Source organism: Dreissena polymorpha, chromosome 6, assembly GCF_020536995.1.
Source record: "Dreissena polymorpha isolate Duluth1 chromosome 6, UMN_Dpol_1.0, whole genome shotgun sequence".
NCBI lineage: Eukaryota > Metazoa > Mollusca > Bivalvia > Myida > Dreissenidae > Dreissena > Dreissena polymorpha.
The window spans coordinates 21,889,578-21,961,666 of record NC_068360.1 but is presented as its reverse complement, the minus strand read 5'-3'; the positions used below and the strand labels follow the sequence as shown (position 1 = coordinate 21,961,666).

Below are 72,089 nucleotides of genomic sequence, written 5' to 3'. Positions count from 1 at the left end.
TACGTTCAACTCGTTTCCATCTCAAAGCCATCGCACAAGAACAACTGCTCTCGGACGAACAGCTACAAACATTCATGACCGAAGTTGAGAAAATTCTCAACGATCGTCGGATCACTCCAGTCAGCGATGACCCCCGGGATCCACCGGCGTTAACGCCAAGTATGCTACTTTTGATGAAGACCAACACAAGTATTCCACAAGGTGTGTTCCGTAAACAGGATTTCTACGCACAACGTTGGTGAAAACAGGTGCAGTACTTGGCTAACGTGTTTTGGAAAAGATGGCTATATGAGTACTTGCCTATGTTGCAAGCCAGGCAAAAGTGGCAACGGCAGACCCCCAACCTTCGGTCAGGAGATGTTGTCCTAATCGCTGAAGAAAACGTCCCTATGGTGCCAGTGGGCTTTGGGAAGGGTGGTCAGTGTGTTGGAGGGTCGGGATGGACTTGTCCGAGGCTATATGGTAAAAACTCGTACTTTTGAATTAATTAAACCTATTACAAAATTGTGCTTGCTTCAATGTTCAATCTAGTTGATCTTCTGTTAAGTAAGTGATTTAAAATAGTGACTATTTGATTTGATTGACTTGTAAATGCCATAGCATAGTGTTTATTGCGATGATTTACTTGTGTACTCTGATAAGTTGAGTCCATCTGAATTATAGTGGTAAAAACACTTACTTTGTATATGTGTGCTGATGATTTAAAAAAATTCTTTAGATTATTGCAATTCAATTGTTTAAACTAGTTGTCGATGTAATGGTTTTGTATTATACTGATGTATTTATGTTCTTGTATGACATATTTATAATTTCATGGTGGGGAATGTAAGAAACGTATACATTTCTTAAATAATGTCAATGGCGTCAGTGTATGTAATTACGTGACGCGCCCTTTTTTATACGACGTTGACGTAATGTTATTATGACGCCATTGTTATTGTTGTGAAAACCGTTCACGGACAGGAAAATGAATTGGAACTTGGATGTTTCATAAGGATTTTTCACACCAGTATCGGTAAATAATATTTATTTGTATCAAAATGAAATCATAAAATTGTTTGTTTGAAATAATAAGTTATTATTCAAGTCAGTATCGGTATTTTTTATTGTTTGTGAAATGGATTTAAATGTTTTGTATACATGTAGATCTATGTTACTTATTGATTGTTTGATATCCGAATGTATGATTTAAATGTGTTTGCATGTATTTATTATTTAATTTTTGTTGTTTCAGAGAATCGCTACGTCGATCAATAAAATAGTAGTAGTAGTAGTAGTAGTAGTAGTAGTAGTAGTAGTAGTAGTAGAAGTAGAAGTAGTAAAAGTAGTAGTTGTAGTAGTAGTAGTAGTAGTAATAGTAGTAGTAGCAGTAGCAGTAGCAGTAGAAGTTGTAGTAGTATAAGTATCGCAAATAAAACGACGCAATATAATTGCTACAAAATATATATGATGCTATTTCATAATATCCTATATTGAATTGAAATAAAAAATAATTCATCTGTAACACTTATGAACGTGCGCGCATGATTTCCAAGTGTACATAAAAATAATTACGTGTTTTATTTTCGTTCGTAAAAAATTCAATTTTCTTTTTTCCTAAGATCATTCTTTTCTAAGAAAAACAAAATATGTTTTGAATATTTTACACAAAAGATTGAGTGCATGAAAAAGACCAAAAATAGCCTGCATTTACAATGTGATTCAATGCGTAAAGAATCTGAACAACAATGATTCCTTTTACATCGTGTTTTTATGTTACTTTGTGTTTGAGAGTTTTAATGATCGTTCTTATTCGAAAAATAAATCAAAATATTCAAAGATCTAAATGTGTGAAATTTTTTTTCAACAAAATCAGATAAAAAATGAATTAGACATTATAAACAAGTCTTAGTGTTGCGTTAGAAGTGCGATTGAGTGTAGTTCTTATATTTGAACAAAGCTTTTCCGTTTCTATTGCATAATCTTACCCTAAAGAAAGATCATCGTGGTATGCCAGCAGTGGAACGATAGCAAAATGTTCCACGCGTGATGCCAGCTTCTCCTAAAACAGCGCTGATGTAAATACATTTTTTTAAATCAAAGAACAAGCAATAAGTCTTCATAATATATATAGATATGCGTTTAAGCATGCTGTTCACTTTTCTGATAAGGCAAATAACACATATGACACATACAACATATACTCACATTTTTAACGGAACCTAAAAGTTGCGTCTAAGATTTTGAGTTCTCATCATCACCTCCAATGGCTTTAAGGACAAGTTTGTGTTTGAATCCAGGAATAGGAACGCGAGCTTTAATGAAACAATAATGACTTGCAAAATGTACGATGTAACATTAAAATAGTATATACAGTTAAATAGTGTAACCAGTTAACAAATACAAAAGAGTATAATAGTAGTATAATAATGTAGTATAATATGTAATAATTATTCAAGTATCGCGGATGTTGTTTTATATTAAACAAATGTCATATTAAAAGATATCTATAAATATATATACAAATATATATGCTTACAAATATATATTTTACCGAAACCACCACCCATGTTGGTTAGGTCGGAACAGTTTTTTATCTTCATGAGAAAGGATTTGCTAAGTTCAACCAATCTGCCATCTTGTAAATGTAATGTAATCTCTTCGAGTTCTCTCTCATTCCAGCCCCCATCCATTGCAAGTGTTCCTTCCAATTCACTGGTTTCTGCAATAATATATCAGATTTACAATATCCATACTAATAGACTAAACTATAATTATTTTTTGGTTATGTCTACATCTCTTAAATGGAGTTCTTTATATTAAGCATACAATCCAATCACTGTTTCGAACATGTTTTATAAACTAATTAATGACGTTACGTAATGACATCGGTACAACTTTAACTTAATATGTTATTGTACGTGAATTAAGATAAGCACACTTTCACTATAACCTTACCTTCCTTATGTAAATAACTACAGTAGTTGCAAACTTGTGTTAAACTAACGTCTATACAACCAAATAAATGTTTTTTGTAGCCACGAGCACCTAGCTCGATTGATCAAAGTTGCATAAAGCAATGCATTTGATCCGTTGATTTCCGTTTTAATGTATATTGATTCTCCCGGTGAAGTTTCTTAACGTAAAAGGAAAGATTTTCTGTAAATTAAATGAGTAACTTATAAACAGAATATGATAATAACAGAGAACAACTTCATCATGGGTTTCTGCCGTTGTCAATGCATGACTTAAAGAAAGCTTAAACGGTTGATAATGACCAACCTGGGTCAGGTGTCAACGATGCCCTAGAGGTTCATCAGTAAGGTTTTCAGCTAAGTGAACTATTGCATTTATTCGAAGAGCGTAAGTCCAATATGGACAACTCAACATTTTATCGAAAAAGTCATGTGAAACAATATTTTAATGGGTTCGTACAATTAGGTACAAATGAATCAAACATTCTTACAATGGCCAGTTTTAAGATTTCACATGGGAACTTTTTAAATTGTAAGTTTTTATTGCACTAATTTTCGTAATTGGTCTGGTACAGGTACTTTTCTCAATTTGTTAAAAAAATCGCTGGACCGGATGACTTAAAAAAATGGAGGCTTTTTTCATGTTTTTTTTTTCAGTAGAACAATTTAAATGATCACATGGTAAAGCCTTCGCAAGATATAGTTTGAAAACAACTGTACGAGACACTCTGAACTATGACCTATTTACTCGATAGGCGTCTATCTATAATTAAAAGTAACCGTTACACCAATTTACAATTCGCGGAGCAGAGCGTCCTCTGAAGTTATTAGAAAGGTCTACAAACCGACCTTCCTACATTTTATCGTCCTATAAACCTACCGATCTATATACTTTTAAGGTTTGATTTTTAAATGTTTTTCTTTTAGACATATCTGAATATAAATGTTTTTTATTTTCGTTGTGTATTGTAAATCAACAGCTTACTTGCAAATAATAGAATGATGTTAGGTAAATATTCAGTTTTCACTATACACAATACGGAACACAATTTACCGATTTCAACCACATAAGCAAGATTTGAAAGAATTAAAAAAGGCAATAGGAAAATGTTACCATGTGTAAACAAATAACACATGTCTGTCTGGGCCTTGTGGCATCGGATTAGGTTGTTTAAGTAGTTTTTTCTAATAAAATATTCGTGTACAATCGACCCCGCTACCGGGTGTCGCCAATTCTGCTCCGATTGACATATTTGGAACACAATTTTGTAAAGGACCACTAAATATGCTAAATACCAAATACCATGCAGTTTTATAGTTTTGTTTTCTTTATTTACAAATGACGAAAGCAAGTTACACCCAGGATTAGAAAAGGGGCGGGGCATGGTTTTAACAAACTGCAAAAAACGATGTTCCCTAACAAAACCGTAAACTCTGGGCATTGCAAATTGAGATATAATCTTTAAAGATCTAGCAATATACATTCAACTAAAACTGATTAAGTATTTATATATTTATATTTCATAGCCCCGTACTTTTACATATGAAATTATTATTTGAAATTTCGCATGATGGCAGAGGAACCACACACCTTCACGAGCATGTACTTTTCATAATGTATTGCAGAAAACAAAGTTGATGTGTGCGCTTTTGAAGTAAAACACCGTAAAATTCAAAATGAACAAAAACAAACATATACTTTTGTTTCAGCTCCTGACAATTGTAGACAAACATCCACACTAGCGGCTGGTGACATAGTTTCATAAAGTTTGGGAAATAAATGTTGTCTCAAGAGCTATAACAATTGTTGTTTTTTTAATCTGACCTACGGACCTAATGGTTGACTCCGAGGTCCCAGTTTTGAACTCGTCTGTGATATCATTTGGTTCGACCATAGATTTAATAAGTTTTGCAATGCATCTGACCTCAAAAGTGTCAACAATCTTAATATCCAAATCAATCTAGTGACCGACGTTTTGACTCCACATGGCCCATATCATACGATGGTCGACATATCATCATGACTAATGTTCTGACCAAGTTACGTGTAGATTGAGCAACAAGTGTGGCCTCTAAAGTGTTCCAAATCCTCTCCTCAGTTTTATCTAGTGACCTAGTTTTTGATCCATAGAGACCCAGTTTTGATAACGGTCGTAATGATATCATTATAGCAAATTTTCTGACCAAGTTGCATTAAGACTAAGTTACACATGTTGCCACTAGGGTATTCCAAAGCTTTAACTTTAATATGATCTAGTGATCCAGTTTTAAACCCAGTTTTGAATTTGGTTCATTTAGGGTTGAAAATGGTTCTATGGAATTTATAAACAAACATTACCTAAATTAATTATTAAATGTGTGTAGTTTCGAAAAACATGTATTAAAACTGTTACAACATATATGGTATGGTTGCCATGGCAACACATTCACACATATCCATTTTTAAATAATGAGATTATAATGATACACGTATCAATTATTTAAGTATTTTAACTAGCAATATTAAGAACAATACATATTATTGTCAATACAAATATCTAATGTGAATTGTTAGCATAATAATTTACATTCTAAAACTTCCGTTTCCATGGTAACATTTTTTTTCTGAGACAAATACATATTAGTTGAGTTGTCGATACTTAATATTTATCAATTGACAATTTTCAAGCGCAGTCATTTTACTCTCATGAATATATCAATAAATATGGATGTTGCTGCAGCAAATGTTTATATTTAATATAATAACTATACTAACCAGTAGTGCGCTTATAGCTTATAAACGACATTGTTAATGTGCAGTAACACGACAAGTTACAAACTCAAAACTGTATAAACGGTCAACAAAGATACAGTCGTCCCTTGCACTAAAAACAACAACATATTGTTAACAAAGTTGACGTGAAAATAAACGCTATAACATGGTTGCTATAGTAACTTTATCCACTGAAATACATGTTATATAAACATGAGATAAATATATATGGCAAACAATTTATACAAGTTTAATGCATACACTCCAACAACAAACTACAAGGATGTCTGATTGAACGAAATTGATGTTAATCACACAAATAAACAATATGTAATAGGAACATTTTGATTCATTTTATTTACAGGTCACGAACATTTGCCACAAATGAAGTCAGACTCGCTGCTTTCAATCAAGAAAGCTTTTCTTCTAAGATACTTTCTTAGATGCTTGTTTACAGGCCGTCTCTGGCGAACTTTAAGTTTGCATTTGCAAACTATGCACTTGGACTGATGCATCCTGCAATAAAACATATTTCAAATATAAACAATACACCCCTATTAGTTAGTTCGACCCTATCAATATTTATCTAGAAGGAACTGTACTAATTGTTTTATGAAATGACCTAATAAACCTGCAATTAAACTTATTTCAAATATAAACAATACACCCCTATTAGTTAGTTCGACCCTCTCAGTATTTGTCATAAAAGGAACTGTAATAATTGTTTTATGAAATGACATAATAAATGTAATATAACATGAAATGAATTTACAAATCTCTTGTAATTTTTTTTTGAAACTGCATGAGTAGTTAAATAAACTAAGAGAGTTTACACTTAATTAACAATAAATAATTGTGTTCTTTGTGCGACTTTGTGTTTTTTGTGCGACTTAAAAATGCGAGTAAATGTCAAATAAAATAAAATTGGACAAATAGACCTGCCGGAGGCGGGAATTGATCCCACTCGCCTGTGTGGTGCGCCACTGAGTATACCTCTACGCCATGGTCTCTGTTACATTTCAGAGGAAATATAACGCTACATGGTACTGGCTGAAAGAAAAAGGAAAACGAAAAACGTACTTATATCGTTCAATTTTCCTTTAAACATGTTATTTTTTCTTTTAAACGTGTTATTTTACATTTCTAAAACTAATTTAATACGTTTTCGTCACTTTGAAGCCAATAAATCAGAATATATTTAAGCGTAACACAGACATTATCATATCTAGTATACCTGTCGTCTGCAACGATACGCAACTCAAGAAAAACCAGTGTTATTTACAAATATATTAATGGATTGAAATATTTAGTAGCTACCTTATTGTCGCATCGCGGTAAATTCAAGAAATCACGCAAAGTTAAGCTAACAACACTGTCAACTGTAGTCAGTACAGTACTCTGTTAGTCACGGACTAGTAGAGTTGTTTCCCTTGAAAATGATTAATTCGGATAGTTATTCTCAGAAACAAAAATCAGTGACCAAACTAAACATGTGTCGAGTAGACTCAATTCTGTTTTTGAAAAGGACAAAATTGATACTAATGGTTAGTGCAAATTTAAAGTGGTAATAATTCTTGTTTACGTCTGAAGCGGCGGATTTTAAAACATGATAAGCAGTGACAATTTTCAAATGTTTTAAATATGTTCCGCCAATTGCGACACCTTCGAACTGAACCCACTTAAAGAAGTAACATTATAGGTTAAATGTACGAAATAGCTTGATGTCGCATTTGGCGGAACATATTTATTAAGCCTTAACATGTAGCATTTTTGCTAAAAAAAAAGTTTTTTTGGCATTCTGCCTAAAATAAATCATGTTAATATTGGTGAAAAGACGACGAACACAAAACGTTTCTGTATTTATTGTATAAACAAATGTTAGACAACATAAAAACAGTATCAAATAAAGCATTTCATTGCGTTTGTTTTTTCCGAAAATACAGGGCCAAATAGGCACTTTCGTGAACCTAGTCCAAAGTTTCATGGGTAAAAATGTTCGTACCACGTTTCCGGATAATACTATAATAAAATATGCCTGAGGTGTATTTCCAAGTTTTTATTTATTTGACCAAGATAGCTAGTTTTTATCCCAACATTACGCATTTTCCAACTCGTCTGAGATATCATTTAGAAAAATGTTCTGACCAAGTGTCGCGAAGATTGGGCCATATAAGTGGCATTTAGATTGTAATCAAGGTTGTTTAAAACTCTGACCTAGATACCTTCGTGTAATCCCTTCGCAATACACTTTCGAAATCTTCAGAGATAGTATTGAGAATAATGTGATGACCGATTGCATGAGGATGTGGCAATAACAATTGTTTTTAGAGTGTGATTAACTTTTTTTCTTATATTTGATTTCGTAGCATCATGTCCTCGACCCCACGTAAACCAGTTACAAAATCGACCGATATAGCATTGAAACTAATGTTTTGATCAACGCTCATGGATATTGTGAACATGTTGCCTCTATGATGTTTATAGGCGTTTTTTTTAATTATATAAGTGGTATGATATTTGAACCCACGTATACCACCTAGATATCATTTGGACAAATAATCAATGTTTCATGAAGATCGAGCAATTATTGTGGACTTCAGAGAGTGCAAAAGCTCGTAACTTCGTGACCTACTTTCATAACCTAAGAACCCCAGTTTCAAACGCGGCCAATATATAATGAGGCTAAATGTTTTAAGTTTCATAACGATTAATCCATAAATACAGCTACTAGTGTTTTCACAGGTTGACGATTTTTGACTGACGACTAACAAAGGAAAAAGAGGCCATCACAAAAGCTCATCATGAGCACGTCGTACTCAGATGGCGTAAAAGCAGTCAAGGCGGAGTGCTCAATTATGTTTTCTCCGATGTTACGAGTATCATGGCTTACAGAAAAAAACACATTTTACTTTCACAATTATAATTCCTTCTGTAAACTGATTGATTTGTAGATATTATTGTGCTCCTACATTCTTTGCCCCTGTGGTTTTTTGGGACAACCTGGGACAGGTGTTGAGTAGTTTCTTTCCGGCGTAGGCGGTTCCGTCAACTGGTAAAATAAAAAAAATAGGATGATATGCTGCAAAAAACAGTGCTACCCTAACTTAACAAATACCGATTTAAATTAAATCGATCACTGCAGGTGAACATATGACCAGCGCTCTGGTGGAATGGAGAAGTTACTTCGTTAAGCAACAAAACGATGTAAGAAGAACAAGTATTCAGTTATTGCAAAGAAGCTCCGTCTGTTTCTATAAACATTTCCACGTCACAGACATCAATCGACGGTCCCACGAAGTCATATTCAAACAAATCTGCAAAAATAATTATCTACCTTACTTGGCTATCACGAACTGAATCGTTTAAATATTTGTTACAATACTTCCGTTGCATTTTATTGCTATGATTTTAACCGGTACGCTTGTGTGTTTGTGATTTTTGTTATATGGAAAATAAAACCTGCCTTAATGACATTGATTATTGGGAAAATCCACTTTAACCGACGTCACTGTTTTACCGGCGAAGTATTTCCTTTTAGTGTTTGGTATAAAAATAGTTATTTGCGGAATTATTGTGATTTTCGGAATAACATGATGGATGACGAAATGGAGGTTAGTATTTTGTTGTTTGTAGTGTTATGAACGTTTTTGTTTGAAATATGTTAATTTCTGTTGATTTAAAAACATGAACCGTCTGAAGTAAAAGTAAAACAAAATGTTGCAGTTTTGCTCAAAAGCGTTTAGAAATCTAGTAAACTTTGCACTATCCGAATCGAAAGCCATGATAGTTATAAAATGCGTTATAAGACTGTTTTCTTTCTGTAAATGTGTAGTTTGCAAGCATATATTTATGGAAGATAGTTAAATAAATACTATCATTGCTTAAAAGAGCAACGAGTGCGTTGTTTTGAGAAAAATATGATAATCATTTGAGTGCATGTGTTTATGATAGATAGTTAAATAAATACTAACATTGCTTAAACGAGCAACGAATCGTGGTGTACGTTGTTATGAGAAAAATATTATAACATCATTAGAGTTTTGACATTTCAAAACGGTCATTTCTCTGTTGCATTTAATAATCATTGTTTATATATCACCCTTTTTTACTTCATATACTGTTAGCTGTGCCTGTGGTGTAATGGATGCATTGAAGCGCTATGCAATTGATTGTCAGTAGTTCGATTCCCGTCTCCGCACTGTTTTATTAACTCGTATTATTTGTCATTTGCAGATAGTTACATGCACATTATTTATTATTTAAATAATATTGAATTTTAATCTCGTTACCTTACCTAGATTTAATGCGATTTAATAAAAATTTAAGCGCTTCAATATCACCTATAAGAAAAGTGCAACATGTAAAAATGATTATTTTTAAATGATTTTTCAAGTTACTTTAAACCGTGTCCATTTAAAGTTAGCTATTGTGTATGCAGTATAAATCAAACTGTAATTGATATTTCATTTTAATACAAGAGTTTGAAAGTGTCCTCTCACAACATTTTGGAAAGACACCCGTTTCGACACCATTTGCTTCACAAGAACTCTGTGATTCGCCGAACGGAAATGATGAGATCGAGACAGACGATAGTCCTCATGACATCAATGTGATATTGCAAGGGCGCGTTCGCGATTACCTTGCTCATCAAGAAACAGTGGTCGAAGATGATAAAGAGGGTGATGATGTTGATGATACAGAGGATTTTGCACCTGGTAACGATGCCGAATTTTCGAAAATACAGAAATTCAGATCTGAAGGGTGTGTTTGCAACCGTGAATCTGCTAAAGCACTTAGTGCTGGAAAGGTGTTCGAACACATTCTAAACGTCAGAGAAATGGAGAAAACTGCTAAAGACATTTACCTGATGGGCAAATTGCAGGACGACAGAAGTTCTGATGTCACCAAAAGAGGAATGAAAAGGCAGCGCAATAGATACACATTTAAGTTCAGTGGCAAAGTAGTGAGTCGAACAACATTTCATGTTTGCTATGATATCGGAAGAAGTGCACTGAAAGGTATTATGTCGCACATGTTAGAACATGGGGTTGTGCCAAGAAAGCACGGAAAAAAATTCACTCGTGATCATATGATAGAAAAATAATATGCGCCACTCGTGAAAATATATTTTCTATGATCACTCGTGAATTAACAAACGATCTGACACTGAAATGACAAAATATCCTCTATAACATATGGTTATATAATATGATATACTTAACTTCTTAAGAATTAGCAAAAATTATAAACATTATAAAATGTATATTGGTTACCATGGAAAAAACCTTAAATAATTCAAACTATTGAACTTTTGTGTATGAAATGCACTTTTTAACTGTTGTTTGATTAAAAAATGATATATTGAAACAAACAGTCTTCAAGTAAATTTTAACAAATTAAATGACACCGCAAAATATGTCTTACAAACTGTACCATATTTCAAAATTTGAATCTACTGTTTTCATCATCAGTGATTGGTTACAAAGAATCTTAATGCTTTAATTGTACTGTAACCAAGGAAACCAAGATCTATACCCAACATTATTTATTTGAAAGAGGTGAAAATAAAATGATGTATTTAAAAGACTTGAACATTAAATATTACGTTCATTTAATAATGTAAAAAAACAAACAAACAAAAACAATGTAATTACAAATTGCACTTTTAAATTTCTTAGTTATTTAGATTGTATTGTTATTCGAGTATTATATACATCTTTAAAGAATTAAAGCAGATCCCATTTAATTAAGTACATACATAGACAAACATATTCTCAGATTTGACCAATGTTCATTTAATTGTACAATTAATATACACATGGCTATTTTTAAACCTATTTAACGACACTACATTCAGGAATCATCCATTTTTAAGTGTTAGTTGTATGGCAATGATCACAACTTTGTGGTCACCGTGGTTACCATTGTAAAAACTAAAAATGCATACAGTTGTTTTAAGTTGACATATAATGTTAGAATGGAATTAAAATGATAAAAACTGCATTATTAAATAAGCATATGTAAAATGTCTTATACATAAAAACATATTCCATAAATATGAGTGAGGTCTTGAGGCAGTTAACTCTTAAATCTACAATGGTTGCAGCACATTATCATAGACTGCTCATGATTTGAAAATGTTACAACAACTTGGTGTAATATGAGTTATTAGTCACATATTGTTGGCGTTGCTACATCTGCAAGTGGGATAGACAGGAATAGTTCATGTTGCACATCATTCTTCTTCTTCCTCTTATAGCACAGGCAGTGAGAAGAGAGGCTTAGTGTTTCCTGTTGGATTGGTATACAATAGGTTATGAAACTTCTTCCCCAGAAGGTCAAATATTCCTTGACATCTTCTGCACATTGACCCTGTCTGGCTTTTTATCTTCCAGCTGGCATGTCTGATGTTTTTTTTATTCTGTGTAAAACAAAACTGAGATTTAATCAGTTTTCATGAAATTAATCAAATTGAGGTCATTATGCTGCTCAATGGCAACATAAAATTTTAATTGCACTTTCCTTTCACTTTTATACAGTGACATCCCACAGGCAGCAGTATCAAAAATTTGCCCCCCCCCCCCTCTCGGACACTACCCCTCCCCTCCCCCAAGCTTACCCCAGGGGTTCCAGATTGTTAAATGTTATCCTATTGTGTATGGTTTTACTTTTCTACAACGAATATTGACACAAATACACAGTTTGACACAAGGTATTAAACGCACTATATGCATATTGCTGAAAGATTGTTGAACACTGGACGTGACCGTTTTCATCGAGAACACACATGTGTCCATGCAGTTGCCGACCACATGCAACTGGATTCGTTAAAAGACATTAAAAGCAACGTGATTACACGACTTATCGATTTCCAGTTCGGCTAAATTATTAGCCGAACAGGAGATCGATAAATTATGTAATCACGTTGCTTTAAATGTTTGCTAAAAAAAAATTCAAGTACTAGTCTATGCCAATTTTTATATCACTTAAATAAGATAAATGGTAAAGTAACAGAAAACCTTTGGCAATTTATGCACAATTCAGCGCAAGTTCAGCGACGTCATTTCGAATGAGTTTTCTCATAATGACGCCTACCGAATTAGTACCAAAAGTCTCAGATCACGACACATATATATACTTCCTTGCTATATTAAGATCATTTGTAACTTAGTACGCATAATCGGTCGCATGAAACATATCTCTTTAGGAACGACGTATTCAACGAAATCCGGTCTTTCGCTTTAAGAATTAAGTGGGTATTGTTATATTTAATTACTAACATTTGTGATGACAATTCAATTCACTTGACTAACATACATATCGTCTTATTGTATGTTGGTAATTTAGTAGAAACTATTCATCTTAAGGCGATCTTGGATATAGGCGTAGTTCAGTATTGTTCATCTCGGTCTTGTATTATATTTGAGATTGTTAGCGAAGTATCGTATCCCCCTAAATATTGATACGTTAGAGTCAACAAAACAGACATTTAATTAGGTGTACAAGGAAAAAGGACAGTAACAAATTTAATTGTTTTATTTAATGCCAGTTGATGGTCCTCTATACACTCAGGTATAATAATACAGCAAGAAAAATATGTGTCGATACTTTAAATTTGTAACGTAAAGACATTCTCCATAGCATAAAAGTAAATAGTAAAACGAATTCCCGAGATACGGACGAAAAATGCGATTGCTTGCAGGAAAACGTTCAAGGTGGGAAGCAAACACTCGACCATTTAAATATATCCGTCCGGAAAAAAATTATAATCGCTCGGAGATATACTTAAGGCAAACTCTCTAGCGAGTGTTTTTTCCAAAGGTGATATGAATGGCTCTGTAGAAGTAACACGTAGACGGGTGTCCGATGATCCCGTAGAAAATGACAAGATACGAGAAACCGTACAAGTGACACTTGAGCCTTGCCCACAAGCGCTCTCCGATATACAAGAAAGTACAGTGCATTTTGAAGAAGAAACCAATAAAGGCGAGCATATATCAAAACTTGCGCCACAAATATCAAAGACGTTACTGATTGGAGATTCAATTTTAAGAGGCAAAATCAAGCTAGGTTTATGCAAATCTGTGGACATATGCACTTTGCCAGGGAAGACAATGCTAGATATGTGTGAGATGGTGAGTAAAATTAATTTCTCGGACATGGCCAGCCGATTTCACTAATCAAAGATGTAATCTGCAAGAAAGCGCAATATATTCAAGATCAAACAAATTGTGAGATATTTACTTGCAAAATAAGTCCTCGATGTAATGTTAATGTACGCGATTTCAACTCCATGCTAGAAGATGTAACTAGCGAACTTCCGGTGAAACTGATCGATTGTTATAATTGTTTTGTGTACGGAAACGGACATTTGGCGAATCAACTATTCAGACCTGACGGAATTCACCCAAATATTTATGGATCAAGTTTACTTGTGGCAGCAATCAACGAAGTAGTGCATATTACTAAGAAAAGAATGCAGCAGCAACAACATCGTAAATATCATCAAAATCAGCGGAGGCGTACTTTTAACGTTGACTTCACAGACGGGAATCGTGAATACCTGAGCGCGAAATCGAACTTCCCGTACGGGCTTCGTGGCTTTAGGAACGGGTATCGTGACTTCCGGAAAGGGCATCATGACTTTTGTAATGGGCACCACGATTTCATCAGGCATCATGATCTTAGGAACGCACACCAGGACACCCGGAGTGAGCATCATGATTGTCAGAATGAAAATCGTGACTTCCGGTACGTTCGTCGATACGTAAATCATGAAAACAGTCGACACTGCACGAACTGAAGACGTCAAAATCATGTTACACATGACTGCAGACTACCCAAAAGACAAAGGGTTACTGATGACAGACGTACTACATCGTTATATAGCACAAATAAATTTGACATTCTTTCGTCGGTATGTAACCAATGCGACTCGCACACATGTAAGTGTAGTCTAATATTGCTAATGATGATAAAAATCAACATAAACCACATTGCTTAAGATTGAATAATGTTACATGTAGCACAATAAATAATTTAGACACTGATATATCGTCTCTGGATAGTAACGTTCTTATGGAATCTCACATACAATCTACTTTAAAATGTAATATAAATAATGAGTATTTTTTTCCATTTACATTTAAAGGTTTGAATTTTATGCATATGAATATCCCACATTTATTGCCTAAATTGGATGAGATTCGTGTTTACTTAAGCGAAAACAGTTCTTTAGATAGAAGGCTTTTGTGAAACATTTTTAAATGATAAAACGGATATTATTACAATATCAGTTTCCGGTTACAGCATTGTAAGACGTTATAGAGATATTTCTGTTGGAGGCGGTAAAAAAGTTTATATTAAATATAGCATCTCTTGTGTACGTAGAAATGGTTTGAACAGTGACGATATTGAATCTATTTGGCTACATATCAACATTTTAAGTACAAACCGAATCTAATTTACGTTGTTAATCGCCCACCAAATAGCTCTCAATCTTGGATTGAGTCATTTAAACTACAGATAAATTAGGCAGACATGGAATATTGTAATTTGTATTCGACAGAGGATTTTAATTTTCAATGTTTAAGCCAAAATTTATTTAACAATAAGAAATGGTAAAAACGTATCATTGATTTTAATTTAAAACAACGTGTGTCTTTTCCAACAAGAGTGTCTGAACGTTCATCATCAATATTATACTATTTGTATTCAAAATATGACAACATTTCTGAGGTAATCATACCAAAATAGGAATTACCCAGTAGTTTTCACATTAAGCGTCAACGGTAAAATTGTAAAGACAGATGATCATAAAAATATTAAGTACAGATGTTTTAACAAATTTAATGAAATCAATTTTCAAAACGACTTAGCAAATGCTAATGTTGATATAGTTGAAAACATGGAGAAAACTAATGAGGCATTTAAAGTATTTTATAACATATTAAACTCAGTCCTTAATAAGAATGTCCCTATCAAATATAAAAAAGTGAAGAGATTACAACAACCGTAAACGTAAAACAAGCAATGTCTTTAAGGGATAAATATAAACGTGAATCTAATTGGCCAAAATATAAGTTGTGACGTTATAAATGTAACAGTGCAATCAAAACGGCTAAAAATGAATACTTTTCGAATACGGTACAAAACAAAACAAGTGCGAAATCGCTCTGGAAAACTATTAAATTAGCATCAAATGAACACGGAGAATCCTCTATTTTGCCAAACGTAATAAGTAAGGATGATCAGATGATATCTGGTAAAACAAATGTAGCTTATGCACTTAATGACCACTTTGTTGACATCTCGAAACTTATTAAAAGAGTGAATTTACTGAACACGATTTCAACCCACTCAAAACATATCTAGATGCTAAGCTAGATTCTAAGCATTTCTCTGTTCAGTTCATTACTTCAGTAGAATATAGTTGATTTATGACTTAAACAAATTGATAATGGAAATCTGGTAGGTACAATTTTCTTGGATTTTGAAAAGGCATTTGATCTTGTGGACCATAGGGTTCTTTTATACAAATTTTAAAACTTTATCCTGTTAATGATACGTCATGCGACCTAGTTTCTTCATATCTCCGCAAGCGATTCCAGTATATCAAAGCAGAAAACACTACCTCTACTTGTAAAAGCATCATTGCTGGTGTTCACCAAGGATCTATTTTGGGACCTCTTCTATTTCTTATTTACGTTAACGATCTTTCGCTAAATCCTACATATAATTCTGCAATGTATGCTTATGATACAACATTGCACACTGAGGGAACACATATTCAAACAGTTCAAAGTCAGCTACAAACAAATCTTTCAATTGTAAATGAATGGTGCCAAATTAACAACATGATTTTTAATCCACTAAAAACTGCTTGTATGGTATTAGGATCGAAACAGAAAGCTAACAAAGTAACACATCTAAAACTTAAAATTTCAGATACGGTGATCAAAACAGTACATTGTTAAAAACTTCTTGGCCTTTATATTGACAATACTCTATCATGGAAACTACACATTAACAACGTGTGTTCAAAAATGTCGTCTCGAATGTTTCTTCTGCAAAAAACACCATATTTAACCCTTGAAATGCGTCAGCTCTTCTATAATGGTTATATCTCACCTATATCCGATAACGCATGCGTTACCTGGAGTTCGAAAATTAATAGAATAGTCAAACTACAAAAACGTTGTGGTGCACATATTTTAAATAAAAAGTACAACACCAATTTAAAAACCTTATTTAAAGATATAAGTTGGTTGACTGTCGAACAGTTTTATCACTATTTCACGTCAGTTATTGTATTTAAAGAATTTACAATCAAACCCCAACATAGATACGTGACCTTTTGACACTTTCACAAAATAATCACTATAACTTGCGATATTTCAAAAAGGGAGAATTAAAGCTTGTGCGAATACCCAAAACAAACTATTTCAAACGATCGTTTGAATTTTCTAGCACAAAAATTTGGAATGCGTTACCCCAAGCTATACGTCAAACAAACAATTTAATGACAAAAATTAAAAGCATATCTTTCTACCACACTTTATGAAATAAACTGAACATGCTTCATGTTGTTTTAGTAAATAACCTTAGTTTAATGTTTGAATACTGTTCCTGCATAAATGTTAGTTGTGGTTTTATGTCTGTCATTAATTTTTAATTATGATAAATATCATTGTAAGTGTGCATGCATATATGATTATTTATGTTTTGTTATTATTGTTCTTATTGCTCAAGATAAAATATGATGTATTTGTTGTAAATTGTATTATGTTAGTAGACCTTGTTGAAAATAAGAAATGAATTATATAAAGTGCATATTATGTAATTTCATTTGATGTATTTCTTAAGTCTATCTTCTTTAAACAAAGATTTTATTATTATTATTATTATTATTATTATTATTATTATTATTATTATTATTATTATTATTATATTGGAAGAATTTATGAAAAGTTTTCAAATCGAAAGTAGAAACCGGTTCAAACAAAATTGCACAATGGCTTCTAGAATATTTCGGGAATCAAACAGAGAAAATGCAGACGATTTTATTGGAGAAAGTTCTGTGACACAATCATGTGGGCCGTGTATATAAACCAACATATAAAAAACTGCTTCGGTTTTCTGCAAAGATTGCGATAAATATATGAATAGATGTGTGATACGTGCAAAAATCCGCCTTCAGTATATAAAACTGGCCAGCATGCCAAATATAATTATTATTATTTCTATAAGACAGCGGAGCTGGTTAACATTTTTATTCAGAAACAGAACTGATATAATAGCATAGTTTCACATGCAAGTCGATATTCGAAGGATGATCCAGAAATACGAAGGTTTATTTGTAATTAAACACTGGCCATGTACATAACAGTAACACATTATAATTTAGAGAATGCGAATTATGATCCTTAAAATTATTTTTATCATTCGTAATAAAAGTCATCATAAACATCGAACAGTAATATTTAACATTACCCCATCAACGCGGACACGCCACATGACAACTGGAATGACGGAAGTAAATGAAAATGACACAAATTATTTTACCGAACATCATATATAACATATCTTGCTTAGCATATCAATTGTTTTATCTAGAGCTTGAAATTACGGTAAAAATGTTAAAAAATGTAAAATGTATGTATGTAAAATGTACATACCCAAAACTGTTATATTTCATACTTCATAACGTTCTTTGTCGTTAAAATGTCAAACATAAACAAGAATATGTAACATACAGTGATGCCCCGAAAACACGTCTGAACACAGAAAAATTCACTTTATAATACAACATGGTCACAAAGACTTCATAGTTCAAAGATCTATGCTTACTCTATTAGACTAAAAACACTGACGCTCCAGAGCGCTCTATACCCTGTACACAGGTAATGGCAAGTCAGCGTGAGCTTTTACAGAAATCTGTTTCAACACGAGATAAACCAAGGCTGTTAAAAAAAACAGGACTCCAGACGTCAATTGACCTTTGATTCTCCACATGTGCTTGGCACATGTGCATTGTTTAGAATGTTGAATATATTTAGTTGTTTTACACTGTTCCATATAGTTATTTTATTTCATATTATTTCATTTGTTCAGTCTGTGATTGTCAAATAATTACTACCGAAAGACTTTAAGAGATAAAGATATTGCATAATATTTTAGTGCAATCTTCATCTAAAATATTTTCAGATATTGATCAGTGCTTGCAGATACCAATATTGTATTTAACATTTTGACAGCATTCTTATTTACAAGAATGCGTTACAACATTTGAAGCAATCGCTCGATACACGTTTTTCGATTTAGTTTAAGACAAACCAATATTTAACGAACTTCCACGAGTGGAAGGATTGTTTACAGTGAGTACCTTGGTTTGAATACGCGATCATGTACTGTTCATGTATAACATGTGCAAATTCAATAATAAGATATATCTTTCTAGTTGAGTAGACAGTCTGAGTAAGCATGTACATCTCATAAACTATTTAGATTGCACTTTAAATCGGTGTTTTACTTACCGTTGTTATAGTATTTTGCATTTAAACTGTTTTAAATTTTCTTGAAAATATGCTTATATCCGGCGGCTAGTCTGAATGTCCTATAAGCGACACGTACATGTCCTGTAAACGATCTAACCTCAGAGTAAGAGGTTTGTCCATAAACTGAAACGTTACTCAAAAGACACTTGACCTCATATCTAACTCCAAATACTGATTAGGTAAACGTGTTCAGAAGTAAAGCCTGTATTACCTATGTTCATAAAAAAATCGATTATAACATTCCCATTTCTCTGACGCAATATAATTTTAAATCCTGAATTCGAAATTGAGAAAAGATATTTCCGTATTGTCTGTATATAGTCTCACTCCAGCTTGGTGTTTACTTTGGACAACCAACTTGTGTATGGGTAGCAACAATGACGACACAAATATACATTTCGCACGCTGTGTATATTGTTATTGGCTTAGCGTTGTTCATACCTACATTAGATATAGTTCTTGCCAATGTTATTGAGATCCGGATAACATCAAGTCGACGCATTATTACGCATTGGACAACGATAGTAGGAATAAAACACATAACTATTTGCATTATATCCATTCCTTAAAATGAAGATTATAGTTTAAAAATAAATAAGAACATGTTCTTCCTTGTAAAGGTAAGTATGCATGTTTTTCTGGTATGAAAAAAAACGCTTGATTGAGCTTCCAAATTAACGTGCAAATTTACCGTTATGCAGTGGTTTGCTATGTTAAGCCCGTGTGCTTTGCTTTTTGCTTTAATTGTTTTAGCCTTGTACCTGTTGGTACTTGTAACAAGCCAGTTGATAGTTGCTCATTAAACTATCGAATGAAATTACAGTTTGGTTTATGGTCTTTAAAATAAGTTATTTAATTAAAAAATGACTTACTTCTATAGTCAAGTAGTGTGTGCCGGATAGCTTAGGACTCTAAGTCTCATATCAACGTACACAACACGAACTCACCTGATCAACTTTTATACCTCGAAAGACATCTTCAAATAGGTCACAGCGCAGTAAATCGTACCAGTGATAACATTTCGGTGTTGAATAAATTATATGTCATAGCCATCAAATTTGTTCATTTGTTCAAGTCATGTAAATGTACTGGAAAATGTATACCACATCGTAATCAACATGTATTATCCTGAATTGTTTTAGGTGTACTAGGAAATTTATATAATAAATACATTTGATACAAGAATACGATTTGGGAGATCATTGAGGTTTTATATAGAAAACTGGATGACAAACTATTATAACTTGCAGAGATTCATTAATTATGATCATATATAAATACATCGTATATCAAATAACACAATAAGGTTGAATAATGTGACTAGGGTAGAAAAAAACACATAGTTTACTGATGCACATTTTTTTATTACTATATTCTTTGACCAAATGCACCAAGGCGTAAATAAGTATTAACTCAAACAAACGGTTGTAAGCACACTGAGCAAGAGTTGGAATATCATAATCTGAATACAAATAATAACTTCAATGTGTACTTCCACTTATTATTTCAAAACTAGTGTACAATATCAAATAACAATTATACAAGAAAAAAGTATCGAATACGTTTAAGTCAAATAAGAGTTATTGTGTAATTTCGTGTGTTAACAATAAGCATGCTGGCAAATCATGTCATTCTTAATTCGATATACACTATATCAGAAGAAATTACATCTCGCCACCTGTCAATCAAACTTTTATCTAAATGTAGACCAATCAGCGATCGATAAATCTGGGATCCTGATTCTATCGATTTTTCTTGTTTCGCTGAATGTCGAGGTTCACATTATTTTCAGCGAGAGTCGTTTTTTGTTTTTTCTATAAAAAGTAAATATTAAATAGTATAACGAAGTCAATTCGGTTAATGTAACTCAGACAATTGGAATTCATAACAATTGTTTCCAGGCTTTGGATTTATACTATTTCCCAAGCCGAAATGTGACATAAGTTAACTAATAACACAAATTATATAATTATCAAGGTGATCAGTATTATTAAGCCAAACGAAACAAAATGACTTCGTCAGATGTGTTGCATTTTAAAGAAATTATCAAATATTACAACTTTAAATATGGAAAAACAAATGTAAAAAATTAATCGTCCTGATTAAATTTTCTATTTTCGAAGTGCAGGTTTTTTCAACTATTGTTATTATTAAGTGACAATTACACTAAAGTTCAGTCAATATGTAGTTTGAGACAACCCACACAGTTTTCAGAGAGTGGGTCATCAAGTGTCAGTTGTTCACTAAAGCACAATTTGCACTTCCCATGCCTATTTTACGCATTCATTTGGCGTCTTAGCATCCACACTTTACCAAAGAACTCATTGTTTCTAAAGTATAACACCAACAAACAGTAAATTAGTCTTATAAAGTACGTGAAATTCATTAAAACTCATTTTGACTACTTTCTTTCGTTGCCAAATCTGCGCGTTTATTCCATGACATTGCTTTGCTTTTGAAAAAATGACAGTTGTTAATTTGTATCACGGAAGAAAACATATATTGACTACAAATTGATTCATTTTCAAATATTTTTTTTAGAAATCCACAAAAAATAAGATTGAATATCATTATTTTACGGAAAATAAAAATCAACTGTAGCTGCTTCGTTATATTTACTTTTAAACTTCACTTACACATGCGTTTGTCAATACAAATAATCTGCTCCTAGAGGTTGCAAAATTAATATTTCCAAGGTCACAAACGACGTTGCATCGTTGTAAACCCTGTTTGCTAAGCCATAACACGAGTGTGTGATTAATATAGTTTTTGTTATGAATAAACTCTGGGTTGGCGAGGATGACGCGATTTCACAGACCCGTATGTGAATGTTAATAGTATCCACTAATTTAAAAAATGTGTTCTATTCTAAAACGCTTGAAATCCTAGGCATTTTATAAACATATGAAATGCACTTACTTGATACATAACTACGATGAATTGCTTAACCTTAAATACAATTACTATCGTGTTTTTTTAAATTATTTATTTTTGTTCTCTTTGTAAAATTTCTATTGTTTAACGTATTTAATTAATTGTGCTTTATGTTCCATACTTTTCTTATGCTTTGATTGATATGCATGTATTGTTATTGTGAATATGGTTTATTAGGTAAATGATGTTATTTGTGTTTCTGCTATGTTGTTATATTGCATTTGGTTTCTATGTATATACAAATTAGTACTTAAGAGGGCGAGTAAAGTCCCACTGATAGGATCCAATCAAATAATAAAATTAAACTCACGTAGGTTTTGATTCGTTGGCGGGTATTTCGCGGGAACTGCAAATTTATTTTAGGTTACGTTACAATAAAATATTTTGCATTCATCTGTGGTCCCTAAAGAGTTAAAAAGAAATGTTTGATCACACCCTTGCCTTTTGTGTTTATTTTCGACATCCTATTTGAGTCTGTAAAATATCTGTGCACTTAAATGGGGACAACGTTGAAAGATGAACGTTTGGGCTGCGTTTATTAAAGTACGGTTCTTTGTCGAAATCTCACTACCGAAACAATGTTTTGAATTTGGACGAATGTTATTTTCTTAGAAGTTGGGAGATTGTATATGTTTACTGCGATTATTGGAAGAAGACAAAGATATATTGTTAAAATGATACAAGACTTGCAACATATGATAGATACGAAAGGCATGCAAATGCTTTGAAAGTTGGCATTTTTATAATGGGACCATACGGGAATCGGGATCAATGTAATCCAACCTTTATCAACAACCAAAAGAAGCGAAAAGTCACATCTTCAGTAAATACCTTATAGATGAAGAAAACACATCCGATTATACGTTCCGATCATATACCAATCATCAAGTGTGTGTCAAACGGTATGGTATTTACAAATGTATTCGAGTTTATTTTAACCAAAAAAGTATTTAGCTTAAGAATTATTACTCGTCCACATTTCAGACGTAAAAAATTCGGACAAATGTTACGACAATGCCATTTTCACTAGTAAATAGTTTGACCACTCCAAAAACTGTAGACTATAGGGTTATTTAAATGCACTTGAAAAAAAAATCAGTCTAAAATATGTACGGCTTCATAAGGTTATGAAAACAATAGCGAACATCCCCCATTTGTGTGCATCCCATCATCTAGCTGCTTGCTCAATTAAGTCACAGTCAATGGTTATAGATGATAAATAAATAAGTAAATGGTATATTCCAAAAGTGTTGTGAATTACAGATTCTAGTGATTGTTATTTCAGAATATGACCGAATTCCAAATACTGTTTGCAAAATTAATAACAGTCCTTTCCACTGGCTATTTATGGTCCTTCGAAACTTGCAAAAGTTTTGGCAAAGTCATTATCGCTTATTTTCAACATTGCATAGCCAGAGGCTAACTTTGATAAATGAAAGGATTTATTTAACAGTGAAAGTCTCATGACCATCAGTGCTTTCCTTAGGATATTATTCAGACGCATCGGGGCCGTTAGGGGAGGGCAACTCCCTGCATACGCTAATTGTATTACATTTACCTATGATGTTAATTGATGCGTAATGACTCTTCAATAAAAAAATAGCTATGAATTCATGGTTTAAATAACAACATTTTTTAATTGATTTAACACTTTCAAGCATATATACGCATAATCTCCACTCGATCGGTTCCCCAATTCATCCATATCGACCCGACTATCAATTACTGAATATTTCTTTTCCCGTCGCTATTCATTACCCAATGATCCCATATATTCCTTTTTGTCAGCAAATTCTTGTAAATATGGACCATTAAAGTACTCAATAAATTCATAAACACAAACATTCGTCCTTTTTCTGAAGTAACGATTTAATTTTTGCATATGTGACTATTTTAAGATTTTACGAAATAACGTAAAACCGTGACGGGGGTTTTCCCACAGAACTTACTTATATCACCTGAGATGCTGTTTGCGTTTTTTATACAACAATAAATACACCCACACTTTTCACGTGACATACATTATGTAATATTATAATATTCAATCTTTATTTAAATGGATTTGTGGCTGAAAATTTGAAGACTTGTGCAATATTCAATAGGACTCCTGTTATAAAATCAGTGTTCGACAATAACTATTCCGAGTAAGGAGTTCTTTGGACTCCCTTTGTGCGACCATACTTCAGGAAGTCCAACTATTATGACACTAACTGTATTTTTCGGTTTATGACACATCTTAACCATACATTGTTAAATCCTCTTTCTCGTTTGGTTTCAGATCGATGTTCAACGTGACTGCTGTTCAAATTATTTTACACATATCAGTAATATTTTGGCTTATTATTGTAATTAAAAAAATATAATTTTCTCTAACGCATTTATATATGCATGCTTGTTGAGCTTCGGTATTTGTTGTAACAGCCCATTGCTTTATACATGTTCCCTAAAATAGTTAACATTATATATCAAAGCCAACTAACCGCCACAAACCCCCTGAAATTATTGATTGATAGTGACATGGGGTTATTAACGCACAACTAATTCACAGTCGTTCTCATCTTTAGTGCTTTGTGTTGTAATTTTAGTATATGATTTCAATTTAGACTGCTCTGTTTGATGCCATGTGGCATGGTGGGCATTTGTTATCAGAACAGGATACCAGTTGGTCATCATTTTGTAATAAAGATTAGCAACACTGGTCTGTTCTGGTGCTCGCAGAGTCTGCTTGTCAAATATGTCAACACTTGCAATAATAAATACCAATTAAATGTTAGGTCCTATCTGTGTCTGTCCACACATCCAAATATGTGAGGGTGGGCAGAATTGTATGAAAAGCCAGGTTGAGAGAGAGGCTGGGGAGAGTGGAATGGACCGTTGAGATGTAAAGAGACAAGTAGTATGAGAGACTTATTCATTGGTGTATATATTTATTATCATAGTGTGCAAATAAAATGTTGAGTGTATATACACTTCAACACCGTTATTTCGAAGTCGTCGGGACCGTAAAAAAAACTTCGGATTAACGATTATTCGAAATAAACATTTGACAGAAAACTTCTTTGATTTTGTAAAAATATAACGTTGTGGAATTCGCATGGTTCGGTTTCACGCTACTATTAATATTGTTTTACTTAAAAACATAAACTAGTCAGATTTCTACTTGTAACAAACGGAGAAATAAAACGATTTTTTTTCTTCTTTTTATTTTTCTCTAATTACAGAACATAAATATAAGGAATAGCACAAATTATCAGAACATACAAATTATCAGAACATACGAATTATCATACATGTAAATACTTATGAATACCTTTTCGGAAATGAATTAACATTTTTGAAATAAGACGCGATGTCTCTCTGAACAGCGGCGTTAGCAGCACTAAACTGAACGCGTGTAACACATTTCTCCAATTTGTCAAGGACATTGAAGAACTCACTTCCGCCCGTGTTTTGCTCGCAAAACCGCCTTACGTCGTTGATGCATGTGGTCACACGTCGATTGGATATGACGATCGTTCTTGTGTTGTCAGCCTCGTCGTCGTCGCTGGGTTCATCTTCTACAGCGTCCGCTGATCGCTGGCCGATTAAGTCGTTGATGATGTCGTCCTCATCTATGTTTTCTGTAGCTGGTATGTCGATGTCCACGTCGATGTACTGGTCCATGGTAGTAGTCCCAAGGGCTGCTGCTAGGCTGGCTAGCGGGATATCGTCGTCGGGATCGTCCTCATCATCCTCAGCTACGGGTGCCTTTGATGGTTCGCTGACAGGAACGAGGCCAGCGCGCCTGTAGCAGTTGACGTTTGTTGTGGATTTCACGTCATTCCACGCGGCTTTCATCATATGGAGGGAGTCTAGGATGCTGATTCTGTATGTAGTGTCAGCGTCGAGGGCTTTCAGCTTCTTCAGGACGACCCGCTTTCTGTAACCAATCTTCAGAGAGCGTATGATACCCTGGTCCATAGGCTGTAATATTGACGTTGTGTTCGGCGGCAGGAAGACTAGGGTCACGGCTCTGAGATTGGATACTTCAGGGTGTGCTGGGCAGTTATCGACGATGATGATGATCTTCCGGTTCTTCTTGCGGTAGAGTCCGTCGACCTTTCGTACCCACTCTTTGAAGATTTCGCTGGTCATCCATGCTTTCTTGTTAGCTTTGTACTGCACTGGCAGGGACTTGACATGCTTGAAGCATCTTGGATTTTGAGAGCGTCCAAGTACTAGGAGCGGCATTTTATAAGTGCCACTCATGTTAGCGCATACGAGAGCCGTTAGTCGCACTTTATTGACCTTAGGTCCATGACAGGACGTGCGTTTAAATTCCAGAGTCTTTTCTGGTAGAGCGCGGAAAAATATTGCAGTTTCGTCTGCATGGAAGATGTCGTCAGGAGAGGTTTCTGACAGGATTGTTTTCAAGCGCATCTGCCATCTCCGGAACGCATCAGTCGTAGTGTCGACGGACCCTGCTTCTCCGCTTACTGTCTTGCAAACAATTCCATGCCGGAGTTTGAAGCGATCTAACCATCCGCTTGAAAACTCGCATTCTGCAGAAGAAACGCCGAGTTGCGACGCAAACTCCTTGGCCTTCTCCTTCAAGTCATCTCCGGATATTGGTAAGTTTAGTTGACGTTTATTTTTGAACCAAGTCAACAAGGCTGACTCAACTTTCGGACACTTTGCTCCCCGTGCACCAAATACATCTGCTATTTGCTTCTTTGACTTTTCTCCCTTCTCGACTTCCATGATGGCCTCGTATTTCTCCTTATATGATTTGGATTTGTGACGCCGCTTGACCCCCTTTTTATTTACTGCCGATCCGGATATCCTCCCGGGTAGGGTACCGGGCCCTTCTCCAGATTGCTTGACATTTGGTTGGGAAAATAGTAACGTGGTTGACTTGTTTGTATCAGACATTTTGTAATGATTTTCGTTAAAAATGTAGAGCTTATATAGGATGCATTTCATTTGAGCACATTTACTCAGACCTTACGTGACACGTTTGTTTGTTACTAAAGAATGCAAAACTACATAAAATTAACACGCTACGCGCAGACGACAAAGGTTTAATTATCGGCTTTTAAAGTGCCTCGCTCGCTCAGACGACAAAGGTGTGAAATTACGCTCTGTGCTTTGCAGTTTTGACTTCGGATTAATGACTGATATTTAGGTGCGAATTATAGTGTTTTGACTTCGGATTAAAGACTGATAATTAGGTGCAAATTATAGTGTTGGGACCGACAGAATCACTTCGAATTAACGATTTCTTCGGTTTAACGAAGTTCGAATTAACAATGAAATTTTCCATTAAACAAAGAAGAACCAAAATCAGGACCCGAAAAATACTTCGAAATAACTGTGACTTCGGATTATCGGTGTTCGAAATAACGGTGTTGAAGTGTGTTGTGAACTTATAAACTTTACCCCCCTCGAAAATGGTAACACTGGTGGCAGCGGTGGGATAAGGACTTTAACACGCTTGTGAGGAAAGTGCTTATAATATAATTGTGTCAGGATTAAGACTTTAACACGTCGCATATTTGTTTTATATGGATTAGTTGATAATATTTTAAGCAAAGACATGGTACATAAACGCCAAAAGGAGAAAGACTCTTGCAATGGTGAAGATAGTGTTGATGTTGATGTTGATGATGAATTAATACAATTGATTAGAAAGAAGATTAAGGACTGGTGAAGAAGCAGCCGTGCACCAACGAGATGAACTTGTGAGACAATATCAACAACGTATAAATGACATAAATACAGATACAGAAAAACAGATCAATGACCTTCAGCAAGAAAATAGTGTGTTGCGTGAACAGTCTCACTATGGTAGTCAGAGGCGCACAAGTAGTGGGGCAGAACGTTATTATGAGGTTCCTATGCCCAGACAACTGTTGTTTGACGGGAAGTCTTCTTGGGAGAGCTTTATACATACGTTCTCTGAGATGGTCATCGCATGCAATTGGGATGAACACGAACGACTGTTTCGTCTCAAAAACAGTTTGCGAGGAGAAGCAGCTGAATATACTTTTCGGCAGCTTGCAACAGAAACGCTGAACAATTATGACATGTTGAAATCAGCATTGGAGTTGAGGTTTAAGGAGATCCGTTCAGTATCATCATATGTTGCTGAACTTGAAGTCAAGCGTTTCAACAAGGATGAAGAGAAATTAGCAGAATATGTGTCAGATATCAAACGACTTGTGTTGAAGGGTTTTCCAACCGCTGATTATGAAACGCGGGAAACTATAAGCAAACGTCACTTCCTCAAGGGGCTGTACGATACACAAGCAGCAGTATTCATAAGAATGAAGGAACCCAAAACAATCGAACAAGCTCGTGATTTATTGGAGACGTACCAGAGCTTACGGGAAGAGGTTAAAGGGGCGCGTGTTAGAAGCGTCGAGTCGAAACCACAGCAAGGCGATTACGTAACAGAAGCAAGACTTTACGAGTTTGGCCGGGATATAAAAACAAATCTCGGAAAGAAGATTGATAATTTAGCAAACAAGCTAAATAGTAAGAATGGTGACCAAAGGCAGAGAAATTCGACACGTGACAGAAAAGACATTGAATGTTTTAAATGTCACCGCCGTGGGCAATTCGCATCTGAATGTACTGCAGATATGTTCTATAACCGTTCGGAAAACTAGGGCAGACCAAGGCTAACGGCCCAGCATTGGTCTCACAGACAGGCGAACATTTTCAGACAATTAAATGTAGAAGTACTAGTAGTGGTGGACTTACTGTGCTTTTACCTGTTAAATTGTATGAGTCTCTTGATGTGAATTTTGTTATAGACACAGGTGCGTGTACAACAATTATATCAACTGGCGTGTACAATAAGATACCAATAGATAAACGATCGGAACTTATGAAAGTTGATCCGTCAGTGCGTCTTGAAGTAGCGGATGATGGGATTTTAGCTTTAGATGGACAATGCAAAATATCGTTTAAATCATGCGGACAGTGGTTTGAATATACTGTGTTTGTTGCACCAATTCGTGAAGATGGACTTATAGGTATGGGTTTTCTATATGACTATGATTATCAATTAAGTGCTAAGAATGGATTACGTTTGAATGAGAAGAGGTGTAAAACAGTTGTGGAGAAAATACCTCTTAGAGCAGTTAGGGTCACATCACGAGCCAAGGTAAAAATTCCAGCCAATTCGGAGTGCATAATACCTGAACAGGCAATAAATCTCGGGTCAATTAACTCATTACTTGGAATGCTATGCCCTGTGTTAAATAAACAGCCTGCAAATGGGATATCATTAGGGCACACTTTAATCTCCCCGGGGACAGTTAAAAGCAATCAAATACCTGTAAGAATAGTGAATACTTCTTCGAGGAATGTTACGCTGGTTAAAGGTGCTACACTGGGATTTTTACAAGAAATTGACTCCAATGAATTAATGAAAGAAAATGTCGATTTAATTCAGAGAACTGTGCTAGGGAAAACTTGAGTAATATTAAACCAGATATGACATTATGGAGTGATGATTTAAAAGCATTGTATGAAAGATCGTCGCAAAATCTGAACGATTCACAAAAAGAGAGTTTATTACGTCTCTTGGAAAAATATAAGAAGACTTTCTCCAATTCGCCAACTGATTTAGGAAGAACATCACTAGTGAAACATTATATTGAGACACCGATGGATATAAGACCAATTAAAATACCACCAAGACGAGTACCTAGAACATTTATAGACCAGGAAAATAAAATAATTCAAGAACAATTAGATATAGGTATTATTGAAGAAAGCACCAGTCCATGGTCAGCACCATTGTGTTTTATAAGAAAGAAAGATGGAGGTGTTTTCGTAGTGTGTGACTATAGACGCCTGAATGAGGTAACGAAAAAGATTGCATACCCTCTACCGAGGATAGACGAATGTTTGGAAAGTTTGGGTGGAAATAAGTGGTTTTCATCCATGGATTTGTAAGTGGATTTTATCAAATTGAATTAAATGCTGCAGATAGAGAGAAAACTGCATTCTGCACTTCCCATGGAGGATTGTATCAGTATGCTACCATGCCACAAGGTCTTCATGGATCGCCAGCAATTTTTAAAAGGTGTATGGATTTTGTGTTCAAATGTCTTCAATGGAAAACACTAATAATTTATTTAGATGACATTTGTTCATATGCGAAAACGTTTGAAGAAGCCATTCAGAGACTCTATGTAATTTTGGAAAGGTTAGAAAAGGGAAATATGAAACTCAAACCTAGCAAGTGTAACCTTCTTCAAAAACAAATTGATATACTTGGCCACACAATTGCCTGTGATGGAATTCGCCCGAATGACGAAAAAGTGTCAACCGTTCACCAGTGGCCTCGACCTCGAAATCTAAGTGATTTAAGGTCATTTCTTGGTTTTTGTTCCTATTACAGACGCTTCATAAAAGGATTTAGTCATCGTGCCGCACCTCTTAATAGATTGATGGAGGCCGGTCGAGCGTTTAATTGGGGCGATGAACAAGAAAGTGCATGTGTGGATCTGAAAACTGTGTTGACAGGAAAGGAAGTCATGTCGTATCCACAGGATGACGGAATATTTATTGTTGATACTGATGCTAGTAATTTCGCAATTGGTGTATGTTTAAGTCAGATGCAGTGGTGTGAAGTTGCCAATGAATATGTCGAAAAACCTATCATCTTTGCAAGCAAATCACTTGATAAATGCCAGCGTCGTTACTGTGCAACAAAAAGGGAGCTTTTGGCTGTTGTTACATTTGTGACACAGTTCAGACATTACCAAATGGGTAAAGAGTTTGTTTTACGGACTGATTGTTCAAGTTTAAGATGGATTATGTCATTCCGATCACCAACAGATCAAATGGCAAGATGGTTGGAAGTGTTATCGCAGTACGATTTTCGGATACAACATCGAAGTGGCCGAAAACATGTTAATGTGGACAGCCTTAGTCGAATACCCAATGAACCAGGAGCATGTGAGTGTTATGAAGGACATTTTACACTAGGAGAGCTACCGTGTAAAGGGTGTGACACATGTTCGAGGAAACATAAGCAGTGGTCAGATTTCTCTCAGTTTGACGACGCGGTTCCTTTATTTGCCAAAAGGAATGCTGAGACAGCACAAACTTCGGGGTCGTCAAAAGCACGAGTTTCTAGAGTCAAACTTCAGGAATCCGGATTCTGGAGTTGGATATTCGTGCTTCTACAGCTTCTGGTGATGAAGTTGTTCAACTGTGCAAGTTTCATGTATTGTGGATTAATCAGAATTAGGAAATATTGTCGCTACCGGATCTTCCGACTGCGCTCTAGAAAACTCTGACAACCCTGATGCATATCACAGTTCAAAGTCGGGTGAGAGAAACTACGAAATGCAGAATAAAGACAGAGCCCTTACAATAGGTAAATTGCCATCTTCTGTTAAAAGTCTTGTCAAATTCGGCACAGTTAACTGTTCGCCAGACAGAATGGCCAGACTACAAAAGCAGGATCCAGATATTGGCATTGTTGTGCAGTGTCTTAAATCTGACTGCCAAACACCTCCAAGTGACACTGTTTCTGGCTATTCACCCTGTGTTCGAAATTTATGGCTAGATTGGGACTTACTAACATTGATCGACGGTGTGTTATTCAAGAAATTCATTTTGAAAACAAGTGAAGAATGTCCTCTATTGGTAGTCCCAAGAGTAATGCAAAGAGAAATTTTAATATCAGCACATGACCCAAATACTGGTGCACATTTGGGCATTGATAAGACTCATTCGAAGATTAAACTTAAATTCGTTTGGTACAAAATGAACGGCATCAAGTTTGTGAAAAATGTGCAAAGCGGAAACGGCCAGCAAAAACACCTGGAAGTCCATTGACAGAATACACCGTTGGATACCCAATGGATAGAATTTCAACAGACATTATGGGTCCATTACCGGAAACTGAAAATGGGAATGGATATTGCCTTGTAGTCATCGACAATTTCACAAAATAGGTTGAAGTGTACCCAATGAAGGTTCAATTGGCAAGTACAGTAACAACAAAAATAGTGTATGAATTTCTGTCAAGATATGGAATGTGCTTAGACATTCATTCGGATCAAGGCTCGAATTACCAGCCTAATCTGTTCAAGGAAGTTTGTCGCTTATTGCAAATCAATCAAACACGAACCTCTGGTTATAGAGGCATGGCTAATGGTGCTCCAGAGAGATTTTATCAGGTGCTCCAAAATATGATTTCAACTTATGTAAATGAAAATCAAACTAATTGGGATGAAGACTTGAATCTAATAACGTCAGCATATCGTAGCTGTGAGCATGATGCGACCGGATTTACACCAAACATGCTAATGTTGGGTCGGGAAGTGACTATACCAGCAGAAATATCGTTGGGCTGCATCGTGACAAAGAATACACCTGACAGTTCAGTGGAATATGTAAATAAACTTCAGGAAAAACTATCTTATGTGTATCAAATAGTCAGAGAGACGCTCAAGAAAAACGCAGTTCGTCAAAAGAAGGATTATGATTCACGAATAAGTTAACATAATTATAAAGTTGGGGACTTAGTGTTGTGCATTTAGACTTCAAAATATAAAGGACTATCAAAGAAAATAACGGCAAATGTATGGGAAGGACCTTATCAAATTCAAAGAAAAATCAGCGACATTTTGTTCACATTAAAACAAGGCAGAAGATCACATGTTAAAGTTGTACATCATGACAGATTGAAGCCGTACACAGGCAATAGATTTCCTGACTGGTGCATGCAAGGTCATGACCTGTTGAAGACACCAGAAAACAAAGGAAACACAAGTGCAGAGCAGGTATCATCACCGACAACAAGCAAGGTCTAGAAAGATGTTATTATTCCCCGTAAGAGTCTTCGTCAAAGAAATCCAGTTCACCGTTATCAAAGCTAGTGCCAGACAACAGCCTGATTTAACGGCCGTTTAGCTGATAAAGTGGTCATCAATTAATGGTTCGTTGTTTACATTTCCGAGCAGTTCAACTTTTACCCTACAGATAAAACTGGAATCTGTCAGCATGTTACACCTAAGAGCACAAATTAATTCTTCATGTGTGTGTCTCCAGTGCAACAAATGGAATATGTAGTGTCACTGTGTGCGCTTTTATGGTGTTTAATTTAGTGTATATAATTCCAAACCAATGACTTTGGTATATATTTTTTGCTAATTTGTTGGATTAAGTGAGTTTTTATGGAGTGTTTTAAAATTTCACTGGATTTAAATCCGTGTACACTTGGATTTATTCTTTTTCAGAATCAAACATTGTGCCATATTTTTATATAGAATTGTTTATACTATAACCATATATTCATTTAATAATAAGGCGCACAGGACAATTAAGCAGGACGACTGCTACTTATATTTTTTTATGAACATTAAAAATGTGTTGTGCCTATATTATACATTTGTTAGTGTTAGTTTAAAGTAATAAGTGTTAGGCACTTAACGCGGATGCATTTTAGGACTTGTATGATAGTGATATGTTTGATTGTGTGAATATGTGCAACTAAATATTAAGACTTTCAAGTAATTAGTTGGACAATAAAAGTGTTCACTTTGCATATGACTAAGAATGAATATTCTTGCTTTCATACAATCAAACTGTTACGATGTTTTAAATATACTAGTAATGCATGATGTTGAAGAATAATATTTCTTTGAATGTGTTTCTTGTTGATTAAAAGGACAACACTTTTAATGATTCATTATATTGATGGATAGATCTGTGTAATTTTTATTGAGAAGTTATTTGCAATACAAGTCAATGTATATGGATAGTTAATGCCATGTCATGTAGTAATTTACAAGTAATATTCCTTGTTGCGGAGGTTTCTAATCATGTACAAGTACTTTAAAAGGGATGATTCATATGATGTTATGTATTATCACAATGTATCATCATCTCCTAGTAAAATCCCTTATTTGTAGAAGGTTTCTAATATAAGTTTTAATAATACATATAGTTTATTTGTATCTGTAGATTTGTGATGTAATATTATATTCATATAAAGTGTTTTGATAACAGTTCCCGTTTAATATGTTGTGAGTGTGAGTCTGGCTATTGTGTCATGTATGCAACTATTTGGCTTAATTGAGGACAATTAAGAAGCTAAGGTGAGGGGAGTGTTGTAATTTTAGTATATGATTTCAATTTAGACTGCTCTGTTTGATGCCATGTGGCATGGTGGTCATTTGTTATCAGAACAGGATACCAGTTGGTCATCATTTTGTAATAAAGATTAGCAACACTGGTCTGTTCTGGTGCTCGCAGAGTCTGCTTGTCAAATATGTCAACACTTGCAATAAATAATACCAATAAAATGTTAGCTCCTATCTGTGTCTGTCCACACATCCAAATATGGGAGGGTGGGCAGAATTGTATGAAAAGCCAGGTTGAGAGAGAGGCTGGGGGGAGTGGAATGGACCGTTGAGATGTAAAGAGACAAGTAGTATGAGAGACTAATTCGTTGGTGTATATATTTATTATCATAGTGTGCAAATAAAATGTTGAGTGTATATACTGTGTTGTGAACTTATGAACTCCCCCCCTCGAAAATGGTAACATTTGGACCGTTAAACGTGCATTTTGTAAACAATTCAGGCATTGTTATGATGTTTATAGTGATTAGAGACTATTCTGCTTAATTTAAAGTTTTAATTGAAGTTTTTCAATACAATTATTTTAAACAAGAATCCTTCAGAGTGCTTCTTGATTTATTGCAAAAAGATGATTTTTTTTACTTCTGTTGATATGGAGCAAGCTTATTTTCATATACCAAAACATGCGGAGAGTCAAACGTTTTTGAAATTTTATTGGAATGGCCATTTATATAAAGGTGTGTGTTTGTGTTTTGGCTTAGCATCAGCTCCATATGTGTTTACTAAAGTGTTGAAACCAGTCTTTTCATATTCTCGTCAGATTGGGATACGTTGTTCGTGCTATAATGATGACTCTTTAACAATGAATAAAGACAAAGACGTTTGCAAAAACAATATTGAAACAGTTGTCCATATTCTTACATCACTTGGATTATCTATCAATGACGAGAAATCCGTTTTAGTTCCCACACAAAGAATATTGTTGTTTTTGTTTGTAATTTGCACTGTCCTTTTCAGAGTATTTTTAACAGAAGAAACGTTGGAGAAAATACGTAAACAAGCTGAAAAGTTGTTTAAAACATCATTAGTTGTTGTAAGACATTTAGCGTCCTATATTGGGTTGTTAGTTATTGCAGTGTTAGAAGCGCCTTAACATTATAGATCTTTAGAAAGAGACAAGCTTACTGGCTTGGGTTCAGACTCTTTGAAAATAGTATTCAGTTGTCAATATCATCCAGAAGTGACATTATCTGGTGGCTTAACAATGTGCGAGACAAAAATGGTAAAATCATAAAACCAATACTCATTTCTTGTCATTGCAAGACTGATGCTTGCTTCTCTTCAAGGGTTTGGTGGTGTGAATGTCTCAAATAATAAATATGCTAACGGCAGATGGACGGCAGATGAGATGCAATAATCCATAAATATTTTGGAACTCATGACTATTTTAAATATCTTGCAATCCCAATATTCATACTATTGTAATGAACATATTGAAATCCAATCAGATAATGTATATTAAATATATTAATGATATGGGTGGAATGACATACGGTGTTATGGACTCTATAGCCAGGGAAAGATGGTATTGGTGTATAAAAAGAGACATATTAATTACAGCCGTTCATATACCAGGTGTCAAAAATGTGGAAGCTGATTTTTATTCCAGGAATTATTCTGATTCATTAGAATGGATGTTAAAGAAACAGGTTTTTGAAAGAATATGCTGTCAGTTTTTTACACCATCGATTGATCTATTTACATCAAGGTTTAACAAGCAAACAAAGTTATTTGTGTCATGGTTTCAAGAACCAAGTGCAAAATTTGCTTATGCATTTCATATGTCATGGCATGATACTAAACCATATATTTTCCACCGTTTCATTAGTAGGAATGGTAACCTTCAAAAGTAAAGAAGATGCTGTGGAAAGAGCAATTGTTATATTTCTTTCTATTGCGGACACAACCTTGGTTTCCTTGTTTAATGGAAATTATTTCTGATTTTCCGGTCAGACTGCCAAGACAATCGACAAGTTCACCCGTTGTCAAAGAGACTCGACTTGGTTGCGGCAGTTGTATCGGGGAGGCCCTCCGTTGTAGAGGACTTTCATCAGAGGCTACAACCATCATCTTGGCTGCCTGGAGAAGATGAACCCTCAAACAGTTTGATTCTGCATGGCGGAAGTGGATGTCTTGGTGTATGTGCAGGGAAACTTCTCCCTTTAACTCATCTGACGTACCTGGACTTCAATTATTGAAGCATTAGATGTCTATGAACAAGTCATACTCTGTGTTGAACACTCATAAATCAATGTTAATGCAAACTTTACCCTTTTTTGGAAACAAGTGGTGTAAAGACTGTTTTTTGATTCAGAAATTTATGAAGGGAGTTTTTCAGTTTCGTCCTCCAGTACCAGATTGTGTGGGATGTTACTCTTGTTTTGAATTTTTTAAAGTCTTTGACTAAATTGTGTAATTTATCCTTAACAATGTTAACATTTAAAGTGGTGGCACTTTTGGCATTAGGTAATGCACCTAGAGCTAAAACTTTGATTTCTATGGATTTGTCTTGTATGAAAAAAGAAGGGGACTCACTTATTTGTGTGTTTCCTAATTTATTAAAAAATAACAGGTTATGTAGAACTTTTGTTATGAAGATTGAACATTTTAAGGATGAAAAATTATGCATTTTGCATTCTTTGTTGTTTTATATTAGAGTTACGAAACCACTTCGGAAATCTTCAAAATTGTTCATTTCTTATGTGACTTATAAAACAGAAACATCTAGTACTATTGATAGAAGGCTAACGAATGTGTTGGACCTGTCAGGTATAAACACTTATTATTTTAAAGCACATTCATTTCGAAGTTCCTCTACGTCAGCTGCATATACAAAAGGTTGTAGACTAAAATACATCTTAAGAACAGCTGATTGGGCATCAGATTGTAATTTTAAAAAGTGCTATTTAGGGAGTCTGTTGATTCAAAAAGTTGTGTAAACAGTTTGTTTTTAAAGTAATGTTTAATTAAATATAAGGACGTGCTTGTTCTCTGTCTATGAATACTTCATCATTGTTACAGTGATGTCAATAAATTGTGGTTGTTTGTCTACATATGTAAAGTTTCTTTTTTTATGTGTTGATATTAACGTGTATCCTACAAACTTGAAATACAATAAAATTTGGGGAAATACATGTATTTTTCTTGCAAACGTTATTGTTCAATATTAATTTTGATTTGTTTTTTTAAATGAGTATATGTTCTTATTGTTATTTATACCGGCGTTTTTTGTCATAAAAGATGCTAATTTATACATGTGAAGCTGAAGGCCATACAAAAATAATGTCCCCTCATCCAAGCGTTAGTGAGGGATGAAGGGGCATTATTGGAGTATAGCCGGAGGCTGAGCATGAAAAAACCCAACCCTTTATTATAGTCTAGGGAGATTGTTTTTTAATTCCATATGTATTGGATCCATTCCCATGATGTGGGTATTCACAAAAAAACGCCTAGCTTTTAACTTATGAGAAAGGTGGTTGATTACGTCAGAGGGTTCGCTCAATTGAATGATTTCAATCGGTTAAACCGGTTTTGTAAAGAGCAAGTCGCTAGAACGATATGCTAATTTATACATGCTCAGCATCCGGCTATACTCCAATAATGCCCCTTCATCTCTCACTAAAGCGTGGATAAGGGGACATTTTGCTTCTTTTCATTCTAAGAGTTATCACACTTCAGTTTATAAATAGACTGAAAAGATAACCTATTGGGGGACATCACCTACCCCAGTAGACAGATTATCTCCAGAGAAAACTAAATATGCAGGGTTTGTTTCGTGCTTTAATTAGCACATGCTAAGTATATGTTCTAATTGTTTTTTTATGCATGTCGTTTTTTTCTTTAAAGATGCTAATTTAAACACGTGAAGCTGAAGGCCATACGAAAATAATGTCCCCTCATTCAAGCTTTAGTGAGGGATGAACGGGAATAATTGGAGTATAACCGGAGGCTGATCATGTATTAACCCAACCCTTTATCATAGTCTACGAATATTGTTGATCCCATGATGTGGGTATTCACAAAAACGCCTAGCTTTAAACCTATGAGAAATGTTGTTGATTACGTTAGAGGGTTCGCTCATTTGAATGATTTTCAATCGGTTAAACCGGTTTTGTAAAGAGCAAGTCGCCAGAACAATATGCTAATTTATACATTCTCATCCTCCGGCTATACTCCAATAATGCCCCTACATCTCTCACTAAAGCTTGGATGAGGGGACATTGTGCTTCACTTCATTATAAGAGCTATCACATTGCAGTTTATAAATAAACTGAAAAGATAAGCTATTGGGGGACATCACCTACCCCAGTAGACATATTATCTCCAGAGCCAATTAAATATGCAGGTATTGTTTTGTGCTTTAATTAGCACATGCCTAACAGTTTAGTGTTTAAATTGTACTTTTATAAAGTCATAAGAAGATCATAAGACAATGTTATCTTAATTGTGTTGAAGATTATTTGCCTAACATAATTTTTTTTGCAATATTGAATTGACTATGGCAAAGTTTATCTATTTTAATAGCACACATTTTAAATTATATAAATGCGCTATGATAATAGTAACTTATACAATAAACCACATTTAATTAAAGACAAACGACACATTTGATAAAAATGTTAGAAAAAAAAAGTAAATATACAGAGGTGAAACTTCAGCTGCCCCAGCAGCACGGCATGCCACTGTCTTAGGTTAATAAGAGGAAATGACCCCAGACAGCTGCTTTACCAGCTACCGGTATATTACTTCTTACGAATCAGATGACTGATGTACTGTGATATTGAATATTCAAAGTTGTGAAGTCAAAATGTTAACAAAACACATCAAAGTTTACTTGAAACAAGAAAAGGGCCATTACAACTAACAATCAATATATAAATGCATGTAATTTCAAAGTGCATGCATACATTTCTTGTTAAATATACTCAGTATCATTTAAGTATCCTCAGTATCAACCAGTATTATATTTTGTTATTTCAGATTTTTTAAAGACTGGCCTTTTGGTGCCCTTTTAAGTTATGAATAATATTTTAGTAAAAATGTTTTGTTCCCGGACAGTACTTACTTATATTTTGCAAATATGTATTTTTTTTCATATCAAGTTGGACATGTATAATTACATTTAGATATATTTATATATATTAAATAGATACACTTTGCCATACCCAACATCTAAACAACTGTGACATACATGCCAAATGCGTGGGAAATGCTTGCAAAAAAATAATAATGTTATTATTTATACATTTTGGGAAGAAAATTTACTATTTCTTAACATCAATAGAAAAAGAAAAAATTGACAAGGTTTGTCACTATATGATACATTGTATGGCTGACCACTTGAGAAACACTATTCAAATTATTGTTATCCATACAAGATATATACAAGACCAGACAAAATAACGAGCAGGATATCCATATCGTAATACATATTATTTACTTGATTGTTATGTATCTATTACCAATTCGGATGCACACTTAGTTGTAATACTCATGGAAAAATCTAACACTGGTGAATGCTGTAAAAATTCAATGTTAACCCAATATACTTTCATATTGATTTTATCTTAAAACGCAGACTGTTTAAAAACAAACTCTTTATAAGTTTCTTAAAATTTAGCCAATAAGATCTCATTGGGTCAAAACATAATTCATTTGGCCAAACAAAGTTTTTTTACATCTTTAAAGAAATGTATTTTTCATAATCATGTATAGCTTTTTATTTTAAATTTAATAATCTTGATATGTTAAATGAAATTCGTGTGAAATACAAGAAAATGCAACTTTTGAAATAATTGCTTTTTAAGATTATTGTATTTTTTTAAAATTTCAATTACATTACACTAGTTCTTTATTTGTTCATAGTACACTTTATTGGTACCATTGGTGGCATTATTGCCACATGCAGTGCTTGATTTTGATGATAGATTTGGCGATATATTTTTTAAAAGTGCTAATTGTAAATTACTTAGTCCCACATTTTCATTGTGATATTCCTTTGCATAAGAAAATTAAATTACACCAGATTGTATTTAACCCCTTTTGCATGTGCATTCTTTAAGCCAAAAAGTGTTTCAATCCAAACTTTTCATAGTTGTAGCGACTTAAACTTCGAATATAAACTATGGATCACATCACATATAGTGGCATTGAAAACGCCAATTGAGTTAATGGCTGCCCATATTTTAACTTTGATATTCCTTTAAATATTGAAAGTATGCAAGTTTTAATTTATCCTGTATTTCAGATATACGCATTTTTCCGTTTTGATTTTCCACAAAATTTACCTTGCATAGTTTGAGTTACCAAAGCTACAGAAGGGTGCATTACATCATATAATAACTGATATTTTTCTAAAGTGCTGATTGTACTTTATTTAGCTCCACAGTTTTATAGTGATATTACCTTGCTTAAGAAAATAACACCAGATTTTGTACACCCCATTTAGCAGGTGCATGTTTTAAGCCAAAAAAGCTTCCATCCATTGGAACTCTTCGTACTTGTACTTACGAAAACTGAAAACATATACTATGGCTGGTATCATGTGGAATGGTAGTGCAGATTGAATTTTATGGCTGTCCATATTTTCATTGTGATATTCCTTGAAATTATGCACGTTTTAACTTATCCAGTTTTTCGGGTATTTGCATTCAGCCATTTTGATTTTCTGCAAAATACTTGCATATTTTGAGTGACCAAAGTTAAAAAAGAATGCATTGCATCATGTTATAACTTATGTTTTCTAAAGTGTTGATAGTACTTTATTTAGCCAAAGATTTTCATAGTAATATTCTTTTGAATAAAAAATATACCAGATTTTGGTAACCCCATCTTGTAAGTGCATGTTTTAAGCTAATTTTGTTTTCCATCAAACTCCTCATTGTTGTAGCGAATAAAACTGGAAACATATACCATGTATGATATCATAAATAGTATTATTTTATGTGCTGATTGAGTTTTAGGGTGTCCCATATTTTCATAATGAAGTTCCTTGAAACAATCAAATTATACAGGTTTTATTATATTCCATTTTTCACATACTTGCTTTTTGTCATTTTAACTTTCGAAAACACCTTCCATATTTTGAGTGTTCAAAGCTATACAAATGATGCTTGACTCTGATCATCACTTTTTTCTTTAAAGTGCCGATTTTATTGTATTAAGCTCACATTTGCTTTGTAAAATTCCTTAACATTAGAAATGTACAACATACTTTTTTACCCTTATTTGCAGGTGCATGAATAAGGGCAAATGGCAATATAACTGAAATAATATGATAAACTTGCTTTTTTTATAAATAATAACATCTCAAGATGATTGAAATTATACAAAAAAGGAATAAAAAATAAATTTGTTACACAGAAATGGCTTGCAGGAAGGAGATTATAGGAGATTACAGTTGACAAGAGTTATGGCTAGTATTTCAATAGAATGAAAGCTAAAATTCAACCTGTGCATGTTAATTACAGCAAAGTAATTTAAGGTTTAATATGATAATGGTGAAATGCTTCATAAGTATTGATTTTTTAAACAATGAACAAATAAGCATATGGATTCAATTTAAGTGCACACAGAGATGGATTCCTTTCCTACTTTTTAAACTTCCCCTAATATCCATAAAAACACCCAAGAAAGATTTCAAATTGACAACAGTTACTAATGTTGTGTAATATTTCATACAGAACTGCCAATTTTGTCATCTAGTTTATGGCTATATGGGTGTTAAAATGTGCCTTATCAGTGGATGCATCTCAAATATATTATGGCAGACACAGTATGGTACTAGATAAGAGATTAGCTCTCCCCAATTAAATCAACTATTTATAATAAACATTTATAATTCGACTTCATTCTCATTTGCAATCTTACTTTGTGTAAATTAGTATAAATAATAGACTGTTTAATATTTTGTGTAGTTTAAACCGTTGAAGAATGTGCTTAATTCAAAAAGTGCTTGAGTTATATAAGTTAAGGAAGGTTTTAATAAAATAATGATTTAATATATGATTTAATTTATAAATTTAGTTTGATACAATAGTCAATTAATAATTAATATATGAATTAAATTATTACTTTAATTTTAATCCGGCGATTAAAGCATATAAAAGAATTTAATTTAAAACTGGTGCTTGTTGATCAATTTATATTATAGGAATGTAATTTAGGTGTCTTAGCTCAGGTAATTTTTAATACCACACAATACCTAGTAATAAGACAAAACTTTGTCTTATTACCAGGTATTTTGTGGTGTAAATGGTGGATTGTTTGTTTATTGTTTTTCGTAGTTCATTTGCTTAAATATGACAATGAATTAATATCAAGAAGTTTATTATTACAAGAAACGAAATTCTGTATTATGGAAGTGTTTTAAGTTGCAATGTAACATTCATGTAACATACGTAAATCCCATTGAAAGGTAACTGGCTTTTTGGGACGTCAACTGCAGTAGTCTGTTCTATCTTATGCATAAATTGACATTATTAGATCCGCTGTTTTGGAGAAAACCCGAGGTATTGGCATAGCCAGCTTGTTTAGTGTAGTGTCGTCCACCATCCGCGGTAGGCATCGTGCTAAAACCTTAACATTGGCTCTGAAACCAAAGTGCTTCCACCTACAACTTTGAAACTCCATATGTAGATGCACCTTGAAGAGTTCTACACGCCACAACCATTTTGGGTCACTCAGTCAAAGGTCCATGTCACTGTGACCTCTAAAAAAATCTGACAAGCTTTCATTTGTTCAAAACTGCACCCGCAGCCGAGCGTTGGTACCCGTTTTGCGGTGCTCTTGTAACAATATGCAGTAACAAGTAAATTGAACAGCATGAATGTTGTCCGGTTAAAATGCTGATAGAAAGAAAAAGAATTCACCTATGAAACGTTATGAAATGCATGCTTTTATGCCTTCTTTATAAATTCCGTGAGGTCTTTATATTTTGTATCTAAATTTAAAATAGCATATAATACATATCATATGATTTGGTGTTCATCTGGTATACACGGATTAACAGTTTCGAAGTGGGCGATTGTCGACAGTTTCTAAGTGCCCGGATGTACGAGTAAAAAACCGAGTAGCCGCCATTTGTAATAGTTAGTGATCCGAGAAGTCTTTGTGTCTCGTTATTAGAGCGAAGTAAACGTAAAAATAACTTACAGAATGGATGATTTAAGTGACATGACCTTGGGGACGTTTAGGTTATGGTCAATTCGTGCATTGAAATTGTTTCTCTCAAGAAGATATCGACCAGTGACAGGATCATTTGATGAACTTGCTGCGAGGTAAAACAAAAAATACTGTACACTTACTGACTTAGCTAAATATCAATGAGCATATCGATAAGAATTTTAAAAAAGTATGAATAGCGTAAAATGAAATGCATAATGAGTGACACGTGATGTGGTGATTGATTTTAATGGTATAAGGAACCAATAAAAAAGCATGTTCTCGTTCAGTAATTGCATAACATTTCACGTTTTATGAACGGTTGTCTGTGTCTGCCCTTTCAAGTTACCTACAAAAAAGCTATACTAGTTTTGTTTCTTTTACATTTACTCGCTTCAGTTACCGAAATTAACGAATGACCAAAAATACATTAATATATGAGCATAAAAACACGCCAAGTACAAGTTGCAGAAATAATCTTGAATGTTAGTGTTATTTTGACATCACAACATTTCACTTCTACGTACTGAACGTAGTCTGTACATCTCTTTGAAAATTAACCTTTAAGCAAACAGCGCAGACCTGATAAGACGCCACATCATGTGGCGTCTCATCTGAGTGTACGTTGTTTGCCAATGCATTTTTTCTAGATGCTAGGCATAAATGGGTTAAAAACATGATAAATGATAATTATTATAGCCCGTGTAATATAATTACATAAAATTGCCTATATTTTATAATTTATATTTTGACATGAATATACTCAAATGTTTTGCTTTATGGTATTTCAGAGCCTTTTGTGTTTGGGAAGAGAAATTGTCGGTGGACGACAAGGCTGAGCAAATTGAATTGCGGTTGCTCCAGGAATATAAGAAAAAACTCTTCTTGTCCGATGGAGATGTCATACCAGACCCATTCACACTCACTACAGGATGGAAAGGTGAAAAGTCTGGAAATTCTATGTGGCCTTCCATATACATTACTGACATTTCAGCATACTTGAATTACTCAACACCACAAGATGTGTTAAATAGACTTCTAAATGAATACAAGGAAGGCAAAGCGTACCGGTATTTTGAGAGCAAGTGGGTGCAGGAAGTGTTTGTACATGATATACGCCCAAACAGTGACAAGTGTGTGTTGAAATGTAAAGTTACTCCATCACAATCTTTGAACAATAAAGCTTATGATGTGTGGGCTGTAGTGAAAAAAGATGGAGCAAATGGACCTGGCGGTGAAATCATCTCTGCATATTGCTCGTGCACAGCTGGTATGCTTGGTGTGTGCAACCATGTCGCTGGACTGCTGTTTAGAGTTGAATATGCGGTAAAGACTGGTGCTACGCAAACATCGTCAACCAGCAAACTGTCCACATGGAATGTGCCAAAAAAGAAACCGGAAAATGTAAGTAAAGGATGTAGTATGGACGAAAGGGAAATATTCGAAAGGACCAACTGAACAAAGCTCGGCTAACCACAAGCACGATATGAAGAAAAATTTCACACCGCTGAACAAACGGCAACTAGAAAAAGTAAACAATCAGCAGGACATTAGAAAGGACCTGTATGACATAATAAAAGATGAAGTAAAGGATTCTTGCTTTGTGCTTCTACAGGAAAACAGAAGAATCGCGGTGCCAAAAGCAAATTTACCAGCTTCTGTGATGCAGGTTGCAGAGCTGGTGAAAAATAGTGGAAGTGACGACATGTCAAATGTCATGATGGACAAACTCCAACTGACAGAGCAAGACTGCGAGGCATTGAAAAATGAAACCACTGCCCAGTTATTTTCAGATGTTTGGAAAGAGCAAAGAAAGGGCAGACTAACTGCAAGTATATTTCAAAGGATCAGTACCTGTGTTGACACTCTGAGAAAAGACCCTTCTGCAGATCCTTCAGAGCTGCTGAAGACAGTCTTGGGCAAGGCTGAAGTTAAACAAACCAGTGCCATGAAACACGGAATAGCCTTAGAGCCAGTTGCCAAGAAAGCATACGTGACCCTTATGAATTATTTTCAATTGTTTTATATTACTGTGTATGTGTTATTTGCATTTCTATGAGTACCACAGCACTAAACTGTTAAACATGTTTCATGTTGTCACTTGTTTCAGACTGTATAATACAATCAATACTATTGACTAGGTTATATACCAGTTTATACCTACATAATGTTCATTAACAGGGGTAATATTCACAAAGCTCCTTAGATACATGTAACTTTCAAAAGTTTAAAGAGTATGATATGCTTACTTGAAAATTACATATTTATTATAATTAAAATTATTGCTCTATAAGCAACTACATGTATCTATTTTGACCATCAGAATTCTATGCAATACATACAGAACCTTAATTTAATAGTAAAGATATTTGATGACTGATAAATTCCCAAATTAGTTTACCTCGTCACTAAGAAGTTTTGTGAATATAATCCAAGGTGAAAATGTACGCTAAATCCGATGATTGATGTGCATTCACTACATGAGATAACTGGATCGTCAACTAATAAATTCATGCGATCAATTCTCAAATATGCATAAGTTGGTTGAGTGAATATGTGTATTAATAGGTCTGTTTTATAGCTGTCATAACCATTTATTTTCACATACAATGATTATTTTTACATACAATGATGCAATATTTTGAAATAACAGAACTTTAACAATCATGCAAATTGAACAAGTAAGTTTTAAAAACATGTAATTGTCAAATACATATTCTGCAGTTCAATATCTAATATAAGAAAATGTAACCGACAACTATGCATTCCATGCCGATAATAAAATTTTATTTCAAAAACAACACAAACACATTCTGTACACCAGTTTATGGAAACTATCCAGTGATGACAACCATGTACATGTATCTTCCAACTACGATTTGTATATTGGTACCTTTATATTGCATAGGGCAGAGCAGACCATCACCATTTCATCTATGTGATCCACAAGTGAAATTGGAATTTCATTTGCCAGTATACGGAATGTTTTTAATCTCCTGATTACCTGCTCAATTAAAATTCGGTGATTTGCTATTCGTTTAGTTTTTTGTACACAAGCACTTGACATCTGAGAATTTCCACGCTTGCCTGGTGGCTTATGCAAACTTATGTTTCGTTGCATGCATTCCATAGTGATGTTGAATCCTTTATCTGCCATTATCATGGAGTTTGTAGGCAACATGTCCAAATACCCACAGTCTAATGTTAGAGCCTTATCTTAAATTCTACCGAGGTATGTAGGCAAAACAAACACAATTGCACTATTAAGAGCACACGCGACAAGAATTTTCATTGTGTTATGGTTTTTGTAGTTACTCCAAGTTGCGCTCTGGAGATGAGGGTCTTTGGGCGTTTCAATAAACAATTCAGTACAGTCTATAATTGAGTGCAGATCTGGAAATTTCCGGAAGCTTTGGGGTTTAGAGGCAATCAAAGACTCTTCGTTTGGTATGTACACCATTGACTTTAAGATTTCGAATGATGCCCTCAGCCATGCAAAGAAAATTCTTGAGCATAAAGTTTCCGATATATCAAATCTCTTGGACAAGTCTTTATTTAACAGCCCTAGCCGTAACTTCATTAATGTCATTAAAAATTCTGTCCTCGATGACATTTTTCTCTCCGGCCCAAACTTTGCACCAGAACGGGCTGACAATTTGGATTTTAATTTTCTAACATTTTTGGCCATTGACATAACACCAGTCCACCTTCTTGTAACAAATGGTGAAATATACTCATGTAATTTGTTAAACAGAGACTTGTTTGTCAAACCAGTGTAAAACTGAACATCATCGTCGGTCTTAAGTATTTTCTCACTGTACACAGTATTCTTTAACCTGTCTATTTTTTGCCTCTGTATGAACACATCAGCTTTCAACTTAACAATCTGCTTGTTCTGTGCACTTATTCGTAAACACAGAGTAACAAACACAGCCAACAAATTAACAAACCATGGCAGTTTGTAAGTGTGGGAAAGTAACTCAACCTCTGGGTCATCATAAATAGGTGTTGCAACAAGATTTTCCTCAGACGCATGGTCATTGTCTTTTGCACTAATTTTTCTACGCTTTTTCGTAAGTTTTGTACTAGTCGCCTCAAACTGTGTCATTCTCTTCACTCGTTTCTCTGCTTCATTATATCCCATGCTGACAGTGGGCTATGGATTATTTATGGTTGGTTCTCCATCTGTGAAATGATCCGAACAAACCCGACTGTCTTTGCCTGGTGACCAGAGTTGTCCATTGCCCTGACGTCTTCCTACCAGCTGTTTCCATTTTTCCATTTGCTCTGGATTCTTTTTCTTTGTTGGGAAAGTGAATAGTCTGAAATTAAATATAATTCGAAATAATAGGCACAGACAAGTTTTAGTTGGCCTGCCAGCAACAGACCTATTTTTATGCGTTTCATTACGTTCAGGATCTGCAGGGATTCAAATGAGTGCATTCCTCAGTACACAGTACTGTACAACTACCTAAGGTCAAATCATCATTTACCAACTGTTTACGTACGAGCAGATCACAGTGTAATATTGCAAAATAGGCATACTTCTGCTGTTTAATGAACGTGCTTTATCTATATTGTAAAATATGTGGGATTAAAGCACATAATTAAATGACTGCCTTTTCTATAATATGCGTAAAAATGCGTACAAATCTTACCCCACCCACATTTTCTGAAAACGATGCATCAGCTCTTAATCGTTTATTACCTGAATGGCGGATCGCATTTGCAGTCTCTCTCTTTGTGCAAACATCCACAGACGTCACACAGTTGTTTTTTTTCTATTTATTTAACCAGTATGCCCCTCTAGAGCAGTTTTGAACGCAACATGTTAAAGCCATAACGAGATTCAACAATATTTTTACTCGCAATTCAGGCGGAGTAACTCTTCCAGGTAAGTTGGTTTTGCGCATGCGCATTGCAAAACTGTTAATCCGTGTATTCTCATTTGTATTTTCAGTTTGGCCATGCCCAGGAGGGAGTGACTGAGGTTTGGGGTGCAGAAGAAACTCAAGCAGCCTCGACATGTACTTGATGAATCATCCCCAAAAGCACTTGACGATGGTTTCCTGCTCAATGAGGATGTATCCATAACTGAGAACTGAGGATGATGCTCCTCTCAACACCGCATTGCTTGAAGACAAAGCAACTCAGTGTGGTTCGTCATCATCAACAACAGAACCAGACTCAGCTGACGTTGGAGACTGTCAAATTGAGATCACTGTGCCTATCAGTGTTGAGTGTTGCATACTGAACGAAGTGATCCAAAGCCATTTATTGTCAATACGCAAGCTAGAGACCTGGACATTCTCGGTTGACATTCAGATCAAAGAGATGGCAAAACATAATTAAGTATGAAAGTATGTGTTAATGAAGCAGGACACACTACTGTGTATGTTCATGGTAAGGAAGTTGTCCAGGACCATATTTTTGTGGGAACAAATTTCTAGTGATTATCTTTTTTCCCTTAAGCTCACCCGAGCACAATGTGTTACATGTTATGGTGAGCGTTTGTGATCGCTTTTGTCCGTCGCGCGGTGTGTGTTGTGCGGCGTCAACATTTGCCTTGTTAAAACTCTAGGGGACACATTGATTGTCCAATCTTCATGATATTTGGTCCGAAAATTTGTCCCAATGATATCTTGGACAAGAAAAAATGGTTCCGGTTTATTGCTGTCATCATGAATCTTGGTCAAAAGATTAGTCTCAATGATATCTTAGGCAAGTTCAAAAATGGTGCCGGTAGGTTCAAAAACATGGGCACCAGGGGACGGGGCATTTTTCCTTATATGTCAATAGTAAAAACATGTTAACACTCTTAGTCACATTTAGAGTCCAATCTCCATGATGAAAAATTCTTAAGTGATTATGATTTTTCTTCAGCAACATTAATACCCTGCCTCATACGATAATGGCTCTTATGCTTACATGTTTGTTGCCTGCATAACTGCTTAGTATAAGCTGTTTTCTTCCAATATGTTATTTGTAATTTCAACAAATTGCTTAATATGTGTTATGTTTGATTAATTGCTTATTTTTTTCTTATGCCAGGTGTATTGATATTTGTTCATGAATTATGAAGTTTTAATGAAATATCATTAAACTGCAAAAACTACGTTCATGCATTATTTTATTGCACAGTCTAAACTTTGTTCATCATTATCGGTATACCAAGAATTAAATCCAGATTTAAATCCTAGTCATCCCCTGCCACAAAATCCGTATAAGATATGGTGAAGATACACAGAAAAGTTACTAAAAAACTGGATCGATATGCTAAATATCGGAGAATTGCACAGTATACGGGTCTGAAGATATCTATACATGTACTCTAGGTCATGATGTTATAATTGGTGAAATCGTGCATTGAATTTTGCAGTAATAGAGTGGAACAAAGAATACAAACAGTTGATTCGAGCAGACCAAGAATAGATGCTCTCCATAAAAAGAACAATTTGTTCAGAACTTTATTCAAATTATACTACAGGTAAATGGCATTCGGATGAATAAAATTTAAGCACACTGCAATTAAAATGAAAAACAAAAATCTAATTAAAGTAACCTAGCTTTTATAAATTGTTTGTCGTAAGATTTTGATCGCTCCTATATTTGAATACTTTATCGTATTTCAAAGGCTATGTTTTTATACCGTTAATCATTGTGATTTTCAAACTGGAGCCGGATAAAATCGCTAAATAAAACAGTGCGGCAAGTGATTTATTTTACTTGACACATTACATTTTGTGTGATGATACCGCATACATTCTCATTTTTGATAATACATAACAATTAAATCATTTCAAATCACAAAAACTGCAACGCGAAAGCATGTTTTAAAAATGTTTATACGCGTGTTAACTACCGCGGCAACCGACAAACAGTTGTGCCCTTAGACTTATCTTGCCAAAACCACACGACGTGCGAGAGTTTGTCGATATTTTGCGAGCTGCCTATCTCTGTTATCTATGTCTCTGATTAAACTTATTACTGCTGTGCTGTTTTGTTCATGCTTCCTATTTGGCTGTTTTATACGTCCGTCGAATACAGGGCATATTAAGGGATTAGCCATGTCATACCGGGGATCGGGCAGCTTCCAGTATTTTGTCCGTAGTATAACTCTTAAACTTTAACACCTATTTACATGAAACTTTATATATTGATAGATCTCACTGATGATTTGAGCATAAGAACTATAGCTATATTTATCTTGCTTTTTTATTGTCCGGGTCATAACGTAATAACAATAAGGCCCATTGACATCAAACTTGGAACAAATATTAGTTGTGGTGTATACAAGTGCAGCGCACAACAATCATAACTCTGGCTTACATATTTCACAATTCTACGCTTTTGTTGGTTTTGCATTTTTTGATTGATATTAAGTTTTTATTACATTAAGAAAGAAATCATGCTGCCGATATGGGTTATATCACATTTGTTTCAGTTTTGTGTGGTATTTTGTATGTTATACACAATTATGAAAAGTGATCAAAGTCCTGGATGAAAAATGTATGTTTGTTAAGAGAGAAAAACAGCACAGGAACTAACGTCTAGGATATCATATCCTTATAAAAAAAAGTTTAACTGAAACTGCAAATTGTAATCAAATGTGTTTCAACATTATCGATTCAATTGGACAAAGACGTTTAATATCAATACAATATGAATTGTATAGGTCTTTGTATTGGAGAAGTAGTGTTGTGTCCCTTACCTGAAACTGCTTGTATTTGTTATGTTGTAATGTACTGTAGCCAGAACAGTATGTTTTAAGAAGACTCCCTCATGACTCTGCTAATAACGCCACCAGCGTACGGTATTGTAAAAGATATTTAAAACAAACTACAACAAAGCTATGAACCTAACACTGCCCTATTCAGGCATTTTGTGTAAACACTTGTGGAATGTAACCGGAACACCAAGGCACGACCTTGCCACCGAAAATTGTTTCTTACAAGCAAAAGTTCGAAAATAACTGCCAAAACTGCTGCAAGAGAATAAACAACAAAATACATACAATTCCGAATGACAATAAGTATGTTTCCAATGTTACTGTCTTTCTGAATTGTATTAATCATCACGTTAAGGGATAAAATCAACTTTTGGATTATCAAAAGGTAAATGTCATATATTTTCGAGACAAGACACTTTATACATTGAATCTTATCAAAATTATGGAACGTTTGAAATTCTTCTTTACAGAAATAAAGATATGTGAATCTAGTCTCTTACCATAAAGACATTTTATTCAATCTAAATTTTGGTACTAATTTTAGACAATTCAATAATTATTAATAGATTTTGACATCTTAAAAAGAACAAATATTTTTTTTTATAAAGTTTGGTGTCTTAATACAATATTGCAATGGGTATTAACTGTTTAATGAAGTCTGATGCCCCCGTCAAACTCCCATGGAGGTTCTTTGTAAATGGAAGTTAGACGGGATTTAATGGAAATGGGAGTTTCACGGATGCTCCCGTCAAACCTCCACGGGGAAACAAAAATCAACAAACACTTTATTTTCTTATTAACGTGCATATTTTTCACAATTATTACTTAAGCATGTGCATTTGTAAAAATGGAAACAGAAAACATAGCCAAAACCTCGTTGGGACCCCACGGGGGATGGCAACTTTATCATCAATCTTCTTTCTTAAAACATTTTAACTCTTTTTTTCAATTATATGTATGTACTCATTGCCCCCTACAAATATGCAAAATTGTATTATAATTGTTTAATAAATAAATAAAAAATCTGGAAACTGTTAAATGTGACTTCTAGAATGTTAACAATGTTTTTCTACAGCCATATTAGGAAAACTGCCCCGCCCCCTGACGGCCATGTCTTTAAAAGGACCGGAACCATTTTCGAACTCAGCCAACTCATCATAAGAACAAATGTTCTGACCAAATCAAAAGAAGATTGGACCATTAATGTGACTTCTAGAGTGGTAACAAGTTTTACTATAGCCATGTTAGGAAAACTGCCACGTCTCCTGGCGGCCATGTTTCTCAACCAAGCGAAACCATTTTCGAACTCAGCTGAGAAAATATTATGACAAATGTTATGGACTAGTTTTATGAAGATTGGACAATTAATGTGACCTTTACATGTATATTTTATTTTTATGTTAATACACAAAACACCTTTTGAGTTAAATGTCCTGTTTAAACACTCAATATAAACATATCTTCAAGCTCAAACGTGTCAACATAAACGCGTTCGTAGTTCGTCGACTAACTACATGAACTACGAAATACAATATATATTGTATTACCCGTTTAAAGATCAACAAGTATGTCTTCTGTTTATGTTATCGTTTAACATGTAAATCAAATGAGTGAAACTTCATGAATATGCTCAGTATTCGACTATCAGATAGTTCACTTAATCCATTCCACAATACACATTTCATATACGACATTTAAAGGGGCCGTCCACCAGATTGACGAAAATAATAAAAGTTTTTTAAATACCGTATTTTTTATAATTATTAGTTAATATAAATTAAAATATCACGACTGGTTTATTACATTACTTGAAAAAAGTTGTTAAGTTTTCATATTTTTCAGTATATTCGGTAATAAAATTTTAGTGAGTATGTCTACCAGGTATCTACCAGTTAACTATAAATAACGCAAGTAGGTTGATCATCATCGTCACGTGGTAAACCAAGGAATGCAAATTTTGCATGCGTAGAGAATTGTTTATATTTTATATATACAACTATCAATCTACTTGCGTTATTTATAGTGTGTATATCGTTGATTCGTTATGTCACCTATTTTCGCGATGTACTTTACTTTCGATTTAACATCGCGAAAATGTATTGCCGAATTTACTGAAAATATGCATTCCATACATAGATGGTGACGTCACTAAGTTATTGTCACCTCTATACCAAGACTCATCACATTCCCCTGGTTTGGGGAATTATGCTTCCGCCAAAGTAGTTCTGCGTAGGAATGAAAATGTTAATAATGATAGAAAAATCGTTTTTTATTGTGTCTTTAAAACGGAATGTTGTTTAAAGAAATGTTATTAAATTATGTTTAAATGTGATTTTGAATCTCTTTTAAGACTGATAACGATTATCAGAAGCATGATTAACTGATCTAATTTCGCTTTCACTTTTCACTCGTAAAAGAAGTGCTACCCACAATTCCTTTCGCGTTAGTACACAGGTCAGTAAGATCGGTGTGTACACAATGGAAAATATGAAAACTTAACAACTTCTTTCAAGTAATGAAATATATCAGACGTGATATGTTAATCAATATAAAATAATAACTGTAACACATACGGTATTTTAGAACTTGTTTTTTTTGTCAATCTGTATGACGGTCCCTTTAATACATTTCAACGATACATTCAGCTGAACTTCGTTATCTCCAACTCGCTTCAGTTGAAGTTTTAGACATGTCGAAGTTGAGATTAATTCTTTGGATAAATCTTACTAAAAATATAAAATACAAGAAGTAAGAATTTTGAAAACTATAATTTTTGCATATCTCGAGTGGGTTTGCTGTTCCACGTGTGTTTAAACATAAGGTTTTCTGTTATGTCGAAGTGTTGACAAGCGTGGGCAACTAGTTCGTCATACCTTTCAAAACTCTGCACACTGCATTTGTATTATTTTATCAAATTTATTCTCATTTTAAGTAATAACATACACGATTGTTTTTTAATTTCACAAAGTCCTAATGATAAGTATAGTGAAAAGTTAATATTGTGAACTGACGACTTCTTTTTTTATCTATATTAGGATATTTCAACCTACGAATCTATTTGAGTCAGTTTTGCACTCCAATCGACTTCGAGATAACGAAGTTCAGTTATACTCTATGAACGATAAATATAACTCTATTTTACATCAATAGCGGGTTGTCAAATTGCGTTTAAACTGTTGTTTGTAAGCGAATCAAAATGAAAATTGCTTGGTTTGATATTTCTGTTATCTAAACGTAGGTTATCTAGCAAGAAGTTTGCATTGAAGTCTACACACTGCAAAAATTCTTGAGGTAAACGTATTATAAATTGTTGAAAATAATTTTACCTAATAAGGTGAGTTAGAAATTGCTTAGTTTTGTGCTTTTTTCAATAAGAGTACATGATATTTCAGAAACCTGGCTTATAACCCCTGAACTGAAACTGTACGTGTATATGTGTTCTTAATTGAGATGTACAGTTTCAAACTTTAACAGTTACCAACAATTTGTATTATAACATGTCACTGTTTAAATAATCAAAGCGGAAACCGATCTCTTCGCATGCTTAAGAATTAATTCGTGCACGTTATAATTTGTTGGCGAATAACCCGCGGCCCGAAGTTTAGATGCGTAGGGATTAAATGAAGAGTGCGAAGCACGAGTGATTTGAAACAACGCATCTTAACTTCCGGCCGTGGTTTATTCGACAACAAACTATAACGTTCACGAATTATTTCGATTCCAACACGGTTTTTTTCTAAAGATTTATACAATGTATCTTATTTTTGTGTGTACTATTTTATGTGAAGTTCCGCCGATAAAAAAACTTTCGGCTGTTCTGTCGATCAGATCTCCGCACTCAATGACGTTCATTCATAAAAAACCGGGTTATTACGCTGGTGGAAAATGTATCGGCATGTTTTGTTTAGTTACAGCGCGTGCTTTTAGTGTTAGAATTATATATAATTATTCACTTCATATGCGATCAGACGTTTATTTAGGAATGCCATGTACAGCCTGATTTTGCAAGATATGACGCTTATTCGCTTGAATTCATAGGTACCGGTTACTCTGATTTTGGGTCTTTGAGAATCGGAAAGATGATTGATTCACGACAATTGAAGTTATCAAATAAGAGTTAAACAGATATTGCAGAAGTGTACCTACTATCTTGGTTTTTCAACCAAATCTTATGGTATTTCATCGAATCCAGTTGCTGAGCCAAGTTTAGATTCTTGGACTACTAAAGCAATCTTTACAGCAGATACATTTTCGTTAAGTTCAGTATTTAATTTGCATAAAAGAGTATTCAATATTTAAACTAATTATGTGTGACTCTGCTCTTTGGTAATGAGCGCTAATATACAGTGTGAAAAAGTGAATTTTCCATTTCGTAAAAAACTTTGCTTTCGCAGTTTCTTTGCATTGCATTGTGTCCTAATGCCGATGAAATTCATCATACAAAAAGTTTTTTACCTTAAGACGTCTGTTTGGGTTGATTTTGTTGCACCTATTACTGGTACTGTGTTCCTAGTTTCCGTTTGGATGATGACAAAAAGAGATTGTCATGTATCAAATTTATTTCCGACTGAGTTTTAATGCATTTTTTTTGCTATCAGTTGTGCAATGGCTAACTACGAAGTGTCGTTTTTTGTATTCAAATTCCGCGTCATTCTTTCTAAAGGCGCTATTGCAATTAGAAGGGCCCAAAAGGGGTTACTTCTTAAAAAGTCTGAATTTGACAAAGAAAATTATGGCGTATAACAGCGGTTTATCTTTAAAGAAACTAGTAAATGTATTTTGGGATAGAAATGATTTTATAATATTAGGTCTTTTTGTTTGGCCCTTTTTATGGTAACATTGGCCTTCATCATTGTGAGTTTTCCATAAATCCATAGGTTGAACAGGGTTCTTAACATGCAGAATAACGTAGTTGGTAAATGTATTTGGCATCAATGTATGGCTTCCAAGTATTAATGAGTCAGATGCCATCTTGGCATAAGTCCAGATTATCATAAGTAGGCGTCCTAGAGGGCATATGTCAGCCTAAGCTAAGAATATCGGAAGGGCCTTTGTCAAGAAGCGTATGTCTGACATTCAAGGTGTGTCTATTAGGTGACTATAGCGCAATGAGCACATCATGTCCATATCGGGACCTTTTAAGATCACCTTTTGTCTTTCGTTCATTATTACTTGTCCCTCGTCAATTTGGGATCAATATTGTCCATACATCGTAAAAAAATCTTGCCCAAACGAGATGTTTCAAAGATATTTGGAAAAAGCATACAACCGGAAATTGTCAGATGTAAATGTAAATGGTCATATTGAAGGACAAAAATGTGCGAATACTCTAAAAATTCACTGAGCAAGTCAACAGGAAACACGGCCATTACATTGGGTTTAAACATGTTATTCAGTTCTATTTGCAAATCAATATGAAACATAAGTAACCATATATGGCCTTACAACACATGTGTATTTAAATGGTATGTACTTCAACACTTACTAACTTTTTCATCAAGTATATTTATTCCTCAGACTTTTTTGATGTGGGATTCATTTGTTTATAATCATGTCGTTTTAACGTCAGTAACAGGTTCATAAGATTTTACCATTTTTGTGTAGCAGAAAAACCCCTTGCAATAATACTTCGATACTTAAACATTTCTTTGTATTACCATTCGATGAAAATCTTAAGTCACTAACGGCGCCTGGACTTTTCATAAAATGTTATCAGTACATTATTATATTTTGCCCTGTCGATTATTTGTTATGGAAGTAACTTCACAATATGTATGCTTTTCTGTTCAGGTAACTCGAATGGTGGGGTCCTATGACTCTGACTATACATTCATCGTATTCAACAATCGCATTCACTATATGTCGCTTTTTTGCGACAGACAGTTGTCAGGATGACTCAGGAAAAGGCCCATTGTCCAGTGCCGATAGTGACGTGTAGAAAGAAAAGTAAGATACTGGTGGGTGGGGTTTGGTTGAATGTAGAAAAATGAAGTTTATTCTTATTAGGGTGCAGACACAGAATATGTTCGTGCTAACAAATGATGATGAAAATGATGAGATGGTGAGAAAGAAACTGATATGGGATCAGATTTCAATATAGCTCATTGTGGTCTCGTTATGGACTTGTTATGCCAGGCGTATTGGTGTTTCACTTGTGAAGATTAATTTAAAAACAACAACAAATCCATATCACCTTTAAAACATGAAGAAGTTAAAATATTTTACTAGTATATCATTTATCGGGCAATAATTTGACAGTGGCACAGACTCCGATTTTACTATTACATATTTTGATACAATACTCGCAATAAAAATGACACTCCGAGAGGGATTTAATTTATTTTCTTATAAATTTCAAACACAACGTTTTTACGTTTTAATTTCAAACAAAGAAACCACGAACAATGACCAAGATAGCATAATTAGAAAAAGAAAAATAGCCAACATGTGTTGTTTAATGCGTTTAGGAGAATTTCGCCCCCACAGTCAATTAACAGTTTCAACGCTGGAACGGTCTCTTTTGTAAAGAGTCATTTAAATGGTCAGTTTCTTTAGTCTTTAGTTAAAATCCATCTGATTTGTCAGTCTCTATGGTTCAGAGCTATCTGATGGTCTAAATGACAAAAGTATAAACACTTTATAAAAATAAAATAGAACAACTAAAGCACAGTATTCACAACACCAGTATTTCTAACTAACAATGTATATTCACAGCATTATGTACAAACATGCTTTCATAGGTTATTGATAAATGAAGCGTTTAGACAAAAGTGCTGTTGTTGTTTTTAGCTGTTGGATAGCCATGACTGTCTGCATTAAATCAAATACCCCTCTTAAAAATAATATTTTCTTTAATCCTCTTTATTTATGTTAACATATCCACCATTGATTATTATTATGCATTTTGAATATGCGTTGTACTTTCCGTTATAAATATCTTATTATCATGCCTGTATGGCAGTAATGGACACACATCTGTATTTGTTTACTTACATATCGCTTCAACGGTTGGATTGTTGATGAGTCCCTTCTAGATTTGCCCCTGTACAGTCATCAGCTTTGTAAGGCCGAATACACGTGGTCCTTTTTGCAAGGGTAATACTCAGGAACAAACAACTTGCACAAGGACTATTAGCAACTGAGTAGACGCAACAATCACGCTCTTTTATGAGCCTCTCATTTTTTGGCAATTTTCAAAATACTGACGATTAATTACGAATCTAAGCGTACGTAGGAATGTTAATATGTATTTTCGAATTAATAAGCTCTGAATATTGATATGGATAGCCACATCGTGGAAATACCGGTCGATAATTTGTCTTTGTACACGCCCAAAAAGTGCGAGGCATTAAGCAATTGTGTACTCAACTCTTGTTTTACTGCTTTCGCGGAATTCACTCGATCATTTTAAGAGAAGCAAATTTTCTTTAACTAACTGATTAATTTGCATATGTCGTTATCTGTGGTGACATTACAAGACGTACCACAAAACAGAATTACCTATCTGCGGACCGACGGTCGTACGCACAAAGGGACGGATAGGCTTATACATATCTTTATCTTCAATGTACCTCAATTACATTAAATCTTGTCAACAACTAGAATTGTGTCAAAGACTTTCTTTTAGAGAAGAAAAAAAATGTGAAATGAAAAAATATAGATATAGAATATAATATAACATGGTTATAAACAAAAGAACATACAGATCATGCCAATGGTGAGAAATAAAATAAATATAGGCTTATAAAACATACATATAAAACAAAAGCAACTCAGATAAAATAATAAGACTACATGTATCAAATCAGTTATAGAACACAAACAGAAGCAAAGCATAGTAAGACACACAAAAAACACAAAATGAGAAAGCAAATAAATTCGGAGAATGCACTACAGGCTACATAAAGAACACATTTTACAATTACAAGATGATGCAGATGTTTTGTATCTGTTTTTATCAGGACAGGTACTAAAATGGAAAACTAACTATAATGTTTAGTTAGTTAAATATAGCATTTACTGATCATCAAATTATTAATGCTTGTAAGCAAAAACATAAGGAATTGTTTTCACTACTGGAGGATCTTTGGAAAATACGTTTGAGACATTGCAGGTAAATCATCAAGGCTGTGTTTAAGCTTAACTCATATTTAATATAAATTATCAAATAATTTCAATACGTACCAAATTAGACTTGTTTGATCAGCTTGTTTTACCAATTTTAAATATTGGGTCAGAAATCTGGGGATTACTGGCAATTGAAAGAGTTCACTTAATTATTTGCAAAAAACTATTAGGCTGAAAATTCAAACACAGAATAGTTTTCTACATGGGGAATTTGGAAGAACATCCTAAATAACTAAAAAAGCCATTAATGTAATACGGTATTGATTAAGATAATCATGTTGAGTACAGTATGTTAAGTGTTTTTATAGCCACATGTGTGAACATTTAATAAATAAATAGAATACACATTCTTTGGCAAAATCAGTTTGTAATCTGGTGCAGACCTTAGGCTTTCAATATGCATAAGACTTAACCAAGATGTAGGAGATGAAAATTGTTTTTTATCCTTGGTAAAGTCTAGATTAAAAGATATATTTATCCATAATTTGATTTCAGAACTTCAGAAATCTTCAAGAGCAGTTCTCAAGTGTATCTGTGGCTCTTGTTTTCGAGTGTATCTGTGACTCTTGTGTTCAAGAGTATATGTGGCTATTGTGTTCAAATGTATATGTGGCTCTTGTGTGCAAGTGTACATGTTGTTCTCGTGTTCAATCGTATATGCTGCTGTTATCTTGTGTTCAAGTGTACCTGTGGCCCTTGTGTTGAATCGTATATGTGGCTCTTGTGTTCAAGTGTACCTATAACTCTTGTGTTCAATCGTGTTATGTGAATCTTTGTTTCATTTGTATATGTGGCTCTTGTTTTCAAGTGTATATTTGGCTCTTGTGTTCAAGTGTAACTGTGGCTCTTGTGTTCCAGTGTATTGGTGGCTCTTGTGTTTAATCGTATATGTTGCTCTTGTGTTCAAGTGTATTTGTGGCTCTTGTGTTCAATCGTATATTTGGCTCTTGTGTGCAAATGTATATGTGGCTCTTGTGTTCATGTGTACCTGTGGCACTTGTGTTCAAACGTGTAGGTGGCTCTTGTGTTCAAGTGTACATGTGGTTCTTGTGTTCAATTATATGTGGATCTTGTGTTAAAGTGTACCTATTGTTTTCGTATTCAATCGTATATGTGACTCTTGTGTTCAAGTGTACCTGTGGCTCTTGGGTTCAAGTGTTTTTCTGTGGCTTTGTTTTCAAGTGTAGCTGTGGCTCTTTTGTTCAATCATATATAGCTCTTATGATCAAGTGTATATGTGGCTCTTGTGTTCAAGTGTATCTACGGCTCTTGTGTTCAAGTGTATTTTTGGCTCTTGTGTTAAATCGTATATGTGGCTCTTGTGTTTAAATGTAGCTTGCTCTTGTGTTTAGGTGTATCTTTGGCTCTTGCGTTTTAGTGTATATGTTGCTCTTGTGTTCAAGTGTATATGTGGCTCTTGTGTTCAAGTGTAGCTGTGGTCCTTGTGTTCAAGTGTACCTGTGGCTCTTGTGTTTACATGTATCGATGTCTCTTATGTTCAAGTGTATTTGTGGCTCTTGTGTTTACATGTGTATGTTGCTCTTGTATTTATATGTATATGTGGCTCTTGTATTCAAGTGTACAGGAATCTCTTGTAATAAAGTGTAGCTGTGGATCTTGTGTTCAAGTGTTTTGTGGCTCTTTTGTTCAGGTGTATATGTGGCTCTTGTAGTATTCAAGTGCATCTGTGGCTCTTGTGTTTACATGTATCGGTGACTCTTGTGTTCAAGTGTACATGTGGCACTTGTGTTCAAACGTATCGGTAGCTCTTGTGTTCAAGTGTGTCGGTGACTCTTGTATTCAAGTGTATCTGTGGCCTTTAGTATTCAAGTGTATCTGTGGCTCTTGTGTTCACGTGTTTCTGTGGCTCTTGTGTTCAAGTGTATCTGTGGCTCTTGTGTTCAAATGTATATGTTACTATTGTGTTCAAGTGTATCTGTGGCTTTTGTGTTCAAGTGTACTGCATAATGGCAATGTAATGACCCAGTTTAGACTTGGGAATTACCTGTACCTGTATTTTTTATATAGCCATTCTTGTACAGAATCTGAACAAAAAGAATATAGTATTAAATTTCATTTTGTTAATACTATCATAATTGTATACTTTTTTCCTCGTGTTTTGTTAACAGAGTATTATTTGTGGAGAGAATCCTGACCACTTGCCAGAAATCAAAAATTTAATGTTGCAGTAAATACAGGTCCTTGTTTGGTTCATTCATCCCATCACGGAAATACAAACTGGAAACGTCCAAGGTTATGTACAAGGAATCAGATTCAGATAAACCAAAAGTAGGTAACTCAAAGAAGTATCCACTGAAAATCACAGAGATGGTCAGGACTATAAAAGTTTTCACTAAGCGTTTGTATCATTATGTGTTCGTTTGTTTACCACAACATGATAACAATGTCCTTGCTTTCTTGAGTCAATACTTATTAACACATCCAATTCAGGGTCTATATTTAAAAACCCATTCTTCGACTTAAGAATAAGTGTTTAACATCTCCGGTATTCATCAATCCATTCTTAGACTTAAGAATTAACAATGGACTTTGATTCAAGAAAAAGCTCTACTGACTTTGAATATGTGCAGGATACCACTGATACTTATTCAGTTAGACAATGTCTGAAAAATGTGTCCATTAATATTGATTAATGTAAAATTTTGAATAATACCAAGTAAAACTTACCATTAAAGGGATAATTGAATATTTCAATTTAAAGAATATTCTGTATTCTTAGCCTAAATTCTAAATAAATACATCTAAGGTTGTGTAAATACAGTAGATCTGCATTTTTATTGCATGTGTATTTTTACATTGTCTTCACATGAAAAATCGTATCATTATAAATGATGAATAACAAGTTCTATTTGACATTGAATCAATTCAAGAACAATTCTTTTTTGTAGACTAGGGGAAGTCTAAGAATTGTGTGTGCATACAGTGCCCAGGTATTGGTGTTTGTACATACATGGCCCAGGTATAAGTGGTTGTTTTTATCTCAGATAATTTTCACTGATCAGACCACTCCAGGGAAGAAACCAAGAACCACATAGGAGTTGGTAGCAGAGAGACAAAAATGTGAGAACTATATGAGCATCAATCATCAATTATGTATGGTTTCATTTTTGTAAGCCAACACTAAAATAATGCTCTACTCCTCAGATTGTAATTATTGAATTTGTAATGCAAAGAAATTCTAAATTAATTATTTTAAAGTATTTTGTTAAATTAGTCTTTAATTTGTTTTGATGGCATATACCGGTTCAATAATAAAAGGTTCACTCACGATTTGCTTTGTACAGATTCTGAACAAAAATAAATGTCTTCTAGAACCAATTGACACTTTACTTTAGAAAGAAATGAAGAAGTCTCTACTGATGAACCATAATAATTGGTCATGACACATTAACAATTTAAATAAATATGCACAAAAACAACAAGTAGTCGAATTTGTTTCCAATTCTAAATTGAGATGGTACATTGCCTCTGTATTTTTATGCATTAAAATCAACACGAGGTTTTCAGAGATTTGAAAAGAACATTTTTTGTTTGTACTTTTGAAAATATTTTCTAATTCATTTTACAATTTCTTGATCTATTTATATCAGAACTCTGTTTTTTAGTCGCCATCTCATTGAGGTTAAATGGTTTCACCTTTTGCAAATCAGAACACGTTGGACAACATGCAGCTGGGAGACCTCTGGTATGAGAAAATAAACGATGAAGAGTAAATGATTGTGAGTGTATAATTCTGGTGAAGTTGTATGACTCTAGTTTTATTACCGTATGTGGTTTTTGCATGCTTTCTGTTAATTGCATTTTAAGTTATTTATTGAGTGGAGTTGAATTGTTGAATATACTTTGAGTGTCGATCGTGAAATTTATGGTTTCATAATCTCTTTGAATGTTATGTCAAGGTTTCATTTAATGTCAGCTTATCTTCTCAAATTCACAACAACAAACCGTGATCTTCTGGCAATTCTGAACATAGTGAATGATCCATCTGTTTTTATATGTTCTACAATGTACCCAACTCTGTCCAGATCCGGATATTCACACCGCGTGGAGTGATTGCTGAGACAGGCGCCATGTTCCATATTGTGTACCGCCATTTGGAAACACAACAGATTTCTGCCTACTATACCAAACTGTACAAACATGTCAAGGTGGATTAAAAATCTGTTTCTGGGCATGACATCTCTTCAGCATAAATCCTTCACTTTTGTTAGAACATATTATCACTTCACGAACAACAGGAACATGATATCAATTTGGCAAGCGTCAATAATGATGTTATTTACGTAAAGTCTCATCTGAAAAATATTTGAAGGCATATTCTGAACATCACATCACTTAAAATAAGCATATTATATGCATTCTGAAAATTTTATCTCTTCAGCAAACATCAATTGTAAACATGAAATCACAACTTCAAGCATAAAAAAATTAAGTTCTGCATGGAGCAAAAATGAAGCTTTGAACATAACATTTCTTCTGATAGGAATCACAAAAGAAATTTTAAGCATGATACCACTTCTGAAGAATCAAAAATGAAATTTTTTGCATAACTTATGCAAGCATCGAAGAAGAATTACATTAATAAACGAACACATTTTAAAAATAGTTTAACTTTAAATATTTCTGGAGTTTCATTATTTCTGTTAATCTTTTTTGTAAATTTAAATGTGACCTAATCAAAGGTTTCCTATCTCCAGTCAACAGCAAGTTACAAGGTTTATCCAGCTATTAGTGTATTCCTACATGCCGGACAACATAATGACCTATTAAAATATTCAAGACACCTGCTCACTCTGGTATTTCCATAATGAAAAACATTGGGACTGAGATGTTTTGTAGTGATCCCTTCTTCCATACTAAGTTTCCTATCAGGACATTACATTTATAAAATGAGTGTAAGAAAGTTCTTCATTAGTTACCATTCATCAACACTAGAAAATCAATGTAAACGGATTACAATTTTTTGGGATAGTTATTTTCTTTGAGTTTTATACCAACAACAAAACAGTATATTTATAAACCAAAGTAACTCTGGAGCCTTAGTATACGAAGTACGTTTAATTGAATTTGTCAACAATTTCCCCACCCATTAATGTTATATTGTTCTGAAAACTCAGAGTACATTTTATTAAATGGAAATAAAATCTAGAAAAATGAATTCTCACTGGTTTGATTTGAGGAAAATATTTCATAAAGATGTTAATAATTTATATTTTTTACTTTTACTATCCGTATTCAAGAAGCACTAGCAGTTTTGTTTTTATATGCGTTGAAATTCCAAAATGTTCCATGTCCTAGTTTGATAACTGACTGAATTGCTAACTAAACCATATTTAAATAATAATATAAAATAATCATTACACTTGCATTTTCTAAACATCAATATTGCAGTAAAACATGGACAAATATATAAAACTCAGCATTCTTAAGTTTTGTTTAAAAGTTTCAGTTCACATGTGAAAGTAATAATAAGATCATTATTTTGTTTGGGTACTATGCAAACATGCTAAAGCGAAAGTTCATCCTAATTGTCATGTTCTTAACTCTTAACGGACAATCTTTCTCAAATTACGTATTCTTTATGTATCAAAAGGATGAAGCATTGAAACTGTTCCAATAAACCTTTATTATTCTTAAAGCGGTAACATTAATGTTTGAAAAGGAAACATGTGACTTTTTGAGAATTCTATGTGGGTTATTATTTCTGACAAGAGCTTATTGAATCAGTCCCTTACTTAACAAAAAGTGTAATCGATCTGACATTCAATATCCCCATATTAACCACAATTCAATTAAATGCCAATCCAAGAAAATCTCATTAAGAAATTACCAGCACAGGGTCTATAACTTTGTTCTAATTTCAACAATTTAATAGAAAATTTAAGGAACTAATTTTATTGATTTTAAACGTTTTACACTTGCCATCGTACTTTAGAAAAGTGTGTTTCATCTAAGAAACAAATAGCTTGAAATACTGAATTTATGATCATGCCATCTCTTTCAATATATTATGCCCATTTGATTTTGTTTTGCATTATTCCGACCACTTTTTGGCTTAATCCAAATGATACTTATTCATAACAGTTCAGTTCCATTGTGCATTAGATGAGAACCCCAGGACATTAGGGTAATCTTCTTTGAAGTTACTATTCTTTCATGTTGTTGAAATCATCACTTGATAGAAAATGCTGATTATATAAGAATTATGAGATGCTAATATGTTCCAACAGTTGTAGAAATTACAATGCTAATAATTTGTACAGTTCCTCAAAGGTTTTTTATTACCCATTTACATTTTAAATCCAAATATTTTATCTGTTCACCTAATTAAATTAGTGTAATTCTTTCATCAATAGGTGCGCTGTTCACGTATTGTTCGAGTGGTAGGTTCTCCCACCAGTACAGAGCTGACTGTCATCTTGTTGTTCAATGCATACCCACCTCAAGGTCAGAGACGTGATTGGAATAGGTTGAGCAGCAGAAAATATATCGTTTCGAATAAACATCTGCAATTCTTAGCTTTTCTTTGCTGTAACCAAAACTTCAAAAAAAGGTTTTGATTTAAAAAAGCTAAATTATATAGCCATCGGTTAATTGAGGGTTTTGTATTTTCAGGTGAATACTAATCACCTTAATCTTGAGCCAGTTTAGTTTAAACCTATTTTATTTTAGCTCAATTGCATCGAAAGCCTTATTTGAAACGCTCTCCAGTCCGTTTCCTGGAACTATTGGGGCTCGAACCCACGACCTCCTGATTGATAGGCAGACACCATAACCACATCATACAGCCTATTTGAGTCTGTTTGCAAATATTCATTTGAGCTAGGTGCAAATAACAGAAAATGTGTGTGTACCAAGGAATTAGTTAAGGTCCAAATAACGTATACTCTAATAAATGGAAGAGCAAAGTCCGTTCTTTTTAATTTGATAACAACATTTCAGGCCCAAATTTCACAGTGTTCATTGTGGATCTGAGAGAGATGACACTGCGTGACTTCAGGAAAGAGCTGCCAGTGTCCGTGCAGGAGTACAACACCATGATGACAAAGACCATCATATCATGTGATGTGAGTGTTCATCTCACCTTGCCTTGCAGCAACTTCGGCAGTCATAATAGCCATTGTTTGAAATGGGAAATTCCTGTGGATAATTTTGTGCAATATGAGTTGTTCAACTCTTGATGAAAATGGAATATTCATGTAGTAAAATTTTCGGTCAGTTCAATGAGTAGTTAAAAAACGTTGAGGAAAATAAGATATTCTTGTAGTTCAATTATTTAAATTCAGATCTGTTTAACATGCAGTTTAAAACTTTAAAAGTTTGGGTTTATTCAAATGGCAGTCACAATATATGGGACGTATGCCCCCCAGGCCACATGCCCTTATAATATTTTAGACAAAATCGAATTTATGCCTTCTGGTACCTATGCCAACCTGTACTTATGCTACTCCGCTTACTTGCTACTTGAAAGCTTACCTTTTTGAAAGTTTTCCATTCCGCAAATTATGTTTCACAGTTTTACAAGTGACACATTAAATATATTATTTAAATGCTGAAAGAGATTTCCCAACTATTTGGAATGTTAAGGTATTTTTTCATACAAACACCTAATCAATTCCCTAATTTTCAAGAAATGTACCAAATGGTTTGTTCTTTGACACTAAATTAGTTTGCTGTTTCAATACATGTATTTGTATTCTTTGATAATTTTTGTACGCCCGTATAAAATACGGGACGTATTATGTGAAACCCCTTGGCGGGCGGGCGGGCGGCGGGCGGGCGGCGGGCGGCGGGCGGAAGGCATCACTTTGTCCGGACTCTAATTCAAATTGTATTCATCCGATCTTCACCAAACTTGGTCAGCAGTTGCATCTAGTTGATATCTAGGCCAAGTTCGAATATGGGTCATGCCGGGTCAAAAACTAGGTCATAGGGTCAATAAGTGCATTTTCAAAGGGGCCACTTTGTCCGGACTCTATTTCAAATTGTATTCATCCGATCTTCACCAAACTTGGTCAGCAGTTGCATCTAGTTGATATATAGGCCAAGTTCGAATATGGGTCATGCCAGGTCAAAAACTAGGTCATAGGGTCAATTAGTGCATTTTCAACGGCGCCACTTTGTCCGGACTCTAATTCAAATTGTATTCATCCGATCTTCACCAAACTTGGTCAGCAGTTGCATCTAGTTGATATCTAGGCCAAGTTCGAATATGGGTCATGCCGGGTCAAAAACTAGGTCATAGGGTCAATAAGTGCATTTTCAAGGGGGCCACTTTGTCCGGACTCTATTTCAAATTGTATTCATCCGATCTTCACCAAACTTGGTCAGCAGTTGCATCTAGTTGATATATAGGCCAAGTTCGAATATGGGTCATGCCGGGTCAAAAACTAGGTCATAGGGTCAATTAGTGCATTTTCAACGGCGCCACTTTGTCCGGACTCTAATTCAAATTGTATTCATCCGATCTTCACCAAACTTGGTCAGTAGTTGCATCTAGTTGATATCTAGGTCAAGTCCGAATATGGGTCATGCTGGGTCAAAAACTAGGTCAAAGGGTCAATTAGTGCATTTTACTTTGTCCGGACTCTAATTCAAATTGTATAAATCTTATCTTCACCAAACTTGGTCAGTAGTTGCATCTAGTTGATATCTAGGCCAAGTTCGAATATGGGTCATGCCAGGTAAAAAACTAGGTCATAGGGTCAATTAGTTTATTTTCAACAGCGCCACTTTGTCCGGACTCTTATTCAAATTGTATTCATCCGATCTTTACCAAACTTGGTCAGTAGTTGCATCTAGTTGATATCTAGGTCAAGTTCGAATATGGGTCATGTCGGGTCAAGAACTAGGTCATAGGGTCAATTAGTGCATTTTCAACGGCGCCACTTTGTCCGGACTCTAATTCAAATTGTATTCATCCGAAACTTTTAAACAACTTTTTATCCTGCGTCAAAGTGGTATGGGGGTATAAGTCACATTCAGTGATAAAGCTCTATTTCAAGTTGAATTCACCAAACTTGGTCAGCGGTAGTATATAGATTATATATCAGTCAGGTCTGATTGGAGACATGCAACCGATTAACACATGCAATATTTTTATGCAATATTTTTATCCAGTTTTATTTTGCGATATTTTCATCGGGTTTATTTTTTTCGCAATTTTTGAAACGAGTTATTTTTAACAACATGTTTATTGGTAAGTTTCATTTTTCCTTCAATCTAATCATGATTTTCACAGGTACATGAGTTTTTCACTGTGCATGGGTACTATAGAAAGGCAACTGTTTATCATTGTCATCAACCTAAAATCAATTTTTATACGCCCGTTTTTTAAAAACGGGACGTATAATAGTTTCACCATTGGCGGGCGGGCGGGCAGCGGGTGACAGGCGGCGTCCACAGCAGTGTCCGCTCTCTAATTCAAATTGTTTTCATCGGATCTTCACCAAACTTGGTCAGAAGTCGTGTCTAGACAATATCTAGGTCAAGTTCGAATATGGGTCATGCTGGTTCAAAAACTAGGTCACAGGGTCACTTAGTGCATTTTAAGGATTAAGCATGGTGTCCGCTCTCTAATTTAAGTAGTTTTCACCCGATCTTCACCAAATTTGGTCAGAAGTTGTGTCTAGATGATATGTAGGTCAAGTTCAAATATGGGTCATACCAGGTTAAAAACTAGGTCACGAGGTTACTTATTGCATTTCAAGCATTTAGCATGGTGTCCGCTCTCTAATTGAAGTAGTTTTCATCTGATCTTCACCTAATTTGGTCAGAAGTTGTGTCTAGATGATATGTAGGTCAAGTTCGAATATGGGTCATGCCGGGACAAAAACGAGGTCACGAGTTCACATGGTGCATTTCAAGCATTTAGCATGGTGTCCGCTCTCTAATTGAATTGGTTTTCATCTGATCTTCACCAAAATTTAGTCAGATGTTACATCTAAATGATATCTACGTCAAGTTCAAATATGGGTCATGCCGGGTCAATAACTAGGTCTTGAGGTCACTTAGTGCATTTCAAGCATTGAGCATGGTGTCCAAAACCTTCGAACGGGCGTATCTTGTGACAGTTTGGCACTCTTGTTAGATTTGGGATATACGTAGTGATTATCCTGTGTTTTTGAACCTCAGTAACAGGTTAAAAGGATTTTAAAATTTTTGCCAACTCTCCTTTCAACATCACTTCAGTACTTACACATTTGTTTCTTACTACCATTCCAAATAAATCCATATTAACTTATCGAACCTTGATTTAATTTTGACTTATTATGAAAAATGATCTGTTGATAACATAGTACATTACTAAGTACATTACTATATTTTATGCCCCCGGATCGAAAGATCGGGGGTATATTGATAACATAGTACATTACTAAGTACATTACAAAGTACATTACTATATTTTTATGCCCCCGGATCGAAAGATCGGGGGTATATTGTTTTTGGCCTGTCTGTCTGTCATTCATTCATTCAATCATTCATTGTGTGTTTTCCAAAACTTTGTTAAAGTTTGCAATAACTTTTGCATTATTGAAGATATATATTAAGCAACTTGATATTTGGCATGCATGTGCATCTCATGGAGCTGCACATTTTGAGTGGTGAAAGGTCAAGATCATGCTTCAAGGTCAAAGGTCTAATATATGGCTTCAAAGCGGCGCAATAGGGTGCATCGTGTTTTTGTCAAGCACATTTCTTGTTTCCTGATGATATTTGGTTATGAAACTAACATGGCAATATGTATGCTTTTCTGTTCAGGTGACTCGAGTGTTGGGAACTTCAGGCTCTGACTATATATTCATCGTGTTCAACAATCGCATTCGCTGTATATCACTATTTTCGGGGCAGACTGTTGTCAGGAAAGGTCCATTACCAAGTGCTGATGATGAGCAGGAGGATGAAGAGGAAGACACTGGTGGGTGGGGCTTGGCTGAATGTAGTGAACTGTGGTTTAGTTTATTCATTTTTAGGTGCAGACACTGTCTTAGGAAAGGTTTGAAACTTACAAACTATGATGATAATGATGCAATGGAGAGTAAGAAACAAAAGGGCGTATGGGGTAGGTTGTAATATAGCTCATTGTGGGTTTGTAAATTTAACTGTTTTACTGAAATGATTGTAACAGGTGTTTTACTTGTTCAGCTTTATTTATAAACTAAACAAATCCATACCACCTTTAAACCAACATATAAATACTCAAAGAGAAAAAATATTTAAATTTCCTAGGATATCAATAGTCAGGGCATGATTTGACAGTCTCCGATGTGCTATATCCTTTTGGTTGGATACAATAATCAAAATATAAATAACTGTCATGTAGGGTTTTCTAATGAAATGCAAAACAATTTGATGTAGTTAAGTTTTATTTTTTTAAACATTAAAAAAATAAAATATGAACAAAATCTATTTCAAGCTTCTTAATTTATGTTTACATATCCATGGGTTGATTGATGTATTGCAAGTATGCGTGTAACTTTCCATTATAAATATTTTATTATCATGGCTGTATGACATCAGGTATGGACACACATGTATTTTATATATACAGATCGCTTCAACGGCTGTATTATTGATGAGACCCATCGAGATCTTCCCCTATCCACTGACTGTACAGTGGTCAGCTTTGAAGGCCGAATACACCTGGTCCTGTTTGCAAGGGTAATTCTTACCAACATTTAACTTGTACAATAAATAACAACAAATGAGTTTACTGAATTTTGCATAATCTTGTATATGCCCCTCATTATTTGCAGTATTAAGAATCCTGAAGATTTGAAACAAATCTACCAATATGTTAATTTATGTAGAAATTCTTATGGGTATCTGAATAGCCAAATGTTGGAACTAAGGTTTGAGAATTAGTTTGTTTACACACCTACAAAGTTTGGGGCATAAGGCATTGCACTTGTCTGTGGCTCTATAACTACGTTTGTCGGCTTGTTTGCACAATTGTACCTGTTTATATAGGTACGTCCTGAAATGTTGTGTACTTTACCGCTCTTGAACTGGTCATTTTCACTCATACATTTACAGCTGAATGGTTACACCGGTAGTTCTATGGGATTTTAAAGGGAGGAATTTTGGCTCAACTAATTTAAGTATATTTATGCCTTTTGTAATGTGCTAGTAAGTATGAAGTATAAACATGTTTAAAGATGATGTTTTAATTAAGAAAAAAATATTTTACTAACTGGTTTATTTGTATGTGTTGATACATGTTTTGACTTATCAGTGCCTTGGACACAATCGAGTTTTTGTTGAGATTCAATGTTTATGATGTAGATACAGGAACTTCTATAAACATTTTTTTTTAAACATTAAATAACAATAAGTTATAAATTGTATTTCAGAAAATGTCCAAGATGTACATAGTCACGTTCACAGACAAAAACAATTATGTAGACAGACGGGCTATGTGGAAGACGTATACCACAATGTAAGTGAATAATATCAGAATCAGAATCGTTTATTCAGACTTAATCATTACAAGCTCATCGTCATTTACAATCGTATACAATAACAGCATGAAGTAAATACAAACAAAAATATACTCATTTCGAAGAAAGATCAATTTACAATATAAGGAGTAAACATGTCAATGTGTTTTCGTGAGAATGTTATAACATAATTTCAAACGTAATTTAATACTTGCAGCACTAATTGTATTATTCTGCAACAAGTTGCACTAGTGAATAG

The 72,089-nt window shown here is 34.3% G+C and overlaps 1 protein-coding gene across 1 annotated transcript; it reads right to left on the bottom strand.

The window, feature by feature from the left end:
* Positions 1–19,307: 19,307 nt before the first annotated feature.
* Positions 19,308–27,107, bottom strand: LOC127835498 (tigger transposable element-derived protein 4-like). The gene is made up of 2 exons (XM_052361940.1): positions 25,668–27,107; positions 19,308–19,343 (listed from the first exon to the last, which is right to left on the bottom strand). Exons 1-2 carry the CDS (start codon positions 27,105–27,107, stop codon positions 19,308–19,310), a joined length of 1,476 nt encoding a protein of 491 aa, XP_052217900.1.
* Between the last annotated feature and the right edge of the window lie 44,982 nt (positions 27,108–72,089).

Excerpts from the sequence above, each read along its gene's own strand:
- LOC127835498 (XM_052361940.1), bottom strand. The coding sequence starts at position 27,107 with ATGTCTGATACAAACAAGTCAACCACGTTACTATTTTCCCAACCAAAT. Across the intron at positions 19,344-25,667 it reads TGACCACATGCATCAACGAC|GACATGTACGTGTCGCTTAT; the intron begins GTAAGGCGGTTT and ends GATCGTTTACAG.